Genomic DNA, 72,089 nt, shown 5'->3' with positions numbered 1-72,089 from the left:
ATTAGCGCACATAGGTTAATTTCCCTTTTTATTCTCATTTATTCTTTTACAAGGAGGGATATGTTCTAAATGAATGTAATGTAGAATGTAGAGAAAGTTGAGAATAATAAATATCAATCTCATTGATTTGTTTATTTGTGAATGCTCAAATAGATTTTGACAGTATTAAGTGAGAATCTATATTAGATTCTAAGAAAACTTACTTCAACAAACATATCAAAGCAAGGGCCCAACCATAGTATTTTTAAAAAAAATTGATTTGGGCTTTTCTTTAGAGCACAGATACTGTCGTATATTAGAGCATTTACTTTTCTTAACTTTCTATATGTATTGCAACCTAATCCTCCTTAACTAATGAAATAAAAATGAATGAAATTAATGAGCTAATCTAGAATGCATGTCATATTTTTTTGCCTAATCTTTATCATGTTTCTATTGTCTAAAGGGAAATGATGCATGGAGATGAGATTTCTTTTTTTCATTTTTTTTAAAAGAAACTACTTATATGATGTTAATGGAATGATGACCTAAGAATGAACAAAAGGGTATATAATTTATTATTATTTTTATTTTTATTTCTTTATTATCTATTTACTTATTTAAAATTCCAATCCATCTTATTAGAACAAAATAATACAAACAAATGCACACACATGCTCAATCAACGTACACCCACGAACGATCGTGTTCAAATCCTTGGTCTGTGGTCCCTGTCAAGAAAAGTGCGTTGTATAGGACGGTTCTAATCTCACTGGTCTTTAAGGCTCCAAGGTGCCCCCATTATAGGGACCCAGTATCTCTGTCGCCGTCACCTGACAAACTCTAAGGTCTGTCGCAGTATTTCGAGCTAGAGTAACCGGTTATCACCTTGAGTGTGATTTCCGACAAGGCTCGCAGGCTCCAAGGCCAAACTTAGGTCGGTCGTACGTCAACCACTCCCTATGTTTAATACCCTCATGCCCTCGGGTGTAAGGGGAACTATTGTGTGCAAAGGTTTGTGTACAATTTTTATTCAAACAAAATGCAGAATTTAAACAGGAAAACATATATTAAAGCCAAACAAATAAAATAAACAAAGTAAAGGGGAAAAATATTTAAATTATAATTTTTATTTTATTAACTTCATCATTTATATGGGCCTAACCCTCTTAAAACGTCCCTAGTGGAGTCGCCATCTGTCGCAACCCGAAAATTTTCGATCTCGCGACCTATGGTTTAGACATCATTTTGAAAATCTCAACAATTAAGGAATGCCCAGACATCAGACTAATCCTTAATTAATGGTTTTGAAAAATGAGTTCATGGAGTCGCCACCAATGTTTTACTCAAAACATTGGAAAAAGAAAAAGTTTTTTAAAATCCAATAATGGTCTTGATAACCAGAATTGGGTTTGGGGGTCGATTACGTGTAGGGAAGGTATTAAGCACCCCTACAGCGCCCTCAATCGATACCCTATGATAAAGTTAATATGATAATAATTAATAAACTAAATATTAGATCCCCTTTTATTAATATTTATTTACATGCTTGAAATTTAAATTATGCAATTGACTCTAAATATCTACATGATTGTTTTTATTATAACAATATTGATCAAAGATAAGAAATAAAAAAGAGAGAAAGAGATTAACTGAAATACCTCTTGAATGAGCTCTATTGAATCTTCAAAATAGGAAGATTTTAGGTGCTTTGTGGCAACCTTTCACACTACAATGTGCCTCACAAAATCTCAAGAAATACAAAAGAGAGAGAGAGAGAAAAAAAAAAAAAAAGAGAGAAATTTTGAGTTCTAAGGAGTCTGGACGAAATTTGAAGCCCTGAAAACTTCACCTGAGAAATTTCAATCATAATCATGTATTTTATGTTATCTTAAATGAATCCACTTTCACTAAGAATTTCACTAACAATTTCATACCATATTTTTCAAAGTTCAAAATGGTTCTTGACATTATCTTATATAAGGTGAGCTCCAAAATGCTTAGACAAAAGTTGAGTTGAGTGTTGTATGCTACTACTTTGCAATTTTCATTGCTTTTTATTGTCCAAATTCTTTTGATCTCTAAATATATAAGGTAAATCACATTCCATTTTCAAGTTCTATGAGATGTAATTTCTTGTGTCTTTTTTCTTATCCTCACTTATCATATATATATATATATATATATATATATATATATATATATATATATATATATTATTAACTTGCTTTTTACATTACTTGACTCCATTTATCTAATCACTCCTATTTCCTTTGTCTGTTATAAAAATTAAGTGTTGTCATTTTCTACTACAAATAGCCAAATTATATTATATCATAAGCCTTAGCAATTGTGAATAGACATACCCAGAAAAACCACCATCTAAACAAAATAAAACACGCCTCTCAGTACTTGCTTTGTAAACAAAAAGACCTTAATAAAAGGGAAAATATGTTAGAATTTTTAAATTAAATTTATAAGTTACTTTTAAGCTAAAGATAAAAAAAGAAAAAAATCACTTGTAATTAAGTACGAATAAAATTTGAGTACAATATCAGTAACAATCAACCAAACTAGCACGTGGAGTTATAATTAATAAAACTATATATTACTTCAATGATTAACAAAGCAATGGATATATACCGATCCTAGCTACTTGTGGGGGTCTTGGTTTCATTTTCACGTGGGGTTTGTAAGTCTAGTTTCATACTTGGTGAGTGGGTTATATAGGATAACAATATAATTGTATAAGTAGCAATTGCCAAAATAATGTCAATTGTCCATATATAGTAATTTAGATCAGTTAGCAATTATTTGTATTAGTTTAAGATAAGAATCTTCGTGTCTCCATAGCCATATATATTGATCAATAGCTATGGAAGGATAACAAGTTGGCACATATTCAACACCAATTCCTTCTTCTTGTCTAGTTGAGGAAATCGAAAAAAGGCAGCCTCTTCGTTGAACCATAAATTTCAAAACCGTGCTTGTTCTAATAGTTTGCCCTCTAAGCCACACACTACAATGTGAAAATTTCCTTTTCTTGTATAATAAAAATTCAGTGAACTCAATTTCTTGAGATTTTGTGAACCAGGAGAAATGAACCAGGAGAGAACTTGAGCAAGCGATGAGAGAGTGCTCGAGAGAGAGAACTCGTTAGAGTGAGAGAGAGAGAGATGGGTTTGTAAAAGATAAGCTTGAGATGACGTAGCAAGGTACACTAGTTGGAGCAAAACCACCAGACAAATTTTAAAATTCTCTTTATTTAAGTGAAAATTGAAATTCAAAAATTTAGTTGGTTAAAATTTTGAGTATAATTCTTAAAATTTTAAATTTTCCAGTGCTTGGATGAAAAACTTTATAAATTCAAAAAATTTAAAATTCTTGAAATTTTAAATATTTTGATTTTAATTATCAATTTAAATTTCTTAATTTTTGTGTGTGTGCATGTCTGTATGTGTGTTTATGTGTGTCTGTGTTTATTGTTAAGAAAATAATTCAAATTTTAAATAAATTGAGTGAGTAAAAATTTAAGGAATTATTTTAGGAATTTGTAATCTTTAGGATATCATTTAAATTTACAAATTTTTATTTATTTTAATATCTTTTAGAGATTTATTTCCTTTTTTTTTAATTAAGAGGATTATATAATTTGAATTTTTTATTACAAATTTGCTCTATATATAGAGCCAAGAAATAAAATTTGTGTGTTTCATTTAAGATCCTTGAACGTGTAGGTACTCTTATTATGTAAGGAGGAATTTTTACCATCAGTGGCATCAAAGCTATGACAGAGAACATACAAAAGTTTGAGATACCGTTATTTGATTATAAGACAAATTTTATGATTTGACGGTGTACCATTCAAGATATTTTAGTGCAATATGATCTTGATCAAGCTTTGGAAGATGAAAAGCCAAATATTATCAATGATAGAGAATGGAGTTAGAACCAAAAGAAGGCCATGAGCACAATTTGATTAGCTCTTACTCCCATGGTCAAGTACAACTAGTTAAATGAGACAACACTAAAAGCCTTGTGGGAAAAGCTTGAGAGCATTTCTGTGTCTAAGTCGTTAACCAATCGCCTATGTTTGAAGATAGAGTTGTATCAACTCAAAATGGATATGAGAGAAAATCTTCATGATCACATTAATCATTTCAACCAGCTAGTATGTTAATTGATAAATGTAAATGAAAAAATTTCTAATGAAGAACAAGCAATGTTGTTGTTGACTTCACTACCAAAGTCATATAAATTTTTAGTTCAGACATTTCTTGTAGGAAAAACATCGTTGAAGTTAGATGAAGTGACGTCCGCTCTAAGAAAATGAGAGAAAGACAAAAAATGATTATATTGATACTAAAAGTCATGCACTAGCCATGCAACATTTTGAGCAAGAGAGCAGTAGTTCATGGAGATAAGATAAGTCTAGAGGAAGATCAAATTTTCAAATACATCTAGAACGAGATATGAGTAATGTGCAATGTTAATATTGTAGGAAGAAATGTCACGTGCAATCAATGTGTAAAGAAATGAGAGATGACATTCAAAAATTGAGAATTATGAGGAGAGATGTGACACCCTTACTACCCCAACACATATATTGTAATAATGAAAACTTAACAAAAAACAATTTTCAATTTCGGTAAAAGGGTTCACATGAGAATCTTCAAAATTGTTCTTCAATAACCACAACGATAAAAATGAAACGTGAGAGTTTACAAATGATTTTCAAAAATAATATTTACAATTCTAATATCATATAACAATCTATGTCCTAAAGAAAATTCTCTACCCCGATGTCACAATATCAGAGCATAACCACAACTCAACCGTTAGCATTCTAGATGTCACTCGTAGCCGGATCTTCCTCACCTAAAATATCCACAAATCGCACGGTAAGAAAAGAAAACATCTATATATATAGCACATAAGAAAACACAACATATTATCTCATTATAACTAAATATTCATAAATATTTCAACATATCGTATTTCAATCAATCATACATCGTCATCACGTCATAATTCTCAATCACACCAATCATCACAAATCTTGCACTTCACACTATGCCAAGGTCACGCTACCCATTTAACAATCTCAGGCCGTGCTCACCCCTGATATAACACTGTGCCAAGGTCACGTTATCCCTATCCCAGGGCCGTGCTCACCCTTGACATGTTAACCAAGGTCATGATACCCACGTAACAATCCAGAGCCGTGCTCACCCCTGATATAACACTGTGCCAAGGTCACGTTATCCCTATTCCAGGGCCGTGCTCACCCCTGACATGTTAACCAAGGTCACGATACTCATGTAACAATCCAGAGCCGTGCTCACCCCTGATATAACACTGTGCCAAGGTCACGTTATCCCTAAACTAGGGCCGTGCTCACCCCTGACATGTTAACCAAGGTCACGATACTCATGTAACAATCTCGGGCCGTGCTCACCCCTGGTCATAGGTGTGAAGAACCACAATCACATCTCATTCACATCCATATTCACATCCACATTCACATCCACATCCACATCCACATCCACATCCACATCCACATCCACATCCACATCCACAACTCAATTCCACAATATATACACAATCCACACAAAATGGTGATTCACATACCCCTCAAGTAATTCATCATCTAGATCATCAAATAATATAACAATAACATTCATAAACTAATATAACAAACAACAAAATTATCAATTTAATATAATTTTAACGTAAACAGTAAAATCCCCAATTGTTCCAAAACCTAACTCACAGGCACTTTTCTACAATTTCGTTCTCCCTCTCAGATCACCATTCTTACAAATTATTAGCATATCTATAATCCTCAACACATACATAATCTAATGGGATCCTCAATTTCTCAAACAGAAATCATCCAATTTTTCACAACCTAACTTACAGGCACTTTTCTATAATTTCGTTCTCTCTCCCAGAGCATCATTTTTACAAGTTAAACATATATTCGTAATCCTAAATATATATAGAATCACATAAGATAATTAATTCTCCAAACATAAATAATTATAAAATTATTCATAACTCTAAGGGCTCTTCCTCTACCCAATTTCCTCATGTAACTCTACATATAAATAATCTCATTTTCCCCCGTACCTGGATAAATAGGAACTCGGGTAGAACCTCCTCCTCTTTTTCCTTAAACAAGGATCGGAACTAAATCTGGGACAGAACCTCATCCTCTGAGTTCCTTTTGGTCTTCAGAGAGAAGAAGAGGAACGAAAGAGAGATCAGAAGAGAAGAGAGAGTGAGAATGAGAGGTGTGTAGAAATGAGAGGATTTGAGGCCTATTTATAGGATTTTTCGCCCACCTACCACTACGGCCCATTCCAAAATCGGAACGGCCCGTTCTGGGCCCTTCAAACCTACGCAAATTTTTGAACTGGAACGGCCCGTTCCAAAACCAGAACGGCCCGTTCCCAATCCCAGCAGAACGGCCCGTTCTCCCTCTGGAATGGCCCGTTCTCCAAACCGGAACGGCCCGTTCTCCCTCCAGAACGGCCCGTTCTAATTCTCAAATTTTTGGCTTTTAACTTATTCTAGAACGGCCCGTTTCACTTTTGAAACGGCCCGTTCTGGGCAACGAATTGGGGCTACGGCCCATTGAAAATTGGGCTGTTACAAGAGATGATGACAACTCCCAAGCTAATGTATCCTAAAACCTTCATGACAATGATGTTTATTTGGCAACTATTGAGAAAGTTGCTATAGATCAAAATGGTTAATGGATTTGAGAAGGGATCCATTTACTCTAGGAGTAAGTCTACCTGGACTTACTCCATTCTGTGACACCCTCTACCCCAACATACATATACAGTAATTATAAAAAATATAAAAAATTTCATCATTAAAAACCAAATTTCCAGCCACGTAAGGGTAAAGAGTTCACATTCATAAACTTAATCCAAATAACATGCCGGTAAAATTACAAAGAAATAAAATTGAATTTTCCAAAATACTTTAATAAGAACATCTTTAAACTAATTCTATCTATGTCCCGATGTCACATGTCCTATCAGAGCAAAACCCAACATAGAAGCCTAAGCTTCATCACCAACATCCTCAGCCTCACGCTGATGATCACCTGTATATCAAACAAGAGAAACAACACAAAAGAAGGGAGTGAGAAACATCTCACTCTGGCTCACGGTGTAGGAACGCACACCGGATAGCCAAACACAAACAATACAGTTACCTCATAGATCAATCAACAACAATAGTTTATTCAATCATCCAAGTCATACAAATAGTAATTTATCATCATTTAATAATAAGGATGCACATGCATGGACACGGACTTCACATTATCATGCATGTGGCGCCAGTAAAACATCACATGGCATATTGCCGCTAGCAATACACGAAGAGTAGTCTAGGAGTACATGCTGGGTCACACCCTCTGCGCACTCTCACTAGAAGGATATACTACCAGAGTCTCGTCGGGATAGCTAAGCCACGCAAGATACATCCCATGCACACAATGGGCGAGACTGGGACTTCCAAACCGAGCTATCCCCAAGGACTAATCCCCAAAGCTTTTACACTAGGGGGCCTTCTCTGGCGGTGTATTCCATATCGTACCCTTAAAACACTTATGCAAATGATGCATGTCAATCAAGACTATATGCATTCTCATATCACATTATCATTTCCCATGGTCATATCACATCATCACATTATCTCATCATATTTCATTATCACATTTCATATCTCATGTCTCAATCACATTTCTCATTATCGCATTATCTCATCATATTCACCAAGCCTTCACAAAGCACTTTAATTTATATCAAAACTCATTTATTTATAAAATTAAATACATATTTTTACATCTCATCAAACAAGGAATATAACAGAAAAATCAGAAATCAAAACAGAAAATATTTCATATTTTTCCTATTTCTCATAGGGTTTCCCGCAGGAACCCACAGAGCACTCTAGATCATATTAAAACATATTTATTTTCAAAATTAACCACATACTCATGCATCACATCCAACAAGGAACACAACTTAGTAATCAAGAGGCAAAATAGAAAACATTCATATTTTGCCTGTTTTCTCATAGGGTTTCCCATAGGAACCCATAGAGATCTCAAGTCATACAATTAATTGCATATAAGAAAAATAATAAGCAAAACAGATACAATTGGGAGAAACCCCTCATACATGAGCATACATAAAAATACAGCAAACACAGGATTGGGGGCCAATCCCACTACCCAGCATACAATCCCACACCCAGAGCGAGGTTTCTCACTCCCCCCTTACCTCGATAAGCAGGAGCCGAATCTTGTTGGTCGCCCCCTCTAGGTTCCCTTTCATCTTCAGAGAGAAAGGAGGAAGAAGATTAGAAAATGAAAAAAATGAGTTTTAGAGAGTGCAAAACGCTTTATTTATAGGCATCAGGTCGCGGCCAGAACGGCCCGTTCTGAATCCGAAACGGCCCGTTCTGGGCACACGGAATAGGTACAAAAGCCTCTCCCAGAACGGCCCGTTCCAAAACCAGAACGACCCGTTCTGGGGTTTCTGAAACGGCCCGTTTCAATGTGGAACGGCCCGTTTTGAGTCAAACTTTGTTCTTTTAAAAAATCACATCCGGAACGGCCCGTTCCTAAAGTGGAACGTCCCGTTCTGGGTTAAAATTTTACCCACGAATGCTTGATTTGGAACGGCCCGTTCCAGAGCTATGAAAATCCAAATTACTGCTTAATAAATAAATAAATAACGTATATATATATCAAAATAAAATATCAATACAATTTAAAACATGATTTTCTTCAAATAATAATTATAACAAAATATCATAATTAATAATATTATACAAAATAATTTTCATAAATGATTATTATTAAAAACCTTTAAAACTTCAATCAAACCCATTTAATTAATCACAATAATTATAAGGAAATAATCTTCATAAATACAAAAATAAATAATAATTATTCTTAGTATTAGTAGAAAAATTCGGGATATTACACATTCAATAACTCATGCACTACATCAAATTTCATCAATCCAACTATTGAATTTAAAGTTCTTAATGCATAGGTCAAATCTGCTAATTTTTAAAAAAAATAATTGAAAACCATTTGATACTTCTTTTCATTAATTCAAATTGACAGATAAACATAAAAACATTTTATACGTTGATTTGAATTAATGAAAAAAAGTATCAAATGGTTTTCAATTTTGTTTTAAAAAATTGCAGATTTGATATATCCATTAAAAACTTTAAATTCAATGGTTGAATAGTTGAAATTTGATGTAGAGTAAGAGTTATTGAACGGAGTAAGTCTACGTAGACTTACTCCTAGAGTAAATAGATCCATCCTCAATGGATTTTGTTGTGTCAAAACACATTTGTAAAGACCAAATGTGTTTCACACTTTTAAAATTAATGGTGAGTTTGGTCAATTCAAGTTAGGAAATGGTGGAAAAATGGAAGTTAAAGGCATTGAGACTGTGAGAATGAAACTTCACAACAATGTCATCCAAACTTTTGAAAATATGACATATGTATCTTCTGCTGCATCTAATATAATTTCATTGGAAAAGTTGACATCACAAGACTATATGGATGTTGGTTCAAAATAGATATGCAAGTACAAGGGGCACTTGATATTGTAAGGACAAAAGAATGAGAAAAATCTTTACTATTTAGAAGGACAAGTTTTGAGAAGATAAATGTTTTAATTAATTAGTTATTTGGAAATTTCAATTAAGGGAGAGTTTTTTGGGAAAATAATTCAAATTTCAAATAAATTGAGTGTGTGAAAATTTAAGGAATTGTTTTAGGAATTTGTACACTTTAGGATATCATTTAGATTTACATTTTTTTTAATATCTTTTAGATATATATTTTTTGGCTTAAATATGTTTAAACTACTTCGAATTAGATCGATTTTCATATTACTACTTTTTTAAAAAAAATTTGTTTAAATTACCTGACTAATATTTTTTTTTCAAATTAGTACCTGACGTTAGTTTCCTCTGTTAAATGATGACATGGCAAACGGACTGCCACTTCATCGCCCAACATTGTATGCCATGTCAGCACACAATGGCCACCTCATTAATAAGAAACTGAAAGAGGGGTCTAAGAACAAATTGAAAAAACCCTAAAAGAAGAAGAATAACTCTCTCGTGGGTGAAGAAGAAGAACTCTCTCGTGGGTTAAGAAACTGAAAGGGGGGTCTGAGTATGTTTGACTCGACCAAATTGAGGAAATTCTATATCAAATTCATCATCTAATCCAGCAGCCCTCTCCTCCTCTGAATCATCCAACCGAACATCCCTCACAGAGTTATCATCAATGTTAAAGAAATTGTCCCTAACAACACCTTCATTGCCACCATCACAAACTGCAAACATTTCCTCTTCCACATTGTTAGCAATTGCAAAGTTTGCCATGTCTAATGCAACACTATCACAATTAATCTCTTTGAAATCAGAAGGACCAAATTTCCACCACAGCCTAACAGAATGTTCTCCATATTCCAAGTCTTCTTTTACAATTCCCACGGCTTCAAAATAGGACCACCTATCTATATCCATATTCTTCACATGCACTGGCTCGTTGCCTCTAACATAATGCATCAACGGGTCTAACTCAAAACGACCCCCGTGATAAAGTTTCAAATTGAAACCCATTAACACAATTGCAAAGAAACCAAATCTTTGAGTCAAAAAAACCTTAGCAACAGAACAATTAAAGGCTATCAAATTGTAAACCTTAATAACATAACCAACCACTTACCTTCAACACAGACGGAGAATGGCAAGGGGCTTCGTCCAGAACAACCACTACAAGAAAAAGACGATTTTGCGATGGTTATATGACCTACATTGCGACGGTTTGGGAACCGTCACAGAATTGTCTGTCACAAGGAAATTTTGCGATGGTTATCAGAACGGTTGCACAAACTGTCGCAAAATTGGAATTGCGACCCCTAAAGCACTCGACGCACTAACTGCCTCTATATTAATATTGCGACCGTTTCATCAACTATCGCACCAACTGCCTCTAAATTAATATTACGACCCTTTTTTTACCCGTCAGAAATTATAATTTTTTTTAATTTTAATAAATTTATTAATGTAACAATCCTCATATTTGGCCTCTCAAGGGTTCTATTTCACGATATTTCACTGTTTAGCGTGTTTTATCCTTACTTGTGCAATTTCTGGGAAACTTCCCAGAAGGTCACCCATCCCTGTACTACTCCAGGTCAAGCACGCTTAACTGCGAAGTTCTGATGAGTAAGCTACCGAAATGTATATGTATGTTCTCAGTATAACTTATACAAATTAATTCATTTAAGTCATCCTCAAATATACAATCTCATATTTGCACTATAATAATAATATATAGTAATTTTATATTACGAATAATAATAATAATAATATATTTAGTTATTCTTTATTTATATGTACTTACTTTTATAATTAACATCTACTTATTTCTATTTAAAATTATAATTTAAATAATTTAATTTTATAATTTATAATGATAATATAATTTATAAAATTATAAATATTTATTTATTACAAACTTATAAATTAAATTTTAGTATTTTAAATAAATTATTAATTAATTTAATATATTTATTTACCTTAAATCAAACATATAAAATTCAAAAAAAAATGTATTTATCGTTGTTTTATTTTCTAATTATCAACTATTAATAAAATACTAACTTAAAATCTTATCTAATTATATATAATATTCTCATATCAAATTTAAAACCAGATATTAGTTATACAAAAATATTAAGATCATATAGTAAATTATCAATAAGATTTTAGTTAAGTAATTTAAAATAATTAATCTTTCAATTATATTGTTAATTAGCAAATAATTTATTCCAAAACTAATTATTTTTTTATATATTAATTATTAGTAAAATTTAGTAACTTTTAAATTAACAATTAACTGGATCGATGAAATTCAACACACACCATGAGTTATTGAGCGGAATAACTTTACCAAGAGTTATTTTGTAAGTTATCTTAAATCAAACATATAAAATTCAAAAAATGTATTTATCCTTGTTTTATTTTTTAATTATCAACCATTAATAAAATACTAACTTAAAATCTTATCTAATTATATCATAATATTTTCATATCAAATTTAAAACCAGTTCTTATATTTTCGACAAATATAAGTTTTTCTGAAATATTCCATCAATAATATAGCTTTTCCTACAAAAATTTTCTCATCGAAAATATAAATTTTCCGACAGATTTAATTTTGTTTTATAAGAAATATTCTTCGATTAATATAACATTTTATATATATGATTTAAGAGTAAAAGATTTTCAATTTAACGGTTGAATTTACAAAATTCACATTTAATATAAAGTTATTGAGCGATGTAACACTTAGTAAAATTTACACCGATGTAATTAAAACCCCCCTTATATATATATATATATATATATATATATATATATATGTATATATATATATATATATTAAATGTGACTTTTACTAAGTATTACACCGCTCAATAACTTTATATTAAATGTGAATTTGGTAAATCCAACTGTTAGATTGAAAGTTCATATCTCTCATAGATTATATATACAAAACTTTATATTAATCCAAGATGATTTGATACTTCATTTTTATAAAACAAAATTGATGTAATATATTCATTTCAAAATATACTAAAATATAAACACTTTGATTATCTTCCAGTTGTTGTTCGATTTTAACAAAATTTGATATACACTTATAAAGTGATATGAACTTTCAATTTAAGCGGCATAATACTTAGTAAAAGTTACACCGGTATAATTATAACCCCTTATATTATATTATATATATATATATATACAAGGACGGATGCACATTTGGAATAGTGGGGCACTTGGCCCCACTACTATTTGACATATACAATTTTTTATCAAGAAAATAATATATTTTGAACAATAAAAATTATATTCTAATAAAATAAAAATATAGATTCAGAAAAAATGTTTATTTATTTGATATCTGTCAAATTTTTGAAAGAAATTAATTCTCATGTGATAAAAAAAATTTCTTAATAATGAATTAATTTTTTATAAAAGTTTAATTATAATATATATATGTGTGTGTGTATATATATATATATTTCTTAATATTCACATATATAATGTAATATATTAAAATAAATAATTTTTTGATAAAATAAATTTGTACCATGCATGTTTAACTTTTGCGTTTTTTTTATTTATTGTATACGTTGATTGAAAAAATCAAAATAGTAAAATTGTATATATTGATTAAAAAAATCAAAATAAGAAAAATCAGAAGATTTATGTTCCATTTAGAATTGTTATTATAAGATATATTTTAAAATAAATTATCATCTAAAACTATATATTAGATATTAAAAAAATATTTATATCATAAATAAATTAAACTGAATTTTTATAAAATTTAACATATTTATTTTTATATTTTTAATAGTGTTAAAAAGATGGACATTTAAAATAAAATTTATAAAATTTAAAATTGTAAATTATTCAATAATATGTGATCTGATAACTCAAAAATTAAGTTATAAAATGATAATTATATTTATTTATATACTCTAACACATCTTACATATAAGATAAATTCATAAGTTTGTTGAAAGATAAATTTATATTCTAGTCACGATTTTGAAATTATATAAAGAAAAAAAAATCGTGTACCTCATGTTAAAGGAAGTATATATAAAATTGTTAATAAAATATAAGTTCATTAGGATAATATACATAATACTTCAAAAAAAAAAACCTTTTAAATTCTAATAAAAAAAATTGTCTTGTAGATTGCGACGGTTTATAGTAAACCGTCACAATGCTGAAAAGTTTGCGACGGTTTATGACTAACTGTCGCAATGTTAAAAAAAATTTGTAACGGTTTATGATTAACTGTCGCAATGTTAAAAAAAATTTGCGATGGTTTATGATTAACTGTCGCAATGTTAAACAAATTTTGCGATGATTTATGATAAACCGTCGCAATGTTGAACAATTTTGCGATGGTTTTGAAAAACTGTCGTATGAAGGGTCGCAATATCAAAGCAACGACGATTTCTAGATAACCGTCGTAATTTGTCCGTCACAATTTATCATTTTCCTTGTAGTAAACTTTGGTAGTGCTTCAATAATGACAACAACTACCTCTATTTATGGCTACAAAATCTCACTTCCACAAATGATCATCGAAGAACGGTGCTTCAAACTTCTGACCCAAGGAACAAACAACAACGTACAATGCGCGTTTCCGAATTGAAGGAACACAAAAATATAGCAGCTTCACGAAAAAGGAGAATGAAAACGAAAATCAAAACGAGTTACAACTTCAATATTTTCAAAATCAAAAAGGAACAATTTTCAAACATGAGGTTGAAGATGAATGAGAGAAAGGGTTTATGAGTTCGTAAATTTCCAACATATACACGAAACTAGTTTTTTAAAAAATTTTCAAATATGATGTGGCAATTTACGTGGAAAATGAGGTGGCCATTGTGTGCTGACATGACATACAACGTTGGGCGATGATGTGGCAGTCTGTTTGCCACGTCATCATTTAATAGAGGAAACTAACGTCAGGTACTAATTTGAAAAAAAAATATTAGTCAGGTAATTTAAACAAAAAAAATTAAAAAGTAGTAATCTGAAAATCGACCTAATTCGAGGTAGTTTAAACATATTTAAGCCACATTTTTTTAATCAAGAGGATTATATGATTTGAATTTTGTATTACAAATTTGCTCTATATATAAAGAGGCAAGAAATAAAATATGTGTGTGTTTCATTTAAGATCCTTAGACGTGTGAGTACTATTACTGTATGAGGAGGAGTTTTTTTCATCATATATATATAGAGAGAGAGAGAGAGATTCACTTACTCTATTCAATAACGTATATCCTTTACATTGGGTTTCAACAATCCAACCATTAAACTAAAATTTTTTAATGTATAAATCAATTCTGCAAATTCTTTTAAAAAGTTAAAAATTATTTGATACTTCATTATATAAATTCAAATCAATTTATAAAAATTTATGATTATATGTCAATTTGAATTAATGAATCGAAGTATAAAAATTTTTAAACTTTTTTAAAAACTATAAACTTGATCTATGTATCAAGAAATTTTGATCTAATGATTAAATCATTAAAATTTTATGTGAAACACAAGTTAGTAAATGAAATAAATTTAGATAGAATTACTCTTGAAGTAAGTAAATGCCTTCTTATATTATAAATTTTAAGATTAAACTTTATAAAAATAAATATTAGTCAACTTTTAAACATTTCATAATTTTAAAAATTAATATTAGATAATATTTAATAACTTAAAAAATAGATTTTAATATTTAATAATTAAAATAACTATTGATATTTTTGTGTCAACTTTGAAGGAGACGGGAGGGAGGTCAAAAAAAATTAAAAGACAAAGGAGAGATGGAGAGAAAAGGGAAGGAGGGGAGGGGGAGTGGGGGGCCAAAAGAGGAAGAATGGAGATAGGAGGAGAGAAAACAAAGAAAAAGATAAAAAAAAAAATTGGAAAGAAGAAAGAAAAGAAACAAGCTTCGACAAAAAAAAAAAAAAAAAGGGAAAGAGAATGGAGAAAATTGAGAGAGAGAGAGAGAGAGAGAGAGGGTGAAAGGGATGGTGGGAGGAAAGAGAGTATGAGAGATTGAAGAGTGAATGACAAAAGGGAAGATAAAAAAAATAATAAGAGAGAGATAAAGGATATATAGGAGAAATAAGAAAGAAAGAAAAATAATGAAAATTTTAAATTTTTGATTTTTTTTAAGGCTAAAAACCTAATTTGGTCCCTTATTATAATTTTTTGTTTCAATTTAGTCCCACTTTAATTTTTGGTCTCAATTTAGTCCCTAATAAATTAAATTGTTGCAATGTTGGACTTCCGTCTAAATTATTTAAACGGATTTAACTGTTGGCCACGTGGATGCCACGTAGATGCATAGGTGGATGCCAAATTTCTTTAATGCATTTAGAACCAGAATGGCCCGTTCTGAAATCAGAACGACCTGTTCTGGTTGCACATGTTGTGTGTTAATTTTGAATTTGGAACGGGTCGTTCCATATGCAAAATTAACACACCACGAGTGTAGCAGAGCGAGTCGTTTTGGTTTTAGAACGGGCCGTTCTGATTTTAGAACGGGCCATTCTGGTTTTAGAACAGGCCGTTCTGGATTCAGAACGGGCTGTTCCAAAACACCAACCACATACGTCCTTTCAACAAAATGTAGCAATGTGATTCAAAAATTGAAATTAAAAATTCATAACATATCATAAATTCAAAGACAGAAATATGGTTCAGAGACTGAAAATAAAAATTCATAACATAACATAACATATACTAAAAAAGCTCAAAGAAATTACTGAGAAGGGAAATCATCTGGATAACGTTGAAGGTGTCAATAATACATCTTATCCACCATGTAACACTAAATGGCTGATAGGATATCAACATTATCTACCTGTACATGTGGTTGTGTGGTGAAATGTTGGTACTATGTATACTCTTCCTTTACTTCAGGTTGTACCTCCTCAAGAACAGATTTTTGTTGTTGGGGTACATCAGTCAATGACTTCAAGGGGAAACACCATGTCGTTTCATCCTTGACTGTATAGTGTCAATTTGGTAGTAAGTGGTTCACTCCAGTTTGACTAACAATGAAATAAAACTTGCTACCATTGACCTTAGTGATACACTGCATTGTCCTTAATGATACACTGTATAGCCCAAATGTTTAGCAATTGAAGTTATCAATCCCCATTGACAATATTACTAAATCCAGTGTTTGAAATGCTTTGTACCTTGTGTCTTTTTCCTTGCACGATTCACAACCGTGAAATATAATCATCAACCGTTTATGTTTGACATTCTGAACCAGAACGTCCCGTTTTGGTTACACTTTTTGTGTGTTAATTTTGGACCTAGAACTGCCCATTCCAGGTGCAAAATTAACACACCAAGAGTGCAACCAGAACGGGACGTTCTGGTTTCAGAACGGGCCGTTCTGGTTCCAGATATACTAAAAAAATTTGGCATCCACCTATGCATCTACGTGGCATCCACGTGGCCAACAATTAATTCCGTTTAAATAATTTGGACGGAAGTCCGACATTGCAACAATTTAATTTAATAGGGACCAAATTGAGACCAAAAATTAAAGTGGGATTAAATTGAAACAAACAATTTTAATAAGGAACTAAATTAGGTTTTTAGCCTTTTCTTAAAGAATTTAAAATTCTACAATTTTAAGAAATTTCATAAATATTTAAATCTTAATTCTTCTTATAAATTTTTTATCCAAACAAAATATTTCATTTTAAAGCATTTAAGTTCTGTAAAAAAAAAATTACTTCGTTAAAATTTTTGTTCTAAATACTCAAACAAAATATTGTATCACAAAAATATTTTAAATCCTCAATTAAATTACTTTCCCTATTTAAAATACTTTATCCCATTCCAAAGCGATAGATATATGTAGGTCCGAGTAGGAGGTACATAACTACATATTATGGTACGTATTTTTGGCAACTTGTTAAGAGTAAGCAAATAGTTTTATTGTAGAAAGATTGGTGGCATCTTTGATAGACCACTTTTACAAGTGGTGCATGGTACACCATGAATTTTAACCATAAGATCTATCTAATCCAATAGCATACTATACACCTTGTCACACAGGATTAAACTTTCTGAATTTTTTACTGAAGTTATTTTTTTTTAAATTACCCAAAAAAAAACATGTGTTACGATGCTCTGACGCAACTGTTATTCACGTTCGGAACGGGCCGTTCCTGATGAAAAAAAAACACGTGATGACTGGATTAGAACGGACCGTTCCGAAATCAGAACGGCCCATTCCAGATTCAAAAATAACATATGAATAGTTAAACTAGAACAGACCGTTCTGAATTTGGAACGGCTCGTTCTAACTACATATTTGTCATAAGCACTTTTTTTAAGCAAAATAATATATATTTTTTTCATTCTACTAAATTACATTTAAAATTTAAGTATAGTTTTTTAATTGATAATGTTTTTCTATTAGAATTAGAGGTTTACATTAATTATATGCGTAAATTTCTAATTCTAATTAAAAAATAACACCACACAAAATTTTCTATTATAAATATAATTTTCTCTCATTTAAATCATTGCAAAAATTTGTTAGATTTAGTTTTATATCTCGACATTTTCCTCTTAAAAAAATGATGTTACCAAATATTTTTAAATTTGATTTACATTAGTTTAATTGCTTTTAGGGTGCATAGACTTTCGTGGTTTTGTTGTCAATGCTACAAACATTAGGCGTTGATTAAGTGTCACCTAGTATGAGGAGAGATACTCATTTTCTGTTTGGATTTGCATTGGGTGCTATTGTATGTGGCGTTAAACATAAGTTAGACAAAGTCCCTCTGCCTAATTAGCAGACACGAGACAATAGGAGACTCTTTGCCTCAATGACATTAGGTGCGGGTAGTTTGGTGCTAAGCGTGAGTAAGATATGAAGTCCCTTCCTCAATGACATCAAGCATCCTATGAATGAAGCCCAAAACTAGGCCTAATAAGCATAAAACCCAAAAAGTCTTATACTAAGGCCCATAATACAAGACCAAACAATATAAACTTCTATACTACAAAAAATATGAGAAAGGTGGTCATCCATGTACAACCCAAGTATAGAGAACCCTAGGCCCACCAAACCCATTGGGCTCAATAAGCTTAGAAGCAGTCAAAAGCCCAAAGGCCCATGAAATCCAAAACTAGGCCCAATAAGCTCAAAACCCAAAAAGTCTTATACTAAGGCCCATAATACAAGACCAAACAATATAAACTCCTATACTACCAAATATATGAGAAAGACGGTCATCCATGTAAAGCCCAAGTAAAGTGAACCCTAGGCCCACCAAACCCATTGGGCTCACTAAGCTCAGAAGCAGTCAAAAGCTCAAAGGCCCATGAAGTCCAAAACTAGGCCCAATAAGCTTAAAATCCAAAAAGTCTTATACTAAGGCCCATAATACAAGACCAAACAATATAAACTCCTATACTACCAAATATATGAGAAAGCAGATCATCCATGTAAAGCCCAAATAAAGTGAACCCTAGGCCCACCAAACCCATTAGGCTCACTGAGCTTAGAAGCAGTCAAAAGCCGAAAGGCCCATGAAGTCCAAAACTAGGCCCAATAAGCTTAAAACCCAAAAAATCTTATACTAAGGCCCATAATACAAGACCAAACAATATAAACTCCTATACTACCAAATATACGAGAAAGGCGGTCATCCATGTAAAGCCCAAGTAAAGTGAACCCTAGGCCCACCAAACTCATTGGGCTCACTAAGCTCAGAAGCAGTCAAAAGCTCAAAGGCCCATGAAGTCCAAAACTAGGCCCAATAAGCTTAAAACCCAAAAAGTCTTATATTAAGGCCCATAATACAAGACCAAACAATATAAACTCCTATACTACCAAATATATGAGAAAGGTGGTCATTTATGTAAAGCCTAAGTAAAGAGAACCTTAGGCCCACCAAATCCATTGGGCTCACTAAGCTCATAAGCAACCAAAAGTCCAAAGGCCTATGAAGCCCAAAACTAGGCCCAATAAGCTTAAAACCCAAAAATTCTTATACTAAGGCCCATAATACAAGACCAAACAATATAAACTCCTATACTACCAAATATATGAGAAAGGTGGTCATCCATGTAAAGCCCAAGTAAAGAGAACCCTATGCCCATCAAACCCATTGGGCTCACTAAGCTCATAAGCAATCAAAAGCCCAAAGGCCCATGAAGCCTAAAACTAGGCCCAATAAGCTTAAAACCCAAAAAGTCTTATACTAAGGCCCACAAACCCTAAACCCTACTGGTTTAACTGATCATTTGTTATTTTGAAACTAGAACAGGCCTAGGATTCTCTTTACTTGGGCTTTACATGGATGACCACCTTTCTCATATATTTGGTAGTATAGGAGTTTATATTGTTTGGTCTTGTATTATGGGCCTTAGTATAAGACTTTTTGGGTTTTAAGCTTATTGGGCCTAGTTTTGGGCTTCATGGGCCTTTGAGCTTTTGACTGCTTCTGAGCTTAGCGAGCCCAATGGGTTTGGTGGGCCTAGGGTTCTCTTTACTTGGGTTTTACATGGATGACCACCTTTCTCATATATTTGGTAGTATAAGAGTTTATATTGTTTGGTCTTTTATTATGGGCCTCAGTATAAGACTTTTTGGGTTTTAAGCTTATTAGGCCTAGTTTGGGCTTCATTCATAGGATGTTTGATGTCATTGAGGAAAGGGCTTCATATCTCACTCACGCTTAGCACCAAACTACCCGCACCTAATGTCATTGAGGCAAAGAGTCTCTTATTCTCTCACGTCTAGTATGACAAAACTCACGCCCGACACAAATTAGGCAGAGGGCCTTTGTTTAAATTAATTTAACGCCACATACATTAGCACCCAATGCAAATCCAAATAGAAAATGAGTATCTCTCCTCACACTAGGTGACATTTAATCAATGCCTAATGTTTGTGGCATTGGCAACAAAACGACGAAAGTCTATACACCTTAAAAGCAATTAGACTAATGTAATTCAAATTTAAAAAAATTTGGTAACATCGTTTTTTTAAGAGGAAAATGTCAAGATATAAAACTAAAACTAACAAATTTTTGCAATGATTTAAATGATAGAAAATTATATTTATAATAGAAAATTTTGTTTGGTGTTATTTTCTAATTAGAATTAGAAATTTACGCATATAATTAATGTAAACCTTTAATTCTAATAGAAAAACATTATCAATTGAAAAACTATACTTAAATTTTAAATATAATTTAGTAGAATGAAAAAAAATTATTTTGCTTAAAAAAATAGTTAGAACGGCCCGTTCCGAATTCAGAACGGCCCGTTCTGGTTTAACTAGTCATGTGTTATTTTTGAATCTGGAACGGGCCGTTCTGATCCATTCGTCATGTATTTTTTTCTCATCTGGAACGGCCCGTTCTGATCCATTATTCATGTGTTATTTTTTCATCTGGAACGGCCCGTTCTGAACGTGAATAGCAGTTGCGTCCGTGCATCGTAACACGTGTTTTGTTTGGGTAATTTAAAAAAATAATAATAATTTCAGTAAAAAATTCAGAAATTTTGATCCTGTGTGGTAAGGTGTATAAAATGCTATTAGTTTAGATGGATCTTATGGTCAAAACTCATGGTGCACCCTACACCACTTGTGCTAGTGGTCTATCAGAGAATTCACCAAAAAGGATTTTCAGGTTCAATTATCAAGGTGGTCAAGACCAATACGGGTTTTGTTTTACTATATCTGAAGCTCGAATATCAAACAACTTTAGAAAAGGAGAAAATATCTTATGTACCACTGTCATATTGAAATTTAAATTTCTCATCTTTTCAACTTACTAATTCTCAAAATTATTTTCATAAAAATAAATATATAAATTTAATGAACACATTAATTAAAAATAAAAATTAAATTGTTTACTTTTTAAGTAACTTTTAATGCATGTTTTATTTAATAATAATATCTTTATCTTGCAGCACAAGAGACCGGAATATTAGTTAACAATATAAGTTGATGTCACACTTTTTTTTTCTTTTTACATATTATGGGTTTAATTTTTTAGACATTTTCAATGTCAAAATTTTGTACACTATTAACTAATTAGAAATTATATGGTTAGTATGACTTTCTAGACAATTATTATAAATATAATTTGTTCCGGTCAAAGGGTGGACTAGGGTTTTTTCCTAGATCAAGCCTTCAAAGCCAGAACATTCAAGAGTGTAATCTGCCATCTTAACTCTAGGGTTTTTGGTTTTATCCTTTTCTGTTCATGGGCCTCCTGCGCCTTATGAACACGAGGATTTCCATAACGGTTTTCCTTGGAAATATTTGATTATCAAAAGATAGGATTTTCATCCTTAATTCTCGGATTAGCACAAGAGGTGAGACCCATTCGGACCCTGGCCGACCACCCCTTGGCCGAGCTCACCCTATCCGAGCTCACCCAGGCCGAGCTCGTCCAGGTGGTGGCTGAGATCGAGGTTCGACTGATCTTATCCACGTGGGAGATTAGATCGTCCGCTGATCGAGAAGACCCATATTCAAGGGTTATCGGATTCGAACCTATGATGGGCGAAAGGTCGGTATCCGACTAAGACGGTACACTTGCCTTCCAGCCCTAAGCCTGTAAGGTGCAAGCGTTTAGTTGTCCTTGAGATAGACTTCAGCTCGGATTCTGACTGAGCTCTCCCAATAGGCAGGGGGAGATTGGAATCCTACCGACCTTATGGTACACTTGCCTTCTAGCCCTAAGCCTATAAGGCGCAAGGGCTTAGCTGTCCCAGAGATCGTCTCCAGCTCGGGTTCTGACCGAGCTCCCCCAAGAGGTGAGGGGAGATCGTAATCCTACCGATCTTATTTGGTTGTTGCCTTTCTTGGTCCCATTGTTGGAATGGCTCTCCATATTCTTGGAAAGGGGGAAACCTATTTATTACTACACCGTCATGTCAGGGGAGTAAATGTCCTTGCTGCCACGTGTCATAAACGTATGAAGGAAGTAAATGCGTGGGTCCTTTAATGTCAGAAGTTGCAACGTTTCATGCGCAGCCCAAGCTTTAATGCTGCTTTTCACTCGAGACGCAGTGTTTTGGTGTGGCTTTTCGCATACACCCCTTGCTGCCTATAAATATGGGCATACTGGGGTTCCAAAATGTTTGATTTTTCCTCTCCCCCTTTTGGCGTTTTATCTCAGTGGTGTGCCTTGGCTCATTGATATACTCCAGCGGTTTGTGGTGGTCTACAACATTCTGGTGGCATTTTGTTGAGTGAGGAAGAGTTGTTGTGTGGTTTTAGGTATGCCTATCTAACCCATTTGGCCTTTTCTGTTTATAGAGAACCTTGAGTTGCCCTCTAAGTTAGAAATATTTGTTCTATGGCGTCCGTAAATTATGGAGAAGTGTATAAATGGGTTATGGATGATGTGCTCCATTGTGAGTCTTCAATAAGTTCTTGGGCTGTCATGGATAGCTTTTGCAGGGAGCATGTAGTTTGTGGCGAGGGAGATAACCTTATTATTTGTGAGCCCTGTGTAGACAACGAACCTGTGTGCGTTGAGGGGGGTCCTACTGAGCGGTTCACCTTTTGCTATGCCACTTTAATTTCCAAACTAAAGTGAGATGGCCTCTAACCGACTGTGAGAAAGGAGTGCTTCAATTATTGAATGTGGCCCCTACCCAGCTTCACCCAAACAGTTGGGCTTTTGTCTGTGGGTTTGAGGTCTTATGTAATGGTCTAGGCATTATCCCGACCGCAGAGAAATTTTTCTACTTTTTTGAGAGCCGTACCAACAAGCGTAGTAGTTGGGTGTCGGTCCATGGGGTTTCTAGTTGGGGACTCTTGACATTGTTTTAGTCGTCCTACAAGGACTTTAAGAAATCGTATTTCCGGATTCGTTGTACTCCGGGTAATGAGAATATCCATGATGGATACCCCCTATATTTGAGTCAACGAACTGTAACCTATGGTGGACTCCAACCCGAGAAGTTTTCCGAGAGAGATCAAGAGGAGATTAAAAAACTTGAGGATCTCAAAACAATTTCCAACACCACAAAACTTTTAGACTTAGAAAATAGACCCAATGAATTGAAAATCTACATAGGTAATCGGTCTCTCGCTGATCGCCTTATGCATTGTTTTCATTATGTGATTTCCATTTGTGTTATGAAAATAATGGTTATTCTGTGGTGATGCAGAGAACATGGTGAGCATGAGCAATCGGGAGTTGTTGAAGTTGTGGAAGCAACAAGAGGCTTCCAAAGCTGTCGGTGCCGACGTGATTGGTGAAAAGGCGAGGGATGTGGGAGGTTTGCTCCAAACAGGTGAGGTCGGTGAGAATTCCCATAAACTTCGTCGGGAGATCGAGGCACCTATTACCCTCATGAACCTAGAGACCGAGATCGGGGGAGATGAAGTTGAGAAAGACACTGAGGTTCAATCGGCTGAGCGAACCTTAAGCATGTGTATTGGTGAGAATTGGGAGCCTGTGGACCATGGGACCGAGCAGGGGAAGGCCCTATCTTTTTGGGACGAAAAGTTCAACCATTCTTTCCACATCTGCCAAATCGATCTACTTGATAGTGACAAGGGCGACTTAGAGAAAATGAAAGCTTTTTCAATTGCCAAAGGAGTTGAGTCGTTGACCAATCGCCTTTCGGCCTTGTCACTCATCAATGAGGACAAAATTCGTGGGATGGCAAGGGAGATCAAATTGCAAGGAAAGAGGATCAGTACCCTTGCAGAGAATGCCAACAAAGGTAAAGCTGACTTAAAGTGGGTGACTGTCGAGAGGGAAAAATTGCTTGAGGGTCGGCGTGACTTCAAGGAAGATAGGAAAACTTGGGTGGCCGAGAAGTCAGTGATAGAGAAAGATCTTGAAGAGACTCGCCTAGCGCGAGACAAAAACGCCGATGCTACCCTCGTTTTTGAAAGTGATTTGGCTTTGGAAAGAGCTGAAATCAAGACATTGCAAATTGACCTTCAGGCGACTAAAATAGAAGCCATGAAGAAATTTGTAGAAGGTTTTGATGCTACCACCACTCAAGTAAAGTTCCTCCATGCCGACCTCGACCTTGGAAGCCTCGGGTATTTCAAGGAAATTGTGAATGGTGAACTCGTGGATCCCCCTGAAGATGATTAGCCATGCTTGCCATTTGTTGTAGTCTCTTTACTTTTTTATGAACTATGCACTACTCCTAGGTTTTTCCTTTTTTGCGAAATATATGACGTTGACTATTATTCACGTTTTTGTTGTTTCAAATGAAAACCCTTCTTTTGAAAATATGGTAAGTTATAACTTTACCTTTGAACAGATAAAAGTAATCGCCTAAATACCGATGTCAATAAACAATGGAAAAAATATTTGAAGTTTAAAACTTGAAGTGTAAACGGTCGCCCAAATACCGATGTCAATAATCAATGAAAGAATATTTTAAGTTTTAAACTTGAAGTGTAAGCGGTCGCCCAAACACCGATGTCAATAATCAATGAAAAAATAATTTGTTTAAACTTTAAGTGCAAAAGGTCGCCCAAATACCGATGTCAATAATTAATGGAAAAAATATTTTGAGTTTCAAACTTGAAGTGTAAACGGTCGCCCAAATACCGATGTCAATAATCAATGAAAAAATATTTTAAGTTTAAAACTTGAAGTGTAAGCGTCGCCCAAACACCGATGTCAATAATCAATGAAAAAATAATCCAAGTTTAAACTTTAAGTGCAAAAGGTCGCCTAAATACCGATGTCAATAATCGATGAATAATCTAAGTTTAGACTTTAAGTGCAAGTGGTCGCCCATATACCGATGTTAATGATTGAAAAATAAAAAAGTGTGAACTTCAAATTTTGAACCGAAGGGCCGGCCAAATACCGATCTCATTAGCTAAGTAAAAAATTCTAATTTAAAAATAGGGGTTCATATCGCCAAAAATCCATCGTAAATGAGGGGAAATAAATCTAAGTTAAAAAGGGGATTCATATCAGCCAAATTTCGATTGCCTCAACTTTGGAACCAAGTGATCGCCCAAGGCCCAATTTTGTAAAGTTTCCAAGTTAAGATAGGTATTCGCATCGCCCTAATGCCGATTTCGTTGATATACACTCTGAGTTCAAAAATTTCGTATTTGAACGGGACAACGTATCGCCCAAATTCTGAATGCGTGGGGACTTGTCGCTCGAATTCTGACTTCGTGGGGACTTGTCGCCCAAATTCCGATCACCAAGGAACATGAGGAAATGTCAAGTTTGAAACTTGGATTTGTAACTGATAATCACATCGTCTAGTTGAAAACTATGGATTCATATCGTCCAACTTCTGATTTCATAGAGAAAGAGGGAAGATAAAACTAGGCTAACAAAGGGGTTCGTATTGCCAAAATTCTGACTTCATCGAGAATGAGAAAAATAAACTAAGTTAAAACTTCCAACTTTGACAATCTGATCATACAAATTCCGAACTCATGAGTTGAGGAAAATACTTCTCAGTTAACAACCATGCAATTCTGAATAAGGTGGTCGTCCAATTGTCGACCCTATGAAATGGGTAAAATAATTCTAAGTCAAAAGCATCCCACTTCGAACAAGGTGGTCATCCAAATGCTGACAACATCAAATGGAGAAAATAAATCCGTACGATGAACTTTCATTATTGACCCATCAATCATGAGTTTGTCTTCGAGTTATTTATACTCGCCCAGTCAGATTTTGACCGATCAATCACGAGTTTTTCTTCGAGTTATTTATACTCGCCCAGTCGAATTTTGACCGATCAATCACGAGTTTGTCTTCAAGTTATTTATAATCGCCCAGTCGGATTTTGACCGATCAATCACGAGTTTGTCTTCGAGTTATTTATACTCGCCCAGTCGGATTTTGACCGATCAATTACGAGTTTGTCTTCGAGTTATTTACACTCGCCTAGTTAGATTTTGACCGATCAATCACGAGTTTGTCTTTGAGTTATTTATACTCACCTAGTCAGATTTTGAACGATCAATCACGAGTTTGTCTTCGAGTTATTTATACTCGCCTAGTCGGATTTTGACCGATCAATCACGAGTTTGTCTCAATTCAGAACAATGCATGACAAATTGAAAAAGGATTACTTTTATTGCTAACTTGTGCCTCGTTAAAAACCTTCTCAGCAAAAAATCCTTTCACATTTTTATAGGGATAAAAATGATGAGTTAGGAAAAGAGTGCACACAATACAAAATAAATTATCAACTATAATAGAAACGTAAATTTGTTGCATTCCAGGTCCTCGGTATCTTTCCACCATCAAGCATCTTCAATGCGGTAAGGGCCGAATACCTCGTCAATGCGGTAAGGGCCGACCCATTTAGGAGACAACTTATTCCTAAGTTGGGTCAACTAAGCACGCTTCATGACGAGGTCTCCTTCAATGAAACTTTGTGGGATGACCTTTGAGTTATATTTAAATGCCACTTGTCGTTGTGCCGCTACCTGATTTATTCGAGCTCTGTCTCTTGTTTTGGATTCCTCCTCAGAGAAACAGGTTGCGCGCATAGACGGTTCTTTGATTTCAACTGGTATCATAGCGTCTGTCCCATACACTAAGTTAAATGGCATGTCTTGGGTGGATGAGTGGATAGTCGTGTGATATGACCATAACACTTTGGGGAGTTCGTCCACCCATGACAAGCTTGAATTCTCAACCCGTTTTTTGATTCTGGAAAGTATCACCTTGTTTGCTGATTCTGCTTGCCCGTTGGATTGAGGATGCTCTACGGACGTGAACATCATCTGGATTCCGATTTCTTTACAGAAATTTTGAACCCTTTCACTCGTGAATTGTGTTCCATTATCGAATACCAACACATGCGGGACACCATATCGACATATGACGTTTTTCCACAAGAAGGTTCTTACCTTTTCTGCCGAGATGGTTGCTATTGGTTCCACTTTTATCCATTTGCTGAAATAATCCACCGCCACAATCAAGAACTTTAACTGGCGTACTGCCATCGAAAAATGGCCTAAAATATCAATCCCCCACTTATTGAAAGGCCAGGGAGATATGAGTGAGTGGAGTCTTTCAGTAGGCGAATGATGTTGAACTGCATGTCTTTGGCACTCATCGCATTTTTGGACCCAATTGACACAATCTTTTCTTAGGGTCAGCCAAAAGTAACCTACTCTGGTTACCTTGTACACAAGAGATTGGCCTTTGATATGGCTTCCACACATGCCACCATGAATCTCTTCCATTACTCGTTGAGCCTGCGCTGCCATTAAGCACCTCAATAGAGGGGCACTGAATGCTCTTTGGTACAATGTTCCTGATAAGATTACGAGTCTTGCCGCCTCCCTTATGATTAACGATGCTTCATGTTTATCTTCAGGAAATGAACCTTGTGTTAAGTACATGATGTAGGGTGTCATCCAGGATTCTTCCTCTTCTTCGATAACCAGAACCTCGACAGAAGGACCATTGATGCTTGGTTGAGATAGGACTTCTTGAATGACCGAACGCGTGGTGCCTGGTCTCTTCGTGCTTGCTAGTTTTGAGAGAAGGTCGGCTCGTGAGTTCTGCTCCCTAGGAACATGGTTCAATGAGAACTTGGTGAAGTCGGCCGACATAAGTTTTACTTTTTCCAGATACCTGGCCAGTTGGGGATCTTTTTCCTGGAAGGCTCTTGCCACCTGTCCTGTCACAAGTTGTGAGTCACTCCGAGCCGACAAACTTTTTGCTCCCATTTCCTTTGCCAAAGTCATCCCTACCGACAGCGCTTCATACTACGCCTGGTTATTACTTGCCAGAAACTCAAACCGTAGCGACTATTCTAATAATATACCTCCAGGACCTTCGAGGACGATCCCAGCCCCGCTCCCACCCAAGTTCGAGGCTCCGTCAACAAATAAGATCTATTTGCTTTCTCCAGAAATATCCTCCTCGGCAGGTGAGCTTAATTCCACTAAGAAGTTGGCCAATGCTTGAGCTTTGATGGCTCCCCTCGGCTCATATCTGATCACGAATTTTGATAACTCGATTGACCACTTCATCATTCTTCTGGCCAGGTCGAGCTTTTGTAGAACCTACCTGATCGGGTAGTCTATTCGGATTATTATTTCATAGCTCTGAAAATAGTGTCTGAGCTTTCTCGCCATTATCAATATGGTGAATGCTAACTTTTCAATCTTCTGGTAGCAGACCTCTGCTCCTTGTAACACCCTGCTGACAAAGTAAACAGGCATCTGAGAGTTACCTTTCTCTTGAACCAAAACTGCACTAACGGCACTATCCGATGCCGACAAGTACACCAAAAAGGGGGAATTAGTCTGAGGCTTGGTGAGGATCAGTGGTGAGGTAAGGGACTTCTTGAGCTCCCCGAATGCTCTCTCACACTCGTCTGTCCATGAAAAGAGATCTTTCTTCCTTAAACATTAGAACAAAGGTAATTATCTGCCAGTTTTGAAAGAAAACGAGAGAGAGAAGCCATTCTCCCTGCTAACTGTTGGACTTCTTTTACCGTCGCCAGGCTTCTCATATTGATTATTGCAGAGCACTTGTCAGGGTTTGCTTCAATACCGCGATGAGTCAACAAGAAACTGAGAAATTTTCCCGCTTGGACACCGAATGAGCATTTTGCAGGGTTTAACTTGAGCTGATATCGCGCCAGAGTGTCAAATGATTATTGCAGGTCGGTAAAATGCTGAGCAACACTAGCCAACTTTACCACCATGTCGTCCACGTATGCCTCCACATTTCTACCTAGTTGATCTGCCAAAATCTTGTCCATAAGCCTCTGGTACGTCGCCCCGCGTTCTTCAATCCGAAAGGCATGACCTCATAACAGTAAGTGGCCTAATCAGCTATGAATTCCATTTTGTCCTCATCGGCGGGATGCATCTTGATCTAGTTGTAACCCGAGTATGCGTCCATGAAGCTTAACAGCTCATATCCCGACGCATTATCGACTAAGAAATCTATGTTGGGAAGTGGATACGAGTCTTTCGGATAAGCTTTGTTTAGGTCAGTGAAATCTGTGCACATTCTCCAATTTTCGTTGTTCTTTCGTACCATTACCACGTTTGCTAGCCATGTCGGGTATTGGATCTCCTGAATATGGCCAGCTGCCATCAACTTCTTTGTCTCCTCAACTATAGCTCTCCCTTTGTCTTCTCTTAACTTTAATCATTTTTGAATCACAACCTTTGCCTTAGGATCGACCATGAGGTGGTGACACAGGAAATCTGGATCGATGTCTGGCATGTCACTAGCACTCCATGTAAAGGCTGATATATTGTTTTTCAACACGGTCACCAACCCCTCCTCATCTTCTTTAGTCAAAGACACAGCGACCTCTTGGTCTACAGAGATGACTCCGACCTTTCCGCTAGGCAAGGGGTACTTTAGCTTCAAGTGGGGTGTTGAAATGACAACACCCAACTTATTCAATGTGGGTCGTCCAACTAGAATGTTGTAAGATGACTGGGCGTTTACCACTAGATATCAGACTGTGAAAGTCTTCATATGGTTTCCTTGCCCAAAGGTGGTCTCTAAGTCAACGTATCCCCTGGCCGTCACCTGATCTCTTGCAAAGCCCACTAAAGTTCCTGCATATGGCATAAGGCGATCGATCAGAATTTTCATCCCGACGAAAGCCTCCCAGAACATGATGTCCGCCGAGCTCCCTTGGTCTACCAACACACATTTCACATTATAGCCCATGACGATTGCGAAAACGACTATGGGTCATCCTCGTGGGGAGACACCCCTTTATAGTCGGCGTCTGAGAACGTGATGGCTGGCCGATGTGGTCGCGCCCATTCTAAGACAGATAACACCGATCGGGAATATCTCTTCCGCACCGCTGACGTCGGGCCTCCTCCAGCGAATCCCCCTGCTATGGTGTTAAAATCCCCATGGACAGCCTGTTGATGAGTCTCCGAACTTTTTTCTGGAAGGTCCCTGGGAGGAGACCTTCCTTTATGCCTACCCCCTTTCGTGTCCTCTCCTTCATGTCTACGTCATCTGTCAAACGAGCCTTCGTCATGCTTTCTTTCCACAAACTTCTTTAAATGTCCCTCCTTGATAAGACGCTCAATTTACCTTCCTAGAACGAAACAGTTCTTTGTAGTGTGCCCATAAGTCCTATGAAACTCGCACCAGTCGATTTTGAAAGGACCCAATTGACGATTAGTCGCTGTTGGGAACTCAAAGAGTGATGCATTGTTGACGTCATGGAGTATTTGCCTCTTAGGAACGTTGAGTGGAGTGAACTTTTCCTGCTCATTGTTTCGCGTCCACTCGCCTCTCGTCTGACAACCATAATCTGCCTGTCTGTGATTTCCTTCCTTCATGTTGTAGCGATCATGTCGCTTACTCCAATCCGAGCGTACCCGGAGGTGTTTATTGTCTTCCTTATTACTGCCCCCTACTTCTCGGCTTTCTGTCACCCTTCTATTGATTTGTCCTTCCTCCGTCTTGATGTGACTCAGGGCGAAAGCTCTCACCTCCGATATTGTTTGGCAATTCGCTCTCTCTAGTGCGATGTCGAAGGCACCAGATCTTAGACCCTTCTGGAACGCGATGATCGCCATCCTTTCATCCAAGGATGCTATCCTCAAAGCAACCTCATTGAACCTTTGCAGAAAGTCCTCCAACGACTCCTCGCGTTGCTGTTTGAGATCAAACAAGTCTGACGTGATCGACGGTTTCTTTTTGTTGGCCGCAAACTGGGCCATGAAAAGCTGACTAAAGATGTCAAAATCGGTGATTGATCGGTCAGGAAGACCACTACAAGAAAAATGTAAATTTTTGATAGAAAATTTCTGACGGATATGGATCCGTCAGAAATTACGGAAACTTTCTGACGGAAAATTCCGTCGAAAATTTCTGATGGAAAAATAAATTTGTCAGAAATTTCTTATTTTTAATTATTATTTTTAATTATTATTTTTAATTTCTTATTTTAATTTCTTATTTTTAATTTATTATTTTTCATTTCTTATATATATTTGTAGTATTAAAAATTTTATATATCTTTTAAAGGTATAAAGATGAAAATAAATTAGGTCACACTATATTTTATTATAATTTAGTTGGTTTGAACCTAACTTTCTTTAAAAATATATATTTTAAGTATGACTTATTTATCTATCATAGACATTTTTTAAATGTTTGGGTAGAACTACAATCATAAAGACTTATTTTATAATAATTTAACACTATTAAAAATATAAAAATAAATATATTAAATTTTATAAAAATAAAGTTTAATTTAGTTATGATATAAATATGTTTTTAATATCTAATATATATTTTCAGATGATAATTTATTTTAAAATATATCTTATAATAACAATTATAAATGGAACATAAATCTTCTGATTTTTCTTATTTTTATTTTTTTAATCAATGTATACAATTTTACTATTTTGATTTTTTGAATCAAGGTATACAATAAATAAAAAACACAAAAGATAAACATGCATGCTACAAATTTTATTTTATCAAAAGGTTATTTATTTTAATATATTATATTATATATGTGAATATTAAGACATATATATATATATACATATATATTATAATTAAATTTTTTTAAAAAAAATTAATTCATTATTAAGAAAAAAAATTTATCACATGAGAATTAATTTCCTTCAAAAATTTGATAGATATCAAATAAATAAACATTTTTTCTGAATCTATATATTTATTTTATTAGAATATAATTTTTATTTTTTAAAATATGTATTTTTTTAGATAAAAAATTATGTATATGTAAAATAGTAGTGGGGGCAAGTGCCCCACAATTCCAAACGTTCATTCGTCCCTGTATATATATATATATATATATATATATATATATATATATAATATAGGGGGTTATAATTATACCGGTGTAACTTTTACTAAGTATTATGTCGCTCAATAACTTTATATTAAATGTGAATTTTGTAAATCCAACCGTTAAATTGAAAGTTCATATCACTTTATACGTGTAAATCAAATTTTGTTAAAATTGAACAACAACTGGAAGGTAATCAAAGTGTTCATATTTTAGTGTATTTTGAAATGAATATATTACATGAATTTTGTTTTATAAAAATGAAGTATCAAATCATCTTGGATTAATATAAAGTTTTGTATATATAATCTATAAGAGATATGAACTTTCAATCTAACAGTTGGATTTACCAAATTCACATTTAACATAAAGTTATTGAGCGGTGTAATACTTAGTAAAAGTCACATTTAATATATATATATATATATATATATATAAACATATATATATATATATATATATATATATATATATATATATGAGGGGGGTTATAATTACAATGGTGGAAATTTTACTAAGTGTTACACCGCTCAATAACTTTATATTAAATGTAAATTTTGTAAATTCATCCGTTAAATTGAAAATCTTTTACTCTTAAATCATATATACAAAATGTTATATTAATCGAAGATGATTTCTTATAAAACAAAATTAAACCTCTCGAAAAATTTATAGTTTCGATGAGAAAATTTTTGTAGGAAAAGCTATATAATATTGATAGAATATTTTAGACAAATTTATATTTGTCGAAAATGTAAGAACTGGTTTTAAATTTGATATGAAAATATTATGATATAATTAGATAAGATTTTAAGTTAGTATTATATTAATGGTTGATAATTAAAAAATAAAACAAGGATAAATAAATTTTTTGAATTTTATATGTTTGATTTAAGATAACTTACAAAATAACTCTTGGTAAAGTTATTCCGCTCAATAACTCATGGTGTGTGTTGAATTTCATCGATCCAATTAATTTTTAAATTGTTATTAAAATTTACTAATAATTAATATAAAAAAATTAATTAGTTTTGGAATAAATTATTTGCTAATTAACAATATAATTGAAACATTAATTATTTTAAATTATTTAACTAAAATCTTATTGACAATTTCCTATATGATCTTAATATTTTTGTATAACTAATATCTGGTTTTAAATTTGATATGAGAATATTATATATAATTAGATAAGATTTTAAGTTAGTATTTTATTAATAGTTGATAATTAGGAAAAAAAACAAGGATAAATACATTTTTTGAATTTTATATGTTTAATTTAAGGTAAATAAATATATTAAATTAATTAATAATTTATTTAAAATATTAAAATTTAATTTATAAGTATGTAATAAATAAATATTTATAATTTTATAAATTATATTATCATTATAAATTATAAAATTAAATAATTTAAATTGTAATTTTAAATAGAAATAAGTAGATGTTAATTATAAAAGTAAGTACATATAAATAAAGAATAATTAAATATATTATTATTATTATTGTTATTATTCGTAATATAAAATTATTATATATTATTATTATAATACAAATATGAGATTGTATATTTGAGGATGACTTAAATGAATTAATTTGTACAAGTTATACTGACAACATACATATACATTTCGGTAGCTTACTCATCAGAACTTTACAGTTAAGCGTGCTTGACCTGGAATAGTACAGGGATGGGTGACCTTCTAGGAAGTTTCCCAGAAATTGCACAAGTAAGGATAAAACACGCTAAACAGTGAAATATTATAAAATAGAACCCTTGAGAGGCCAAATATGAGGGTTGTTACATTAATAAATTTATTAAAATTAAAAAATTATAATTTCCGACAAAAATTTTGTCAAAAATTTCCGACAGATTTTTCTGTAGAAAATTTCTGACAGAATTTTCCAACGGACATTTCTGTCAAAAATTTCTGACGGAATTTTCCGTCAGAAATTTCCATCGGAAAAAATTATTTCCGACGAATTTTTTTTTTCCGACGCCACTTTTTTCGACAGATTGAAATCCGTTAGAAATTTGTCGGAAAAAGAAAAATCCGTCGAAAATTTACCTGTTTCCGTCGGAAATTAGCATTTTTCTTGTAGTGGACCACTAAACCAATCTAGGGCCGCCTTTTTGAGCGTACCCATGAACAGTGTTGGCTAGGATCCTATGATCCCTCGGAATGGTCTCGGCCTCTATGGCTTCCGAGAAAGGTCTGAAATCCTTAGGGACTTCCATCATGACATCCTCCTCCGCTGTTCTGGTATTGGCCGCTATCATAGCCTGCATCTCATCAACTCGTCTTCTGATCTTCTCGTTTTCTCATTGGATAGCCTCCTCCCTTTCCTTAGATCGTGCATTCTCCTCCCTCAAGCCATTGATCAATGTCATCATCTCCTCCATGGTAGGGTGTTGTGAGTCGCTGTTTGATGTGTCGCCTCTCGCCATAGTAAAATGTAGGTTCTTCTGTATTGCTTGGGGCGTAGGAAAGTTTCATCGTAGCCCCACAGTGGGTGCCAAAATGTTCCGGTCAAAGGGTGGACTAGGATTTTTTCCTAGATCAAGCCTTCAAAGCCAGAGCATTCATGAGTGTAATCTGTCTTCTTAACTCTAGGGTTTTTGGTTTTATCCTTTTCTATTCATGGGCCTCCTCGACCTTATGAGCACGAGGATTTCCATAACGGTTTTCCTTGGGAATATTTGATTATCAAAAGATAGGATTTTCATCCTTAATTCTCGGATTAGCACAAGAGGTGAGACCCATCGGACCTTGGCCGACCACCCCCTGGCCGAGCTCACCCTAGTCGAGCTCACCCAGGCCGAGCTCGTCCAGGTGGTGGGTGAGATTGAGGTCTGACTGATCTTACCCACGTGGGAGGTTAGATCGTCCGCCGACCGAGAAGACCCATATTCAAGGGTTATCGGATTAGAACCTATGAAGGGCAAAGAGAGTTGGGTGCGCGGTTAATGGAGTCAATTAATTGGTCATCAACTTAAGTGGTACACAACCCCTCATCCTCAAGCACTTGAGTGCCAAAAGGACTAGGGAGTAGGGGCATTGGAGTCGGTCACTCATCATCACATATATAGTACATAGTCCTGCGGCCTCGAGCACTTGTGTGAGGAGGCTTGGGGTGTAGTATTGATGAGATTAGTCTATCATTTTCTTACATGGTATAAGAACATAATAAAGTCCATGGAATAATTTTTCATATTATTCTTAAATATCTATGGTCAAGTATGATTGTCAATATGGACATTAATAATACATTAAAAGTAGTATCTGAATAGACTTCAAATACCATAAGGTTGTAAATATGAGATATCAAGCCTTCAATAGGTACATGATTAGTGTAGTGAGGTACTGGAGTGACCTTCTATAGGAACACTATATAGAAAGCTATGATTTTGTCTTGAAAAAATGTTTTGATCATTAACTGTGCATGTTGACATAGTTTCTGATATGGCGAAAGGAAGTTGAATATTATTAAAAACATGAATGACCAAATTGAACATATTTAAAAACATAAGAGGACATAATTGAACTTAAACATAACCAACTACATTAATCCAAATCCAACCCCTTACACCAAGTCAAACACAAAAGTTGCAACTAGGGAGAGGAGTTAAACCAAAGGCAATGAAACCTTCAATCTAATTTTTTTGATGGACTAATTTTTGTTATCTATTAGGATGCAAGGCCTTTATCTAACTATTTTCTATTTTGTGAACTAGTTTTTTCTACTTGTTGTTAGGATGTGCGATTTTTTTTTTGTCTAGCCAAGATTTAAGACTACTTGTTTTAATAATGACTTTAACAAATGGTACTTCATATTTGTTGGTCTATTATACCTAAAACTTTAATTTCATGAAATTATAATGTGAATAGACTTATTTTTTTTTACACGTATAATTGACTCAAGTTTATTCAAAAGTTAATTAGTTGAGTTTAAATGCATTCTATATTATTTTTAGGTTGATTCAATTCCACTCATTACACTATATGGAGTTGCGCTAATACGTGGTAATATTTTTGTCTTTTATCCTTTTAGATAAGTTCAATTCGTTTCTCTTCTCAAACAAGTTAAATTTAGTTTTTCATGTTTTCAATAAAGTTCAATTTGAAATTTTGCATAAGTCTTCCATACAAAAAAAGCTATGTCAACATGTACTTTTAACAGTCAATTTTTATATATATATTGATTGATACCAACAATATAGAAAGGACAATTTTTTATTACTATAAAAGTATAAGAGATTAAATTAAAATTTTAAAAAAGTAAAAAATAAAATTGAATCTAAAAATAAAATAAGGATTAAAAATATAATTTAGTTAAATTTATTAAATCTGTTGGGAATATGTCTAAATATCTTTAGGAGAATAAATTAGTTTTTATAAGAATATTTTATTTATATTTCAAATATTTAGATTTAATCTGTTTTTATTATTTTAGGATTTGTTTCCTTATTTTTAGAATAGGATAATATCAATATTTGATTTTGTATAACAAATTTTCTCTATAAATAGAGACTCATGAATAAAATTAGATTATGCTCCTCTGATAAAAACATAACTCTTATAAAATATTCACTCGGACAAATACCCTAAAATAACCCCATCATTGGTATCTAGAGCTAAGGTTACGACCTTGGAGATAGAAGCAAAAACAAACTTTTCACAAATTTTTCCACCTCTTTTTGATGGAGAAAGTTATGATCTTTGGACAGTGAGAATGGAGGCATGCCTAGAAGCTTTAGATCTCTAGGAAGTCTAGAAGAAGATTATGATGTTTTTGCGTTGCCAGACAATCCTACCGTAGCCCAAATGAAAATTCACAAGGAAAAGAAAATTAAGAAGGCAAAGGTAGAAAGTTGTCTCTTTGCTTGTTTTTCACAAAATGTTTTCACCAGGATCATGACTCTCAAATCGACAAAAGCAATTTGGGATTATCTAAAGGAAGAATATGCTAGAGATGAAAAGATTTGAAGCATGCAAGTATTAAATTTAATGAGAGAATTTGAGATATAAAGAATGAAGGAGACTGAGACAGTCAAACAATACCCAGACAAATTGCTTGGCATTGCTAATAAGGTACGATTACCAGGAACTTAATTTCCTGATTCTAGAATTGTTGAAAAAATTCTAGTAACTATAACTGAAAGATATGAAACTTCAATAGCGGCCTTGGAGAACACAAAGGATCTAAGTAAAATCACTTTGGTAGAGGTGTTACATGCATTGCAAGCATTAGAACAAAGGAGACTTATGAGAGAAGAAGGATCTATGGAGGGTGTATATTTAGCCAAATGGAAGAACAACAATGGTGGCCAAAAAAAAAGAAGAAGGAATTGTTCCAAGAGAATAGTCAAAATAATAACACTCAAATTTTTCCAGCATGTCCTTATTGCAAAAAGACTAATCATCCACAATAGAGATGTTGGTCTCCGATTCAAAATGTGACAAGTGTGGACAATTAGGACACCTAAAACATTTATGCAAATCTCATGAGCGACAAGAAGAAGCCAACATTGTTGATGATCAAAAAGAAGAGGAAGAAGAACAACTAATTTCAATGTCATGCTTTATGACCAAAAAAACCCTCAAAAGCTTGGATTATTGATAGTGGTTGTACAAACCATATGACTTATGACCGAGAACTCTTCAAAGAACTCAACAAAACTGATATCTCTAAAGTCCAAACGAGGAATGGAGCATACCTTACAGTAAAAGGCAAAGGAACACTAGCTATTAAAAGTCATTGAGGTTTAAAATTAATATCTGATGTTTTATACGTTCCTGATATTAATCAAAATTTGTTGAGTGTTGCTCAGTTGTTGGGAAAAGGCTATAAAGTGTTATTTGAAGATAAAAATTGTGTGACTAAAGATATACACAACAAAAAAGTGTTCAATGTTCATATGAAAGTGTTAGGGCCACTCGATAAACATTTGAAAATTCTCAAAAATGAGGAGGTTGGACGAGGTAACTACCAAAAAAGAATATCAGAAACCATAAGCATACCTATTCGAGGATTGATTGAGAAATGCAAAGAAGGAGTTATTGGAGGTTTTGACCGGTTGAGTGGTTACACTAAGGTAGTTATTTGGTCGAAGAATTGAAGAACAGAGTTGAGGAACGTGGATGAACGGTTGAGAAGTTACACATCATTAGCGTAGTGGACAGCGGTTGCGCACCCACGACGTACTTGCACAGGATTAACCGCTCTCGACTATAAATACGAGAAACATACCCCTTCACAAGGGTCAAAAATTTCATACTTGCACTTTTGTAAGCACTTTCTGCCTGCGCATATGGATTTCGTGCATGGGATTGCTGTTGGGTATGGTTTCCCTGCCACGTTCTACTTTCTTTTCATAGAATTAGTGTAGTTTAGTTTAATTCTGTATTTCGTAGTTTGTCGTTCATAAAATCATCATTTTGTAACTTGATAATTATGTAAATTGGATAATGATTTGTATTGCCAATATATGTATTGTTCATTCCGTTCATTTGAGTGTCTATATGCATGAAAATTGTTGTTTGATAATTATTTACAAAAATCTGGAAACAAATGCTTATTAGTCACTCTGTTTGATAATCTTTCCGCTCTTAAGAAAGTTAATTGTAAAATACCTAAATTGAAATAATTTCGTGCTAGTTCAAATAAAAAGAACTCATAGACGAATTCCACTACAAACAAATTGGCACGCCTAGTGGGACCCGTTTTATTAAGGAACATACATGAACTAGTTTTAGGTATGTATGTTTTATGTGACTTAGGAGTGGAAGAACCATGTCTACGTCTAATAATAGGAAAGAAGTGAACAATGATAATCAAGTAGATGTAGAGAACGGAAATCCAAATCTAGATAATGTGACTACTGTGACAAGGGGGCAATATCACCTCCTGTTGTGCTCAAAAATGTGGCTAGGAAAACGAATGTATCCCAAGAATTCGCAAATGCCACTAGAGACTACCCATGGGGTATGCCACAACATTGGCGAACTAGTCAACCTGTACACGTAGAGATGCCAGTACCCTATATAGTACCAAACTCACAAATGCATGTATCCCCACAAGGATATAATCCCGGACCAAATGGATTGAGATTTGTCATGCAAGATCCGTATGAACATATAGGGACAATTCATGAGGGATCTCTGGTTCGGCAGAGTAGTTATGTCCCCACAGGTATTAGTAATCAAGCCATGATAGCCCTTCGACAACAGATAGACCATAGTAATCATGATATGGTTAATTTATTGTCGACTCAGATGCATAATATACTAACCCCTCTATATGAGTTAATAAATAAAATAGGAGATAAAATGGGAGACAATCCACCCTCGTGAGCCATGAGTGCGAACTTGAACAATATGGAAAATCAAGGTGGGTATGTAGGTTTTCCTCAAAATTTAGGTAGACCTCATAGGAATCTTGATGAAAATTTAGATCAAATTGTAGAAAGGGTACTAAATAGACATGGTTTCGAGGTAGGTCGAAATAAACGTCCCTATTTTGTGTCTGCTTTTCCAGAATATGTAACTCAGGTAGAATTGCCTAGGATGCAAAAGTCCCGAAATTTTTGAAATTTGCAGGAGAATTGAATGAGTCTACTGTCAAACATATAGCGAGGTATTTAGTCGAATGTGGAGATATAGGAAATAATGAATATTTAAAAATGAAGTATTTTCCAAGTTCGCTGACTAAACATGCTTTTACATGGTTTACAACGTTGCCTCCTAATTCGATTAACACCTGGGCTCAATTAGAAGGGAACTTTCATGAACATTTTTTTCGAGGAGAAACTAAAGTGAGTATAGTCGATTTGATGAATACTAAGAGACAAAATCTTGAAACGTTAGATGACTATTTGAATAGGTTCAGGCAATTAAAATCTCGATGTTACACTAACATACCTGAACACGAATTAGTCAAAATTGCTGCAACAGGGTTAGATTTTTCAATTCGTAAAAAATTAGTAAACGAACAATTAAGAGATATGGCCCAGTTAGCAGAAAAAGTGAAAAGGATCGAGCAAATTAAGTTAGAAAAGGAAAGATTAAAGAAGTTTGACAGATTGTTCAAAAAGAAAAGGTGGCTTATGTAGAAAACACATAGATCAGTGATGATGTTAATTGTGAGGGTTCGAGTGGGGATTTTGAAGTTAACATAGCTGAATTATGTCCTGGTCCTACCTATCAATGCTAAATGTTAAAACCAGGAGATAATGTGGGGGGAAGTACAACTAGGTGATATAGTTTCGATGTGACTAAGGCTGATAAAATATTTGATATTTTGTTAAAAGATAAACAGATTGCACTCCCAGAAAACCATAAAATTCCTCCATTCAAACAAAGAAAGGGGAAGAAATTTTGTAAGTATCATAATATGTATGGTCATTGGTCTAATTATTGTGTGCGTTTCAGGGATATGATCGAGAAGGCGATCATTGAGGGTCGTCTAGCTTTCGAGGTAAAAGATATGAAAGTGGATACTGATCCATTTGTAGCTCATACTAGGTATGTAGAGCCAGTCTCGATGGGGATCAACATGGTCTAAGTAAGTATCGAGGAGGATGAGAATGTCGAACCTATCTCTAATGAAAAACTCGAGGAACTTTTTGATGACTATTCCAAAAAGGAGGAACCTATTTATCCAAAGGAGGGAGATAGTTTGGTCAAATTCCTGTCTAAGAAAAAGGATGCTGATAGGGAAGTCATGCTTTGTCCTCGATGCAGTGCAGTATTCGACAAAGTTGTTGCTAAAGCCTTCGAGGAATCGGAGGTAATGAAAAGCTACAAGCTAAGAAGCTTTGCGAAAAGGAAAAACCTAACACTGGGTTGAACACTGGGTTGACAAGGAGGCAGATACATATGCCTCAGTATAATGCTCCAATGGGAAAAATGGAGATGCATAACTCATCGAAGTTTGGCAATACTTTTGTGCCAAATGCTAATGTCCTAGTAGGAAAATGGAATGCTTCACCACGTCAAATGGCTGGAATGGGTCGAGGGAAACAGGTCATGAATTATGTTGGGCCCACATTCCAAGGAGTTCTTGGGAAATTCTCGAATTTGTCTGGCATTCCTGGGAAGTTCTCGAATATGTCTGGAAGTTATGGACGTGGTTTTAGACAACCTTTCAACAATTTGACTAAGACCCAGTGGAGGAAACAGAAAAGAATGAGAAAAATGACTTTCGAAGGTTTTAGAGGGGATCGTTTCTCGATCCCAGTACCTCAAAAAGGTGAATCATCTCGAAAATTCATGGAGGATGATGAAGACATGATAACTGATTGCTTCGAGAGTGGGTTTGACGACTCTTTGGAAGATATTTGTGAGATAGTGTCGATTTTACCTTCCGAATATGTTGGGGCCATGGAATTCGTTAATGAGCAAGAGGATATCCACAGAGAGGATTTTTTTTTATGATCCTAGCTATGAGTCGAAGATCGTGTGGGTTAATCAGATCTCTCAAGTTATTCCCAAATTTAACTTATCTGTGTTTGATTCTCCTACTGAGGATATGAAGGCTCATCTTAAGCCTTTATTATTAACTTTGATGATTGAGGGACATGAAGTGAATAAAGTATTGGTTGATGGAGGAGCAGCCATAAATATACTCCCGAGAACCATGCTGAAGAGGTTTGGAAAGACCGTAGCTGATCTAAAGCCTCATAACATCCTCATATCAGATTATTCAGGAAAGTCATCGCAACCGAAAGGCATGATTTTGCTTGATGTGCAGATAGGAAGTGTGAAATGAACAACCATGTTCATCGTGACTCCATTGAAAGCAAATTTTAATGTTCTGTTAGGTCGAGAATGGATACATGGAGTAGGAGCTGTTCCTTCGACTGTTCACCAAAAGTTCTTTTTCTGGAATAATGATGAAGGTTTAGAAGTACTCGATGCTGACCAGAAGGAGTACGAAGTAGGCATGTACTTTGCAGATCAACAATTGACCGCGTTTGCAAAAACCAAGCCATTCAATGCCCATAATGCTAGCATGATGGATGAAGAGGAAGGTATCAAGAAAATGTTCTGTTGGGATGTAAAGAGAGGATTTATGATTCAAGCCGAGATAGAATCAGCTCAAGAGAAAGGATGAAACATCAGGATCTGTATTCGAGCTTTTTAGCTCGAATTTCGGCCTATATGGCCGAACAGACGGTCGAGAAGGCCGTAAATTATGAAGACATCGAAGGAAAAGAAAAAAATATTGCGGCCACAATGGCCGAAGGAAAAGAAAAAGAAAACCAAAAGACAAAAAATGGTCGAGTAGACCAGAAGGTCGAGAAAAGGAAAGATGACCAAAGGCAAGAGGTAGAGAAAAAATTAGATTGTATTTTTGACGACTCACCATTAGGATTCGAAAGGTCAAGCAATGAAGAACACAAGTTAGAATCTCAAGACCCACTGGAAGAAATCAATTTGGGTACTGTCGAAAATAAGAAAATCACTTATATTAGCAAACTCTTGCAAAAGAAGCTAAGAGAATAAGTGATTCGAGTGTTACATGAGTTTAAAGATTGTTTCGCTTGGGATTATGATGAAATGCCTGGTTTGGATCGAGGGTTAGTAGAACATAGATTGCCAACAATCCCTGGGAAAAAGCCAGTAAAACAAAATCCTCGAAGATTTGCCCCAAAAGTGATCGATAAGATTAAGGAGGAAATTGAGAGGTTGTTGAAATCTAAGTTTATCAGGACTTCAAGATATGCTGAGTGGATATCAAATGTTGTGCTCTTTATTAAGAAAAACGGAAAACTCAAGGTATGTATTGACTTTCGAGATCTTAAAACAGCTACCCCCAAAGATGAATCCTATGCCTATCGCTGAGACAATGATAGACGCAGTTGCAGGTAACGAAATTATGTCTATTAGATGGTTATTCTGGATATAATCAAATTTACATTGCATCTAATGATATATCGAAAACTGCTTTTCGATATCCAGGGACCTTAGGTGTATATGAATGGGTAATGATGTCATTTGGATTAAAGAATGCAGGTGCCACATATCAAAGAGCAATGAATTTAATATTCCATGATTTGATTGGTAAGTTTGTACAAGTATACATTGATGACATAATCGTTGGGTCAAAACGAAAGGAGGAACATTTACTTCATTTGAAATTATCTTTCTAAAGAATGCAAAAACATGGTCTAAAGATGAATCCACTAAAATGTGCTTTTGGTGTTACAGCAGGTGAATTTTTGTGATTTATCGTGCATCAAAAAGGGATCGAAGTGGATAAAAATAAAACTAAGGCCATCATGGAAACTAGGTCTCCATCGAACAAGAAAGAACTTCAATCTCTCTTAGGTAAAGTAAATTTTCTTAGAAGATTTATCTCAAATTTATCTGGCAAAACTAAAGTTTTTTCTCCATTATTATGTTTGAAAAAGGAGGAGGAATTTCGATGGGAAGAAGAGCACCAGAAAGAATTCGAGGAAATCAAAGCTTATTTGGCTCATCCTCCAGTAATAGCACCACCCTCTAAAGGAAGACAACTGAAGTTGTATGTTTCAGCCAACAATTCGACTATTGCCGGCATGTTGGCGCAAGATGATGATAATGGCATCGAGAGAGTCATTTATTGTCTAAGTAGAATGTTGGTAGGAGCAGAGAATAGATATACTCCTTTAGAGAAGTTATGTTTAAGTCTATATTTTTCTTGTACAAAGTTGAAGTATTATCTTAGACCTTTTGATATGTTGGTATTTTGTCGAAGTAATGTTATTAAATATATGTTGGGTAAACCTATGTTACATTCTCAAATTGGCAAATGGGCACTTGCGTTAACTGAATATTCACTAATCTTCGTCCCCCTGAAATCCACTAAAGAACAGGTAATTGCAGATTTTCTTGTAGATCACTCGAAATTAACTGAACAAATCAACTACTTAACAACAAAATCTTGGGAATTATTTTTCGATGGCTCAAAACATAAGGTAGGAACTGGGATAGGCTTGTTAATCATTTCTCCTGAAGGAATCCCAACTAAGGTGTCACTAAAAACAAAGAGGAGTTACTCGAATAATGAAACTAAATATCAGGCGCTCATTACTGGACTCGAAATCCTTAAGGAATTAGGAGCTAAGAACATAGTAATTCGAGGAGATTCCCAACTCGTCATTAAACAATGTTTAATTAACTCAAGAGTATAAATGCTCAAATGAAAAACTAGTCGAATGCAAAACTCGAGCCATTGAGTTACTAAACACGTTCGATGAGGTTGAGTTAGAACACATTTCTCGAAATGCAAACACAATCGCAAATGAACTGGCTCAAATCGCATCAGGGAATAAAATGAGTAAGGGATGTCTCGAATCCTTAATTCATACAGAGAATGAACTAATATGTAATCTGGAAAGCCTAACTATCAATACATCGAGCCATCAAGATTGGAGAAAAGAATTGATCGAGTACCTTCAAAATCCAAATTTGAAAGTCAAAAGAAAGATCAGATTCCAAGCCCTTAATTACGTCATGTTAAATAACAAATTATACAAGAGGGGTTTCGGTGGAATTCTATTTAAATGCCTCGGTAATCATGAAAGTTATATAGCTATAGCAGAAGTACATGAAGGTATTTGTGGGGCACATCAAGCAGGTGAGAAAATAAAGTGGACCTTGTCGAGAAAAGTGCACTATTGGCCAACCATAATTAAGATTGTATCGAATTCGCTAGAAGCTGCGAAGAATGTCAAAAACATATACCAATACAAAGGGTACCAGTGAGTGAGTTACATTCAATCATTAAACCTTGGCCATTTCGAGGTTGGGCAATTGACATAATAGGACAAATTCACCCACCTTCCTCGAAAAATCACAGGTATATAATACTTGCCATAGATTACTTTACAAAATGGGTGGAGGCAATTCCTTTGAAAGAAGTTGATCAAAAAGACATAATTGATTTTGTTGAAGATCATATCATAACAAGATTTGGGATTCCCCAAACAATTACTACAAATCAAGGCACAGTCTTTACAGGTCAAAAAGTTACTCAATATGCTCAATCGAGAGGGATTAAATTAGTAACTTCGACACCGTATTATGCACAAGCAAATAGACAAGTTGAAGTCGCTAACAAAATAATCATTAGTTTGATTAAGAAACACATCTCAAGTAAGCCTCGAAATTGGCATGAAACTCTTGTCCAAGTACTATGGGCTTATAGAAATTCACCAAGAGATGCTACAAGAACTACACCATACAAATTGGTGTATGGACATGAAGCCATTCTGCCTATAGATATTAATTTACAATCAATTCACATACAAAGACAGAACGATTTTCCTATCGAAGATTATTGGAATCTAATGTATGATGAGTTAGTGTCTTTAGAGGAAGAGAGGTTGATGGCGTTACAAAATCTCATCCTGCAAAAAGAGAGAGTCGAGAAAACATACAACGAGAGAATTAAAACGCGTAGTTTTCGAGTTAGGGATCTAGTGTTAGAAGCAATTCTTCCTATAGATCAAAAATCTCAACACTTGGCAAATGGTCCTATAATTGGGAAGGCCCATTCAGGGTCAATCAAGTGTACTCAAAGAATGCGTACGTAATTAAAGAAGTAAATTCGAACGCAGTAAGCAAGGTGATCAATGGTAAGTACTTGAAACATTTTTATGAAAGGACAGAGTATTAAAAGTACTATTGATAAATCAAACATTGTTCGAAAAAGAAAGGAATTGAAGTTATGAACATAGTCTTCAAATTTAATCAACATTACAAACCTGGACTTAAAATTCCTATAAGCCTGATAGGCTTCATCTAGGCTTTGCCTTCGAGATGCGCATTGGGTCTCTACACGCTTCTTGTGCTCCAAAGTTTTTGAGAGTCAATATGAAATCTCTTTGCCTTTATCTTTCAAGGTTTTTTGCTTCTGAATTACTTCTTGACTCTGAGTCTTTAAAGAAGCTTGCTTGGCTGAAGATTGTCGAGTTCTTTTTGAAGGGCTTCGATAGACTTTTCAGTATCAACCTCTTCTTGTTGCAACTTCTTCAGAGTAGAGATTATTTCTTCAGTTGATTTCCTGATTAAGAGCAATTCTTGATGAAGATGCTCAAGTTTTGCACGATCACCCTCGGTCTCGATCTCGATTTGGGCCACCTCCTGGAATGAATTAGCCCACTTAGCTCAGAGATCCCAAGCAAGAGCGAAAGGTTTAATAAATTCTTGAAGCTCAATATGAACTTCGGGAGGCAGATCTGGGTAGGCCAGCAAATATGGGTAGGCCAGCAAATCATCCATCATTTGCTCAATTTCGATCTTAAATTTAGGGATGAGAAATGCTTGAACGAGATCATCAACATAAGCCTTCAAGCGAAATGATTCAAGGAGAGGCTGAAAAGTAGCAGATGACTCAAGGACTTTCTCAGAGATCTTTTCAGAAGTAGAAGTACCACTCGTCCAATTCTCCAAGACGTCGAAGATATTATCAAGCTCGACATCATCATTAAAGAAGCTAATCAAGTCTAGATCATCAGAAAGAATCAAGACTGGAGGTGGCATAGAAGACTCGATGCCATCTTGGTGGGAGGGTGAAGGAGTATGAAGCTTTGGAGATGAAGGTCATGGAAAATTTCAAACCTTGTGAGGATCCTCAGTCGAAAGTGGAGCGTCCTTGGAGACATCACGAGAAGAAGAAATTTGGATTATCTCGATATCTTATGGTGAGAAATTTTTTCTTTTTAGAATTCGGATAAATAAAAGGAATAGGAGTGAGGGCAAAAACTTAATACCTTGGCCGCAGGCTTCATGGCATCTTGGAGAAGTTTTTCGACCTTTGGTGTCAAGAGCGGTTTAGGGACGTGAGTGTTTCCCTTTCTCTTTATCGAGTTTCTTCATTGTCGAAACCTAAAAGAAATAAAGGGATAAGGAAAAAGGAAATTGTGAAAAAAGAAAAGAAAAGAGATACTCAGAAAAGATGGTATTTAAGTAAGTTCGATTGAAAGAAAGAAATTATACCTTAGAACGCAGAGAAAACTTGTCAGAAATGGTCTTTCGTTTTTGAGTTTTTAATGGAGAACTGTCATTATCATCACTCTCCCATTGGGTAGTCTAGTCAGGGTGTTGAGGGACCTTTTGAGGAACAGCAGCTATGCAAAATAGAAGTAATAATCAAGCAATGGTAAAAGTGATAATAGTGAAGTTGTGTTGTTACAAACATTTACCAGGAGGAAGGTTGCGGTTATCGACCCAACATAAAGGCCACCATCTCCCTCGAGGAAAATCGTACACGGAACATCTCGTGTAGGTAACTTGATCTTTTACAGGAATTTCTTTGCGCTCGAGGTAAAATGGATCAAGTGTCTTCACCCAAGGAGGGTGCGATAAATGTTTGACTAAACCAAAACGAGCATTTGGAAGAGGAGGAATATTTTTAGGGCAAAATTTTTCAAAATCAGTTTTTCCTCGAGGATTAATAACCTTTTTTGAGCGGATGTTCCTTTGTACCATTTTTGATAAAGATACAGATGCATCAAAGATGGTTCGATCTATATTGTCAGGTCGATAACAAACTTTAAAAAATTTCTCGAATTGATAAATAATAGTTCGGTTCTTGTAAGTATCTGATAGTTTCGGACCCTGCGAAGAAAGATGAGAATTAATCAGCTTCTTTAAAAAATCATCGAAGTTGAATATCTTGTCTATATAATATTCACACCACCAACGAAGAAAACACTTCGAGACTAGAAAAGAAGCAGAGAAGGTGCAAGGAGTAAGAAAAAGTTGCTTCTCAAGATGTAAGATAAAATCTAACACATCGTTGTAATCTCCTTTTTCGACACAAATATCAGCATCTATTCTTTCCTTACGACGAAGTGGAAGGGGTTTCATTTGGAAGAGGCCAAATTTTCGAGCAAACATTTGGGGTTGGTAAGGATAGATTCTCACATCTTTTTGCCGCATTCCAGATAGAATAACATCCCATGATAAAAAGCCAAACCACATACCAACGGAATCCGGAAAAATATTTCCAACCTGGTTATTATGTCGAAGCCAAGAAGGACCTATTAAAGTAGGACGTATGAAGGGAGCCAAGTCTTCAGTGAACTTATCAAAATTGAGAATCGTGCTAATATATTTTGAGAAATTGTCGACTGAATGCTTTCGAGGTGTAAGGGTAGTTAAACGTGCTCCTTCAAGTTCACATACAGGAGCAAAAGAAGAAGTAAGTGAAAGTTTCTTCTCCAAGATAGCGTTGAGCCACAATTGTAATAACCATAGCGGGCCAGAGAGATTGTGAGGACCAGATTCGCGGAAAAGACTCTCCGAGGCTTCATCGAGACAAGTATATAGAGAGGCCAACAGAAGCTTGCTCAAACAGATTTTCTTTTTTAGATGCAAAGCTTGAGCCAAAGTATAATAATATTTGGGAACTTAAGAGAGGGAGTGCAGAAAACACAAGCAGACAGCCAATACATTAAAAAAGCAATATGCTTTGAGGTTGAAACAGGAGTATCCAATTTTCCCATATGGGCATTGATGAAAGCCAAGTAAGTCTTTTTATCCCAAGAAATAGAAGTCTCCTTTATAGAAATCTCTTCCTCGAATGCATCTGGTAAAACTTATCCCCTATGGGTGCTAATCCAGTGATAGTAGCAATATCTAATAGGGTAGGAGACACAAAACCACATGGAAACTCGAAAGCCCGAGTTTCTCTATTCCAGAAGAAAATTGCAGAAAGAAGCATTTGAGGGTCAATGAGGTGCAAGTCAAACTTAGCTAGTTGAATGAATTCAAATATACCAGTATCTACCTACATAGAATGCATGGAACCTTTTACACGTGCTAACCTTATAAATGCCTATCTTTGGTGGTAGGAAACGCCCTAAAAATCTTAGTGGTATCTCCAAATAGGGTCAAGTCTATTTGTGGGGAGTAAATAAATGGTAAAGTAGAAGAATCTTCAGGCAGCAGAGTATTGCCAAATTTTTTCTTATTCTGACCCATGAACGGACCTAAAAAAACATGAGTAGTGCCATCTTCAAGAGAGAAAGGGAGAAGTACCTGTGAATGAAAAATCTTGAGGCTTGCTTGTTCCATGCCTGGGATGGGGATGAAGGTCTCATCACCATCTTTTACTGTACAGACTGTGGCATTGGTTGTTAGCAGTGAAAGGGATTGTGTAGATGAAGCAATAGCCAATGTAGGAGAAAGAATGGAGGCAGTAGCAGAGGTTGAAGCGGCGGAGGAAGCCATGGCAGTGTTGAAGAAAGCAAGAACAACAAAGAAAATCAAGAGCGAGGGAAAAAAGGGAGACTTGTGCACGAAGGAAGTGGTGAAAAGTGATTTTTATCTTAGGGTAAAAGATTTTTAAAAAAGACAAATGGGCCTGAGGGTAAAACGGGTCAACATATCAATTCAAATCAGTTGCAAAAACGTTTTTCACGGACAGGATTTTGGGGAAACGTAAGCATGCACTGTCAAAATTCATGATAAGAGCAATCAATGTCAAATAAAACGGTAATTGCATTTAATAGGTGGTCAGAGTAGGTTTTTATCGAAGTAATACAAGGTACTCTAATTGTTAACAAACGAGAAAATTCAAGAAAGATTAGAGAAAGATTCTCGATAGGAATTTAGTTCTCCTTCACCCTAGTACGTTCATCGAGACTAAATTCCTAGGGGGCATTTGTTAGGGCCACTCGAAAAACATTTGAAAATTCTCGAAAATGAGGAGGTTGGACAAGGTATCTACCAAAAAAGAATATCAGAAACCATAAGCATACCTATTCGAGGATTGATCGAGAAATGAAAAGAAGGAGTTATTGGAGGTTTTGAGCGGTTGAGTGGTTACACTAAGGTAGTTATTTGGTCGAAGAATTGAAGAAAAAAGTTGAGGAACGTGGGTGAATGGTTGAGAAGTTACACGTCATTAGCGTAGTGGACAACGGTTGCGCACCCACGACGTACTTGCACAGGATTAACCGTTCTCGACTAAACTCTATAAATACGAGAAACATACCCTTCACAAGGGTCAGAAATTTCATACTTGCACTTTTGTAAGCACTTTCTGCCTGCGCATATGGCTTCCGTGCATGGGATTGTTGTTGGGTATGGTTTCTTGGCCACGTTCTGCTTTCTTTTCATAGAATTAGTGTATTTTAGTTTAATTCCGTATTTCGTAGTTTGTCGTTCTTAAAATCATCATTTTGTAACTTGATAATTATGTAAATTGGACAATGATATGTATTGCCAATATATGTATTGTTCATTCCGTTCATTTGAGTGTCTATATGCATGAAAATTGTTGTTTGATAATTATTTACGAAAATTTGGAAACAAATGCTTATTAGTCACTCTGTTTGATAATCTTTCCGCTTTTAAGAAAGTTAACTGTAAAATACCTAAATTGAAACAATTTTGTGCTAGTTCAAATAAAAAGAACTCATAGACGAATTCTACTACAAACAGAAAGGCAAGAGTTTTGCTTTAAATTTGGAGAAGGAGGAATCAATTATAAATGAAGATACAAGTGAAGAGCACAAAGATACATGTCTTCAAAAGAAGCTTGATGATCAAGAGGAGAATGAAGATGATGAAAAATCACCTTCAAAAGAGAAGTTCAAGACAAATGCTAAAGTGGTCTTACTCAAGAAGGATTGCAACAAAAATCACAAAAAAGAAGAAACTGATCAAAAAGAGAAAAAATAGATTTTGAAATTTAAATTTAAATTAGATGATAAAGATATTCAGTTAAGGAGGAGTGTTGAAAATATGCCTAAATATCTTTAGAAGAATAAATTAGTTTTTTATAAGAATATTTTATTTATATTTCAAATATTTAGATTTAATCTGTTTTTATTATTTTAGGATTTATTTCCTTATTTTTAGAATAGGATAATATTAATATTTGGTTTTGTATAACAAATTTTCTCTATAAATAAAAACTTATGAATAAAATTAGATTATGCTCTTCTGATAAAAAAAAACTCTTATAAAATATTTCCTCAGACAAATAGCATAAAATAATCTCATCCAAATCTTATAATAATTATTTTAAAAATCATATAAAAAAATTGTTTTCAATTAATTAACTATGTAAAATCTTTGCATATAATGTATATAACTAAACTCAAATAATACTCAAAGATAGTTAACCAAAGTCTAGAATTCAACTTAAAACTAAAAATATCATTTTATTCCTATAAAAATCGATATAATAAAAAAGAGTTATTCAACTTAATTAAAAAAATATTCATAAATGAAAGTAACCCTAACTGTTTAGAAGAAGAAGAAGAAAAGTCACTACAACCTTTTATTGTGTAAAATAATAGTATTAAACACCTATTCAAACTTTCACCAACAGACCAACTAAAAGCCCAACCCTTCTGACAATTTAGTTGTCTCCTTCCCCAATAATTCTCTTTCCCCACCCAAACATTTTTTACATGCATTTTTCTTTTCTCTTTCTATTCCATAATTTCCCATAGAAGTGGACCATGCCAGAGATATATAAACATAAAAGCTGCAGAGCCTCTCTTATTTAACCATAGTCCCCAAATTTTCCTTCAAAACCAAAGCATATTAATGATAATGTCCCTACCCATTTTCTTCTTCACTCTTCTACCTCTACTATTCCTGTTCCACTCTTCTCATTGCACCACCATTCTAGTTGATGGGTCTTCAGAGTGGAAGAACCCCACTGTTCACATTGGAGATTCCATCAGTGAGTGCCACTAATTATAATACTCAAGAAAACAAAAACTTGGATCTTCAAAATAAGTTTTTTTTTTTTAACACTAGCAAGTAGCAATTAACTAACATTACTTACTCTCTGCTTTGCCTACTCTGTCTCAGTTTTCAAGCACAAGCAACACTACAACATCTACATTTTCAAGAACCAGAAAGCCTTTGATCTCTGCAATTTCACGCAAGCCACTCTTCTCACCAACCCCAACACTGCCTCCTACACGGTAAGGCCCTTCGAAACTTTTCATCTGGTTTCTTTCTAAGTGCTTCAAAACCATTGACTATGCAGAAAAGGGTTAAAAACTATAAATAATATTGTATCCAAATGCCATTTCTATATATGAATAAAACTCAAATGTAGTAGCTCAATTTTTTTTTATTATTATGTTACTCAAATCAGAATGGAAGATCCGTCTCAATAATTTATGTTGATTTTAATATAAACATTTATCATGAGAATTATCAAAATGAAAAATTAGAAACCACTACCATAAACCTAAATAACTACAAGTTGACCAAGTCTTATGTTCTAATACTTTATAAAGAAAATAATAAAAAAAACATCAAATATGTCTAATATCTTAAAAATATAAAATACATGTAGTATTTTTTTTATACCAATTATATGTTAATGTTTCAGTGGCATCCATCACGCCATGGTTTCTTCTACTTTAGCTTCAATGATGGGTCGTTTAAAGCATGTCAAGGTACTTCTCAGAAGCTAGCAATTAAGGTCACTTCACTAGTAGCAGCTACACCACATGCCTCAGCAATGCCACCAGAACTTTCAGCAGCTCCATTCTCTGGTCAAGTGCCATCATCTTCTCCTTTTTATCCTCTACAAGCAGGTTCACCTTCACCAAGTGTGACTGATCCATTGGCACCCTATAAAAGTGGCAGCTTGCCCTTCATTACCAGTAACCCTGCAGTTCCTCTTCCCACTGATGAAGTTGACTCTGCTGCTATACACCCTCTTCCCACCTCTAGTGCCCATCAAGGACAGGTGCCTCTCTCTCACTCACTTTTTTTTTACACATCATTCTTTTCATAAGGTCTCCTCAATATTTATTTTAATAAAAATCATGTGTTCATCTGAATAAGAAATGAATAGAAAATAGGACTCAAATTTGTTAGTAGGGTATGCATAAATTCTATCAAACAAGGTTTTACAAAATGAGAATGAGTGCTCACAGAACACTATGACATTCCTTTAAAAATACTCTTTTGTTATTAGTTGAAATTTACTAAAAAAAAATTATACAATTATAAGTAAAACTCTTTAAATAAGATACAAGACTCGCGTAATTTTATAGTTTCTAACAAATTTCAGTTGACAGCATTTTTGAAAAGAAAAAAAAATAGATCGTAACCACAATTATTACCGTAATGTATGAAGTATTCAATAATTTTGTTAATAATTAATTTCTATCAACTTTTTGGTAGAATCTCTTCTCTCAGTGGCATTTATTTTTATTCATAAAATTCAATCTCAACTTTAATTAAAGAGATCCAATTCAATATCATTAGATTATGAAATTGTTTTTGTTCACAATTTTTTGTAATATCAAAATTCATAATAAAACCGCAACCCCAAATATAATTCCAAACTTTGTTATCAAATAATAAAAAATGTAACAACATATTTCCATTTCTCTTCATACTTTCTTTATAATAAATAGACAGTATTTCTGCATATTTGTCAATGCAAAGTTTTCAAACTTTGTTATAGAAGCTGAACATTATTATAGAGTATCCGTTGGTTTTTTATTTATGTTAATGTACTTGCACACTAATATCCTTTGTGACCAAGGAAGCACATAATTGTGTTAATTATTGCAAATACTGCAAGTACTATACCAGTATTCACTTTTGATCCCCCATTGTCTTCATATTTTGGTGGTAACTGATCATTGAGTAGTCATAATACTTTATTTTGGGTGGCTGCAGGTGATGATTGGATCATTTGGACTTCTAATAGGTGTGCTCACCATTACTTTACTGCTACTATTAGATGTGTGAGATAGATCAGGGTGAATAGGGTGGAACTGATCAATTTGATTGACTCTAAAGTATCTTTAAGACATGATCCTACCTTGTATTAAGTAGCTTTAAGACATGATTAGTTATACCTTGTATTAAGATGGTCTTACATTTTCTTTCAAATCGTTGCTGTCACTTTTTGTTTTTTGGATTTGGATTTTGGAGAACAATTGATTACCACATTTGCTTTAATATCTGGAATTTCCTCACCATATGGAACTTTATGTGTTGATGGTACATTTTGGGGTCCCCAACACCAAAACCTATTAAACCATCATGTGTCCGTCCAGCTGAGCCAAGTTGACCAATGCAGGTTGCAATAAAGTCATATGGTGGTGGGGGAGCTATGAGGTGTGGTGAGTTTCTTATTCACCACTCGGTCTCTGACACATAAATTCTTGGTCCTATCTATAGTTTACTAAGACTGATTTGTCCTAGAGTATTACTGAAAGAATGTTTAGTACCTTTTATATAGGATGTAGTCTACTATTGAAAGACGTTGTTTCGATCGTAATAAATAAATATATTTTTTCTTCGTAGTTTATTAGAGTATCTTGTATGAGAGTTATTATGATGGCTTAATAATAAAAATATTATTTTAGTATGTCATGGGATTTTAGATCGTTTAAAATTAGATAAAATTGTTTATGTAAGCAATCATTTATGTGTATAAATATAAGAGAGAAAATACAAAATACCGAAGAGAGAGAAAAGATATTTATGAATTAAACAATTTATTGATAGAAACTTGTATTAGAGTAAATATTAATGGAATTGCTTAAAATTTAGGTGACATATATGGATCAACTTAAAAAGATAATTTTTGGTCTTTGACAAGTTGACATAATAAATGGCATAATAAATGTAGTCAAAAACTACCTTTTTCTCCTTAATATGTACTATTTATACTAACCTTATCAGGCTTGGGTCCTAATAGTAGGCCCAATAATCATCTAATTACCTTTGAATGATGTTTCTACACAACTCATGGAGTCCTTAATTACATGGTCCTCGATAGAAATTTGAAGAGTGTTTGATTTTACCCTTCAACCAATTAACCCTTTGAGTACACATTGCCCCTAAGCTTTCAAGATTTTTTAATCATAAAATCTTGAAAACCTAGTAACCTTGTCATTTTGCATAGTCTTGATATACATTATGAATCATTAATTTTCCTAACAATAACTTTCTTATGAATCGTCATGTCTTTTCATCTTCCTTCTTGAAACAAGGGTTACACTTTTTTAAAGCATATGAAGAGTCTTTTAATGACATTTGCTTATTCAACCTTGATCCAACGGCTGCAATCTTTCGCACCATCCTTTTATCTTATTATAAATAAGAATTCATTTTTATCAATCCCCTTACTTTAAGACCGAATACCTCAATGAAATTTCTTGATCTCCAATTGAGTACTCATCTGATATCTTTTGTTCTAGATTTAAGTGCCTTGCTGCTATCTTTTGTTCTTCACCTGAACGCTCTTTTGTTTTCCTTACTCAAAGGTAAAAATGAGTCATTCTTCTTCTTTTTCTTTTTTGATTCATCATCAACTTTTTATGACTTATCCTCTTTGTCCAGTAGCATTTTCTCCAATGTTGTAGTTGAGTCTTCAAACCAGCCTAATGACTTGTCTTGAGTATAATAGTAAATCCAAAACTGTGTCTAGTTTTGAATGGGTTCATGAAGAGATTGCCACCTATAATTCTCATTTGAACAATACAAGAACCCTTCAAAACTTTATAAACCTTGTAAAAATTTCTACCTTTTTTGTCACAAAAGATCATTTTTCCATTTTTGCTAGATTTTGAAAAATCGGTTTCTCTCCTGATCTACACTATGTCTTTATGCAAAAAAAAAAAAAAAAAAACTCCTTAGGACACAAGACACTTCTTTTTTAAGTATGATGTTCCCTTCCAAGACCTTGGTATTACTATTCCTTTTAATCCATTTTTTAGCGTTCTTAGAGTTCTTAACGTTGCCCCACCCAACTTCATCCTAATAACTAGGCTGCTATGCAAGCCTTTTAGAGTCTCTATAAGTTTACCCATGTCAAGCATCATTATAAATGTTGTCCTTGCAAATAAGTCAAGTAGGCCCAATAACCATCTAATTACCTATGAATGGTGCTCCTATGAAACTCATGGAATCCTTAAGTACATATTCCTCGACAGTAATCCGATGAGCGTTTGATTTTACTCTTCGAACAAACACTTCTAATATAAATTCCATTTTCCTTTTGAGGGCAGATTATGTAGAGAAAAGATATACATCAGAAGGGGAGGTTGAATAGTATGTATCAAAAACTAGCACATTTTCATAGTAAAGTAGTAACACTAGTCAGATGAATTGCAAAGAGTAATCAGATGAAACACTGGTATTTTTATACTGGCTTGTCTCAACCACCAAGACTACGTCCAATTTTCAATCTAACCATATTGAGTTCCATTATCTTTAAACAAAGATACATGTATTCTTTCAACAAGTCACTTCTAAATCAATCCTAAGTATTTATTGACTTGCCTCTTCAAGCAACTACCCGTATATTTTTTTTAACAACGTCTCTCTTAACTTAACAACCAAGTATTCTTTTACAATCAAGTCTCTTCAGGCTCAAAACAAGTATTTTTTTATAGACAAGTCTCTTCATACTCAACCTTAGAACAATGGTTATGAAAGTTACATAGATGTTATGTTCGTCTCATTTAGACGTTATACAACCAATATAGAGCAGTAAGCTTTTACAAGAAAGAATGAAGTTTGTACACAAGTGTATTTTACAAAGTGTAAAAGTTTATGTACAAGTGTATCTATATACACATTCTCTCTTCTTTCTTGTGCTTTGAGTCTTCTTATATAGTAGCTCGACGAAGATGACTGTTGAAACAGTTTGAGCCTAGCTCACAAGTTTGTTTCATCTATCTTCATCGTCTTTCCTTATGACGGCAGGTAATCGTTTGACTCATTTAATGCGAACATTAAATGCATTTCACTAAATGGTATCTCTTATTGATCAAGAAATATACTTATCAACTTTTCATATCAAATGGAGCTTGTATAAAAAATGTCAACATAGAGCAATTGTAGCATTGACTTTATATATTTTTCTCCGTGATTTCAAGGATCTTGATTCTAACCGAAAGCATATATATTTTTTCTCTTTAATAGATTTGTAAGTTCAAAGATGACTTTCTAGTTCAATTTGTTAAGGAATGAAGCATTCAATACACATTTTTTTGTTATTTCCAATAAATAACAAGCATTTAATGTATATGAGATAATTTGTATGCTTCATCTTATTTACATCATCTTATAGACGATATGCATATTACACTTCATTTAATAAACATTATTTTCAAAGATATTTTTGAAAGTATTTTCTCTTATAAAAGTGTTTTGTTTATTAACATTGAAACTCTAAAGCTTGAGAGATCCAAGATCATCTTTTGACTTAATAAATTATTAAATATTTTGTTCATTAATTGCTACATTGCATATAGTGTTGGTGAAAATATATTTGTATAGAAAAAGGGATGAACTAACTCATGTTGACATAGTGGTTAAAAGATTAAATAATTTAAATGAGATATTTAAACCATTTTGAAGAAAAAAGAATGATGCATTTTTAAATTAGTCTTATATAGTACAAAACAAAATTAAAGGACTAAAATTGACTTTTTATAACTTTAGAGGAATTAAAAAAATATTTGAAAAGGACCAAAATGAACCATTTTTTGTTCACAGTGTGATTTAGATGACACTTTCTGTAACACCTCTCAGATTTAATATCTCACTAACTACACTCTTTGACACTTCACACGTTGACACCTCACATGTTGACATTTCACTAGTCAAAACCCCTCGTGGATAGTTCTTTCTGAAATGTTTGTTTGCCTTTGGAATTAATAACTATCCCTATAAACCAACATAATATTTTTTAGTGTGTTTTGTCATCATTCATTCCTAAATCACTCCCAGTTAAGCCGGCTTAATTATGAGCTATCAAAAAATAAATGCATCTTGTTGGTGTAAATCAATAATATTAATTAATTTTTTAAAATCATCTTCAACTATAAAATCTACCACATATGCAACATTTGGATCCCTCACATTCTATTGTGTTCGGGGTGTTACAAGTCTACAAATTTTCGCTTGGTTTGTCATTGTATTGCACCATACTAGGAGAGAGAACTTGCTTCGATATTATTTGTAACACTCCTCATATTTGACCTCTTAGTAGCTATACTCCATGACACTTCACACAATGACATTTCATACAACTACTCGCTGGTCAGAATCCTTCATCAATCAAAACCCTCCATGCAGTGCCCTTTTTTAGATGTTCATCTGCCTTTAGGGTCAATGATTTTCCACACAAACCAACACAACCTTTTCAACTTGTTTCTTCCTTACATGCACACTTTTTTAGAAATTTTCCAGAAGGTCACACATCTCCAAATCACTCCAAGTTAAACACGTTTAACTATGAAGTTCTTAAGTGATGAGCTACTTAAAAATAAATTCATCTTATTGGTATAGATAATACTAATTAGTTCCTTTAAGTCATCTCAATTATACAGTCTTCCATGTATAGCCTCTAGATTCATCTTTTTTCATTGTTTGTGATGTATACACTTTTTATAACTAGTTATTAACACAATTTAAATTTTTTGAGAACCAAAAGTGATACATTTTCATATCAAAGAATCCAAAATAGTTCAAAAAATTTTGAGACTAAAATTAAATTTTGAAAATTTTAGAGAAACTAAAAACAAATTTTATCCAATTTTGTTTAATCTTTGATTTTAAAAACAACCTTATATACTATTTTTTTTAATTATCTCAATGGCACCAAGGTCTTACTTAGTAAGAACTTTTAGATTGAAAGTGTATATTATCATGTCCCTATTATTTATCTTCAATCTTAATAAGAGATATATCTCATTAGAAAGATAAATCCATGTGTCTATATATCTTTTTCAATCTAAATAAGAGAGAGAGAAAGAGAGAGAATTTTTATCTAAGTAATTTCAAATATTTATTATTTTTTATCTAAAATAAATATTAATCAAATTAAATAAGGATATTTTAAAAAAGATATAATTAATATAGTTCACAATTAGAAGATAGTCTTTAAAAAAAGTAAAAAATGTCTTTTATATATAAGGATGAAATTATTGCATTTGAAAGTAATTTAATGATATGGATAAAAACATTATACATGACATGCCAAATAATATATCATTTGATTAAATTTCAAACACATAAAGTTTAAGTTGAATTCAAATCACATTTTAAATGAATTATTATAAAAAAAAATTATAAATATATAAGATAAAATGTACATAAACAAATTCCTAGTGAACCATTAGCGTAACTTAGTGATGTGAGATTGGGATAATGTATACAAGATTATTAGTCACACCAATTACTATCATTATAATTATCATGGATAAAAAAAATAAAAAAAAATATTATAGTTAAGATGTCTTCCAAATTTAGTACACTTCTAAATTTTAATTTCACCAAATGTATCTTAGGATATAAGAAATCAATCTCTCTTTTTTAAGTATCAATATCTTTCTAAAGTATAAGAAATTTGAGAGAATTATATATAATTTAGGCTTAAATATGTTTTCAGTCTCACAAATTTAGAGTAGATTTATTTTTGCTCCCTCAAATTTAAAATTGATTTTTGTATTCCATGTAATATCAAAAATCTTGTTTTAGTTCATCAAGTCACAAGTAACATATTTGACAGTAACAAATTAAAACACTTATGCAGCATCAATTGGATTTAATATGATGTTTTCACTGACAAAGATATTAGCTGGTGAATTTTTTGCAACGGTATTTTACGGATTCATTAACGAAATTTAACCATAAGGTCTAAAAAGATTTCTTTTTTTAAATTACAGGAACTAAAAATATCACCTTTAAAATTTGGGAGACCAAAGTTAAATTTATCTTAAATTTAAAAGACTAAAAATATATTTAAGTCTTGTTGTGCATTGAGAGTTCTCACACACACCTCTATATTAATAAGATATTGTTCGCTTTGAACCTAAACCCTCGTAATTTTGTTTTTTGTCATCACGCAAAAGACTTCTTGTTAATGAAGACAATTGCGTGTTTATAAACTCATGTTCATCCTACTGTTCGAATGATGTGAGACTTTAATTATATCCCAACAATCACCTTCTCAAATAAAGGACAATGGTTTAACTCCTTGCCCCCCTTTGCATCAGAAGCTAATCTAAGTATATTTAATGATGGTTCATAGAGCTCAATCATGTTCTAAGTACTTGTACCACTACGCCACTATTAACTCATGATAGAGGAATGTGCCTCCTAACCCTCCATGTTACTAAGAAGACTCTTCATCACATATGGACCTATCATTAGAAAAACTTTCAACATAGAATTTTATAGTCGAACCTACCTAATCTACTTGTCAACCATCATACTCGCCTAATTGGTCACCTAGTCAACCATAAGCTCTTGTTGAGCATTGAGATTCTCATACACATTTATCTCCCCAATGATAAAATATTATCTGTTTTGAATTTAAGACCTCATAATTTTATTTTTGTTCATCACTCAAAAAGTCATCCCACAAAATGTCATCACTGAAAGGCTTTGAACTTAGGCATTGAATCATTCATTAGAATTTCTTTATAAGACTTTTCCACCCACGAAAAATGAAGCATTCTTTATCACCTATAAATAGCTGAACTCTCTACACAAACCATCTTAACATATATAAAAGCAGTTACCATATTGTATCTCCACTCTTAAGATCACTTTGCAATCAACCATGGCCGAAGAGAAGCACCATCATCACCACTTTCATCATCACAAGGATGAAAACAGCCTATTGACACTACGGTCTACTCCAAGACCACATTTGATGGTGCCGGATACGAGGTTGATTACAAAAAGGAAGAGAAGCACCACAGGCATCTCGAGCATCTTGCTGAAATGGGAGCAGTTGCTGCTGGTGCCTGTGCTTTGGTAACTTACATAATTCATAATCGAAGATGTGTTAATTAAAGAATTGTTAATTTGATGTTGGAGTGTTATTTTCGTTTTAACTCGATTATTAAATTTACTTGTTCCTCTTATAATTTTTTAATACAAGAGACTAATGACAATTTCGTGAGATAACAGTTCAATTTAAAAAAATATCTAAATAGACCCTTATTATTATCGCGACTTGAATTATGATTCTATTTAAATTTCCTTGCTTTAAGACAACTAATTAACGACATATATCAAGCTTGTTAATTGTTTTTTTATTTGAATTTTGTGAATTACCTACCTAATTATTTAAAAGTAATTAAGAAGGTATTAAATAAGATGGTGATTTTGTTTATGTTTTGTTCCAACAGCATGAGAAGCACAAGGCACATAAAGATCCAGAGCATGCCCATAGGCACAAGATAGAGGAGGAGATTGCAGCCACAGCCGCTGTTGGAGCTGGTGGATTTGCCTTCCATGAGCATCATGAGAAGAAAGAAGCAAAGAAACATCATCATTTCTTAGGTTGAATAAAGTAAAAACCTTACGTATTTGGATAAACTTCTTTTGAAATGTTTTAAGATGAAAAATAAGAAAAATAAATCAATGCATAAGTTAAAAAAAAAAATTAATAGAAGAAAACTTTTACAAATTAATTTATGCATAGACTAGTTTTAACTTTTAAAAAAAAAAATTCTTCTAAAAATGTTTGTAGAAAAAACTTAATTACTCGGTCAGAATTATAATAGTTTGAAAATGTGTGTTGATTGGGTTGCACTAGCCCCAGTTAGCAACTACCCTAAATAAACCAATTTACAGGCTAATTAATTGAAGTTATATATGTGTGCGTTTTTCTTTGGTCAGTGTATGGTTTCCATTTTGTGTACTAAGGTTTCGTAATTCCAGCAATAATACATTTGTATTGACTTTCATGTCTACATATATAAAATATTTATCTCTATGGTCTAAAGTATCTGCTACAAGTCTATAATAATCTTAATTTACAAGGTAATCCATTTTTCAATTGTTCCTTTTTCTTCACTTGGGATTAAGTTTCATCTGGTATATTTTATTCGTTGAACAATTTTCCTTCCAATTATTTGTTGTATTCATTCATGAAAGACGTTTCTTCAAATTTTTTGTGTTCGCTATTTTTTTAAGGCACATTTTTCATCATTTTAAGGTATACTTAAAAAAAAATTAAAGCTAGTTTTACTCAAATAAACAAATAATTTTAAGGCCTATCCTAAATATAGGAGATCAACTTGATATTTTCAGGTTCGATTTTCGTCTGTATTAAAATAATGTTTTATCAAATGAAATCATGTTTCGCAAGTGCAGGTTGATAATCCTTGGTTGTCAGCTTTAAAACACTGCGTCTAAACCATATCCATAGGAAAAAAAATTAAAGGTGTATGTGCCTCCCTATTTAAGTTTCGCATGTGTTACTCAAATAAACATATTAGAGAGTTTTTTTTAGTAATTATGATATTGGTACAAAGTATCTATTATCGAAAATAATAATTAATCTCTGTCAGAGACCATGATCCGTGAATGCACATAAGGTGCATATTTTTGGATAATCATGATATTAGTATGAAGTATCCATCGTCAAAACTAGTAGTTAATCTCTACTGGAGACCATGAATATACACAAAATAAGTATTCTCTTCTCAACATAGTTTATTTTATATCCGAGATTAGAATTCAAAGCTAAACAAAGTTTAGCAACACAAATTGCTATCATTTATATCAAACAACGTTGGTAACATATTAGAGAGTTGATAAAAATAAAAATGCATCATTCTCAAAATTTAAAAGTGAAACGTTTAATATATAGGTTCCTCCTCACGCGGCAGCCACATAAAATATATGGGACTATAAATATATAACAAAGCTACAATATATTTTTACAAATTAAATTATTTTATCGTTTCATATTTCAAAGTTACAAAAAAGTTTAATATTAACATGACGTAAATTCTTTTTAAATTTTTAAACACAAATTTCTGATACAATCATATAAATATTTCAAAGAAAAAAAAATACATTTGTGTCTATGACGAAATACATGTCCCTTTAACACAGATTAAATTAAACGCTAGTATCATTATATGTATTATGATAGCCAAGGCATCTTTGGGCCTAATGTCATTCTCCTTGAGAACAACAACCTTAACTCTCAGTGGCAATTTGGATCCAAGCCCAAGAAAAAGGAACTACACATTAGATTTTATTTGTAAATTAGATTAAGCTCGATAGTAACATGAAACAATAGGAAAGATCGACCAAAGTATTTTAAAATATAATTTCTACTTGTAAATTGTAATATCTTCCAACTTCAAACTGAGCATTCTCTCGTGCCCTAAACTTTTACCACCCAAAAGATAATTTTGTTCATTTATACAACGGCTTATAATATAAGCCTTATTTTCAGTTTTTTCACAACTCACCCAGAACAACCATATGTAATGAATGATAAGTGTAATTCCCACATTTATCGTTTATAGTTCTGGCCTTCAGTATTTTAGTTCTAATCAAGAATAAATAGTTAGTATATAATAGAAATTTACAAACCTATTAGCAACAAAGTGGCTGTAGTTTAGTGGTAAGAATTCCACGTTGTGGCCGTGGAGACCTGGGCTCGAATCCCAGCAGCCACATATTTTGTTTTTAAGTTTTTTTAATATTTATTTTAGGGGCATTTTTAACAAATCAATTCTTCTTTATATTTTTCGAGACGGTGAATTCTCTGAAGGACTACTTATACAAGTGGTGCATAGGTGGTGAATGAATAATTACCATAGATATAATATTAAAAAAATTAACGGTTGAGATTATAATTTAATGAGTAAGATTTTAGAATTGCAGAGTAGTCCTTTGAAATTTTTTATTGTTCTGTATTTTGTAGGATTCCGTTTATGACCGTAACTGAGGTGGTAATAGCACCTGGAGGTGTTTTGATTGTCTCGGTTCCCTATTAGCAACCATATGGGTGAAGTCCGCCGCCGCACGGGCGTCCTATTTTGTTTGTCGCACTCCGCAACCCGTCCAAAAATCCGTTTGAGTGATTTTTGACACCTAAACAAATGGGTTGTAAACAACGAAGCCTTTTGCAAATGACAAAGACATTATGCATTATTGGTTGCTATTTTAGTTTCCGTGAGCCATAGATTTGAGGTAAAGGGTTTGTTGATTGTGGAGTCAGAAGAGCGGATTGTTGATGCGTTTGTGAAGGGCATTGTGCAGAAGAAGAAGATTGTCGTTGGCTGAACATCGTTGATGGATGATTTTTTGGTTTTTTGTTTGTTTACATTTTTGTTTGGTTCTTCTACCTTTTTTTTGTAATTTTAAGATAACATATGTGGTGCTTTAGAGGTTGGTGAATGTAGCTTTAGTGTTTGGTTTTGTTGAAAATTGGGTTTAGGGTAATGGTATTGTTGGTTGAGCATTGAATTATGTTGGTTACTCCATTTTGTCCCTTTTTCTAAAAATGTTATTGACAAATTTCATTTTTGTTAGATTTGATTATATGAAATTTAGTTTTAGATGAATCGTAACACAGTGGGGCGTGGTATGCAGAGAACGCGAAGTCAGATTCAGGAAATGCAATCTGAGGTTGTATTTTACAGAGATGATGTTGGTGGGGCATTTGAGGAAGTTTAGGTACCTTATTGTTTTAGGAAGTTTATGAAGTTGATCCATCATTTTGTGTGTATACGTTTGTAATGTTGTTTGTCCCCCCATAGATTGTTAAACACAAAATTTCGTTAGTTGAAGTAAAGAATGCAGAGATACAGCGACAGCTTAAAGAACGTCGAATAAGTTGTGAGACTTTATGAGCAGGTGGTCGTGATGGTTAGGTGTTTCTGTAATCCTTAATGTTGTGAATTGTTGTAGAATGTTGGGTTTGTTAGCAGAATACAAATTTTGTGATAGGTTTCCAACTCCCTGATGAATGAGGTGTGTAGCATAATACCTTATTTTGAGGTGTGTTATTAATAATTACAAAAGTTATGGGAAAATTATTTGATGGTTTAAGGAGAATGGTGTTTAAAATTGAGCTTGATTATATTTGTCTGCTTAAAGAAGCGAGTAGGAATTATAAATGATATTTAGCAGTTTGATGAAATGAAGATATGTATTTGTTAGTTGATATTGTATGTTAATTTGTTGAAACGTGAAATTGAACAGATTAGTTAGTATCGATTTGGTATCAGAAGTATATATTTTTTGGGTTGGTTATGTGAAATATGATAGATAGGTTATAGTTATGGTCAGTTGTGTCGTAAAGTGTGGTTTAAGTTAGAATGTGGTTACAGTTGAAGAACATGTAGGATGTAAAACATTTAGAAATGAGACTCGTTGCATGTATTTTGCCTGATGTGGAAAATTGAATCTGGTTACGGTATGTTGGTGGAAGCAGTTTGAAGTTGCATTATGTCGTTGTAAATATAGATATTTAAGATATTGGTTTGTTAAATTTTCATAGTTCTTAATGGGGTATGGATTTGTGCATGTTTATAGCAGATGAAATTGGTATTTAGGTATTGATCGGAAGTTGTTAATGGCTCAAATAGTGTTTTAATAATGTCAATAATCAATACTTATTTTACTGTTAAGCATTAAAATAATAAAAAAACATGTGATTAAAAATGGATTCGTGTGTTTTTGGATGTAGAATATAATAAAAAGCATGTTTAAATACTACATTAAAAGTAGAATTATATTGGATTCATTGCATTTAATAAATCACAAAATATGATACACAAAAATGTGATTGTTTGGGTGAGTGTTTGAAACTTGCGAAGAAAGGTACAATTATATTGGATCTGTTGCAATATATATATCCAAAAAAAAGGAAGCAAAAAATAATTGGCCCAAGTGATAGTAATTTTTGCATCCAGAATAAGGATCCAAAAATGTGCAGCACAACACATGATATTAATCCTAAACCTGTAGATTCATTCCTGAATTTGTTTGTCTGAATTGAATTTATGAAAGTCTAATATTTTGACAGAATTCTGCAGCTCTGATGTGGATGGTGTCTTTACATTCATTATGATCACCAGAAACCAAATCTAAGGCAATTTTCATTCGAACAGTTTCTTCATTAAGGCTCTGAAAATGTGACATTGTTTGACATAAATTAATATGCATATGTAAAATAAAATGTAATTTGAATTGTATTGCATTATTTGCTCACCACTTTGATTAAGTTTGGTTGAAATGCATATTCCATATCCATCCATTGTAAAACCCAAATAACAGAGTTGTTACTGTTATGCATTGGAAAAAAAATTGTCAATGTAAAATTGATTATGAAAAACAAATGTAAAGTAAATTAGTATTTATTACCTATGGCCACAATTTGGAATTGCCCTTCGTTGCAAAATATCCCAGTTTTCTCCATGTACTAATTCTTTAAGAAAATCTTGAGGGTAAAAACTTGATTTCATCATTTGTATTATGACATTGGACTGAAAGAGAAAAAAAAGTATGTATGAAATTGATAGTGAAGTTAGCATGGTTGATTTATTTGGAGTTAATTATGACATACAATTCGCATCATGTTGTCACGTCTATGTCCAATTCTTTCCTCCTTCAGATAAGAATCCAAATGGTATATTACATTGTCTTCTAAGCTAAGAATCATTAAATACCAGTGTCCTCTATATTCTTCAATTGGCACATATATATATCAGAAGAAAAATATTGTATTAAATGTGTAAAACAAATGTAGTTAAATAAATAGTTTAGTATTTCATGTGAAAGAAATATGGAATGAAGTATACATATTTTAATTTTTTATATGGTTTCATCCAGTGTTTGGCATATGTTTTCAATAGGTCTTCAATTGTGTCTCCTTCAATGATAGCTCTCTGCAAATATGACAATTTTGATACATGTTATTAAGTGTAGTAAAGAAGAACAACTAATGATGAAAATGTTGATAATAGATGTTATTTCAACTTTATAATTATACATTTTTTAAAAATTATAAGTAAAATTACAGTATTTTAGTGTAAAAGTTATATGATAATATTTACAAATTGGGAAAATTATTAGTCACAAAACAAAAGTAAAGTGTAGAGGGTTGTGGACTTGAAAAAAAAAAAAAAAAGAAATGTTAGAAAAATAATAACAATGTTAGGTTACCGCAAATTCTGGAGGAAGAGACCAAATGGTTTGGTTAGTAATCTTTTCCTACATATCAGTGATCTTCATTGACATCCAAGTAACAACCTAATGAGGTTAGAGAGCAAAAAGGGTAATGAGTATTGTTGTAGATGATTAAACATTATGAAATATATAATTGTGACGTATACTTGACGTTTGATTTTATTTCCAGGACTTAAAAATTGTAATTGTTGTCTTGTAACCTCTGTGTAATTGATTTTTAGGAGTACTTCACTATAAAAAAAATACAAAATTAAGTAAAAATTACAATATAAAAAAATTGAAGTTGTAAATATTTAATACAGTATGAAGGAGTTATGAAAATGGTAACCTGAGTTTATAATCAGGGTAAAAAATATAGGTGCATATTCGTAATTGATCTTTTGTTAATGCCATGTCTTGGGTAGGCCTAAAAATTGAGTTTATTTTCTACAATAGACATGTGTTAGAAGAGTTGAATGAAAAAAAAAATTAATGTAAAAATGTTTACCCGTGGCAAAATGTGGCTTACACCAACGATACCATCTAACTCATCATCACTTGATAGTATACATTGCACATCTGTGTTGTTTGGTTGTTGAACCTGCTTTTTTTCATTTTGTGTTAACTCAGTTGGTATGTTAGGTATTTTAACATTGGTTTGTGCAACTGAGTCGTTAAATGTCAAGTTTCTGTACACATTCGATGGCAAAGGTGACTCCAATGACCATTCTTTAATTGTTGGCTAAAAAAAAGAAATTGTAGTTTTAGTGGAATGAAAAAACTAATTTGATTGAGAAGTAATTGAATGTATTATAAATCAAATGTAAAGTAAAGTGTATACGACCTTCCTTTTGCGTGGAATGGAAAAACTACTATTTTGATTGTAGTTGGCTGGTTGGGTTGACTAACGATGATCAACTTCCAGTTCAATTTCATTCGTCTTGTTCGAAGATGAATATCCAACTATATTGTTATTGCTCAAAAAAATTTTACCAATCATCTTACGCTTACTTGGTCTTGTATCAACTTGATTGAGAATGTGTGAGTGATTGAGAAACTTCCGTTGGGATTGCTTTGTCAATGGAGATGAATTCCGACAATATATTCACTTAGGTGGTGTTTACTCCAGTATCTGGATTTGTACTTGGTAATGTTGGAGAATTTGGTTGAACATTCATTGAGCGAGAAATTGCACTGATAGTTATGTCTCTTGTAATATTAATTTGAGACTCAATCTTTGCAAGCGTTATCTATTTCATTTTGTTTTTTCTCCATTTCCTCGAGACGCTCATTAACACCCTATAAATGAAGTTGTAAAAAAAATAAGTTAGTATATATGATTGAGGTTGTTGAATAAATAAAAAAGTATAAAATGTTTCATGCCAAACCTGAGTCATGTTAGAAATGAGTTTTGTTGCGGAGTATATGGCCTGAATAGTTTTCTGAACAAGTAGTAGTTCAATTGCATTCTACAAAATGAACCATTAAATGAATTCACCATATGTATGTACGTAATGACAATGATTTTTGAGATGTAGTAGAAAAAAAGTATTACATTGGAATGATTTTCATGTTGCTTGGTTGTGTCAAGATTATTGGTTAGAGAAATAACTTTTATTGGCCTGTAAAAAAAGTATTGTTTACCAACCATCCAACTTCCATGAATGAATACAAGTGATTTACAATAAATGCATTGTTAAACTAACCCAAAAGAAGTTGAAGTGGTTTCAAAGGCTTCAGCATTTGGTGACGAGGTAATGGTTGGACTTTTGTTTGTTGATGGCCCTGCCATTTCAATAGTAATTGGTTGTGTGTTGATGCGGTTGACATTAGGAGAAGTCATAACAACTGGTGAAGAATGTAGTTTATTTGTGTCCATTGTAAAGGAGTAACTGTGTTAAGTTTTGTAATTGAGATTTTATGTTATTATAATAATTTTTTAGACTTAGGGTTAATAATGAAATGCATTAATAGTTGATTGAATGTTTGACATGTAGTGACCGAAGAATTTATTGCATGCAACAGTGATATTTTGTAAGAAATGTGTGCTATTTTTAATTAATTTTGTTTATTTTTTAATTCATTTAATGTTTTGTGATAGCAATAGTAATATTGTGACGCTTCCCTTGATGAGAGGATCGTCATATTTTCATTAATATCGATAAAATTTTGGAATTATTTTGGAAATCATCTTCCAAACAAATAAAATAAATAAGATAATAACATAGTTTAATAAATATATTGAAAAATATGTATTTTATAATAAAATTATCAAACAATTCAAAGTTGGAACCTTTGGCGGTAAAAAAAAAGATTAAAAAATATAGTAAATAAAACAACATAATCATATTAACATATATATATAGATATATATATATATATATATATATATTAAAAGTATTGAAATTTTATGTATTACCGTGTCTTCAAGTAGTACCGGTTTGTTTGAAGGGCGTATTGTTGTATATTGGAGAAGAGTTTGCATGACCTTTGTTTGAACAATATTTTAGGCATTGAGCTTCAGCTGCGTCATATGTCGTGAATGATTTGTTTGCGATGCCTTCGTACCCATTTACTTGTTGGTGACAATCCATGGACGAAAAGTAAATTCCGATATTTTTGCCCTGAAAAAAAACATAAAAATTTTGGTCAAAGTTACTGTGAGTGATGGTGAGAAAGAATCCGGTGAGAAAGAAAACAGAAAATGTTATGAGTGAAAATACAATAAAAAAAATTAAGTAAGCAATGTACAAGAATATACATGACATGTGTCTAATGTTACGAGAATAGTGTTGTTTAATTTCTTTTATATTTTTTAAAAGCTTTTCAGTGATGTTAATTTATTTTGCTGACACGCAAACATACTGATGAGAGGGACGGAAACAGGTGTCTTGCCAATTTAATGAGGCTCCTCGGGACAGTAAAACCTTCATGAAATAACGCAAACATTGTCCATCATTACGTACAGAAGTAGTTTGTAAGATTTGGTTGGGATTTAGTTATTAAAATTACCCTGCTTTGGTTGGGCTTCCGTTTTGACAATTTATTGACTTATTGAATAAATATTATAAAAGAGAATATGTAAATTAATTATTGATGCAGGGAGGTAGTGATGAATTTTGTTTGATCAAAGTTAATACAAATAGATGAAAATTTCAATTTTAAACACTGAAAAGTCATTTGTGTCATACTTAACAAATTTCATATTAATTTGATGTTTATAGTCTAGAAATGCACAACTTTTCATTATGATACTTATTTATATAACACTTTATAATAAAGAATAATATAAGAATAAATTGAAAGAAAAATGAAATACAATATTTTTCCGATTTGTTAAAAGAATGGGTAATTTGTTTATTATAAAAAAATTTGAATATTTTAAAATAAATATATATAAGAATTCATACGTCATTATTTTGAGAAACCATAAATCTTAAACGGTACACACAAATTATTAATTTTTACTGTTTAGAATTTTTCTTTTTTAGTTATGATTTTTTATTAATTAAATTTTTTTTATTATGAATATATAATATTGGTTTTTTAGTGAAGAAAAATATAAAAAATACAATTGTTAAAAAAAAGATATTAAATTTATATATGTTGTTATAATATATATTAAAGTTTTTGTTAACATTTAAAGGCTTTAGTCATACAAAATAGGCTAAATTGTTAACTACATACTTCAAACATCGAATGTTAATATGAATACTATGAACTAAACCCTATATAAATTCTCATGTATGTAGAAGTTACAATATATACCTAAGAGTTTAAAGTTTAGGGTTAATGAAATACAAAACCTTAACCCTAAACCCAATAAACCATAGACACAATTATTTGTATTTTTAAGTTTTTATACTTTCACTTATTTAGTAGTTAGTTTGTATAAATTATAATATATATATATATATATATGTATGTATATATATATATATAATTATTTGAATTTATATACTTATATTTTTCAAATGTTTTTAATTCATAATATTTAATATACATGTTTTAGTGAAAAAATATAAAAAAATACAATACATAAAAAAATTATTTAATGTATATATGATGTTAAAATATATATAAAAGTTTGTGTTAACATAACAGGGTTTAGTGATACAAATTATAGTAAACTATGAAGGAAACCCTGAATGAAGGCTCATTTAACCATAAGTTACAATAATGTATTTACTACATACTTCAAACAGCCAAAGTTAATATGAATACTATCAACTAAATCCAATATGAATTGTTATTTAACTAGAAGTTACACTATCTATGTTTAGGGTTAATAGTTGTAGGTTTAGTCATAATATAACATAAAAGCTAAACCGTAATCTGAAAACCAGAAACCATAAACCATAGACACAATATTATTATTTTTGGTCTTTATAGTTTCACTTATTATTTTTAGTTTTTGTGATTTTAAATAATTTAAAATTTTTAATTTATATAGTTAATTTTTCCAATTGTTATTTATTTTTAATATTGAGTATATAAATGTTTTAGTAACAAAAAAACACAATACTTATACAAACTTAGAAAATGTATGATATTAAAATATATATTAATTTTTTTGTTAACATTAAAGGGTTTAGTGACAATAAAGCATAAAATGTAATCCCTAAACTAAGAACCCCAAACCATAAACCATAAATTGTACACACTAATTTTATTTTATAGCTTTTATAGTTTCACTTATTTAGTTATA

General features: G+C 33.2%; 2 protein-coding genes and 1 non-coding gene across 3 annotated transcripts; all 3 read left to right on the top strand.

Annotated features, from left to right (window-relative positions):
- Positions 1–51,890: 51,890 nt before the first annotated feature.
- Positions 51,891–54,411, top strand: LOC109815906 (uncharacterized). The gene is made up of 4 exons (XM_020380725.3): positions 51,891–52,136; positions 52,268–52,383; positions 52,800–53,162; positions 54,107–54,411. The coding sequence occupies exons 1-4, from the start codon at positions 51,998–52,000 to the stop codon at positions 54,176–54,178; spliced, it is 690 nt and encodes a 229-aa protein (XP_020236314.1). The 5' UTR covers positions 51,891–51,997; the 3' UTR covers positions 54,179–54,411.
- A 6,655-nt stretch (positions 54,412–61,066) lies between these two features.
- Positions 61,067–63,993, top strand: LOC109815894 (uncharacterized; the record flags this gene model as incomplete). The annotated part of the gene is made up of 2 exons (XM_029274887.2): positions 61,067–61,213; positions 61,591–63,993. Coding segments are annotated over 2 exons (306 nt in total), but the record flags the coding sequence as incomplete, so codon positions are not given.
- On the top strand, positions 63,811–63,882 carry TRNAH-GUG (transfer RNA histidin (anticodon GUG)). The gene has a single exon. It is a non-coding gene; the product is annotated as a tRNA-His (tRNA).
- Positions 63,994–72,089: the final 8,096 nt, after the last annotated feature.

This window comes from Cajanus cajan, chromosome 1, assembly GCF_000230855.2.
Source record: "Cajanus cajan strain Asha chromosome 1, NIPB_CcT2T_4, whole genome shotgun sequence".
NCBI lineage: Eukaryota > Viridiplantae > Streptophyta > Magnoliopsida > Fabales > Fabaceae > Cajanus > Cajanus cajan.
The sequence above is the reverse complement of the archived record's forward strand: the minus strand, read 5'-3'. Positions and strand labels throughout refer to the sequence as shown.

What these genes read in the sequence shown, in the direction of transcription:
- LOC109815906 (XM_020380725.3), top strand. Translation starts at nt 51,998, where the DNA reads ATGATAATGTCCCTACCCATTTTCTTCTTCACTCTTCTACCTCTACTA. An exon ending in TCACATTGGAGATTCCATCA is followed by an intron (nt 52,137 to 52,267) that starts GTGAGTGCCACT and finishes ACTCTGTCTCAG; the next exon opens with TTTTCAAGCACAAGCAACAC. An exon ending in CTAGTGCCCATCAAGGACAG is followed by an intron (nt 53,163 to 54,106) that starts GTGCCTCTCTCT and finishes GGGTGGCTGCAG; the next exon opens with GTGATGATTGGATCATTTGG.